Source organism: Lissotriton helveticus, chromosome 8, assembly GCF_964261635.1.
Source record: "Lissotriton helveticus chromosome 8, aLisHel1.1, whole genome shotgun sequence".
Lineage (NCBI taxonomy): Eukaryota > Metazoa > Chordata > Amphibia > Caudata > Salamandridae > Lissotriton > Lissotriton helveticus.
The window spans coordinates 854636935-854709023 of record NC_136069.1 but is presented as its reverse complement, the minus strand read 5'-3'; positions in this window follow the sequence as shown (position 1 = coordinate 854709023).

Genomic DNA, 72089 nt, shown 5'->3' with positions numbered 1-72089 from the left:
GTCAGTCCATTGCGGTCAGAGCTGCAAGGGCTTGGAACGCCCTCCCCCTCCATGTTAAGATCGCTCCTACCATCGTATCTTTTAAGAAAGCACTAAAAACCCACTTGTTTAACATCACTATGTAATCTACCATTCTCTTAACATCTCGCTGTATTCTTCCATTTTTCTGTACGTTCATCTTCCCTGTGAATCGCTCCCACCTTCCCGCGCCAGGATACTATTTTAGTAATAGAACGCGCTACAAAAGTCTTTATATCATATCATATCATGTTATCAAGAACGGTGATAACATTATCGCCGCTTTAGCGGCAGGAAACTTGTTGTTTTTACAGACGGAGAGCGCCATCGGAGGCATCTGTACGACCGGGGGCGTCTCGGGACAGTGGCCGTTGCGAGGCAACTCCGTTGTTTAGAGGGAGAGCCCGGTGGGGGTACCGCGACCAGCGCGCGTTCAGGGAGCGGCTGGGAAACGGGTCTGTGCAGCTACCGGCGCTTTAAACGCGCAGTGTATTTGGCTCGAGCCGTACTAATTTAAAGGCAAGCTGGCCGGCGGGGCGCTCGTCGTATGTGCAGGGGGCGCATAGGCACAAGGCAGGAGCTAGTGCTGCGGTTCTGGGGGCATTTTGTAGCGGGTGCTGCGCACAGGGGGACCCACACATTTCTGCCAGTTTAGCTAGGGCTGAGGCGTCGAGCGTTTTGATTGCCAGGGCTGACCAAGGTTCAAGGGTGTGTTTGGTAAGCGGGGCAAGAAACAGGAACCACTGTGAAGGACATTTCGCGGGATTTGTCCTTTTCCTCATTGAACAGCTGCAGCTAGGGGTGCTCATTGGGACAGCTTTCGCAGGCGCAGCGCAGCGTAAAACGCAATTTGTCAATTTTTTCTCAGCAGCACCAGATATCATCGCGGAGTGGACAAGCACCCACCTGCGGGGAAGCAGTCGGTTGGCGAGCGTGGGAAACAGCGGAGGCGGCATTCGGCTAACCAGCAGATATCGCTTCTGGGAGCCATAGAGGGCTTGAGCGGGCGGCTCGCCTGAGCTTACTGGGTTAGCCAGTAAGTCTTGGCTCTGGTTGCGTGACTGCGCAGGTTGGTCGTTGTCGCTACAACAACTGGTGAGAGGGGACATTGTCTCCAGGTGGGGACCTGTCACGTGTTAGAGATTCTCCCGGGCGGTCATAAGTAGAAAGGGCGCCAGATTGCTATGGCCCCTAAGGCACGGAGACCCGAGAAACGTTCTCACACGGAGGTCATGCTGGAAGCATTGGTGCAGCAAGTACAGGCCATGGGTCAGACCCTCAATAGACTGCAGGACAAGGATGAAGGACCAGAAGCAGTAGTGGGGGGAAGGCCTAGACGGCCTATTGTGCCCCCAAGGAATTACTCCCCCCCTCCCCCGAAGCGGAATAAGACAAAACAAAGTGGGAAAAGGAGAGGAGAGGGCACAATTGATTTAGTGAATCCGGTGTCAGCCACAGAGCCCGAACCCCCCGTGGGTGGTGAGGGTACGGGGCAGCCAGTACAGTTGGTCACGCCAGGAGCTCAGAATACTCTAGAAGTACCTGTCCAGCCCGACATGACGGCCAGTTTAGCGGCAGTTCTGCCATGGCTTGATTCCATAGGCAACTGGTCACATGCCGCAGGGGCGTCAACTGGCGGGGGGGACGCGATGGAGCGGGCAAAAAAGTTGCTTGCGGAACTTGGAGTTACCAAAGCGAAAGAGGGGCCAGCATTACCGGCAGGGAGCCCACAACAGGTGCCTGCTGTCCCAATCCCTGAGTCGACCGCGGGGTCACAGGAACAGGTGTCAGGCACCAGTAGCAGCAGCCTGCCGGGAACAAGCAACGGCGGGAAGGAGGCGGAGCCAGCAAAGAAGGCTGATGTAGCAGCATCGGCAGGTACGAAGCATTTCACGCCTCTGGGTGTGGGGGAAATGCGTTCTGAGAGGGAGCGTTTGGGTCGGCATCTGTCCAAAGACATGAAAGAAAGGATTTGGAGGGGGGAATATGTGAATATGTTTTTCCTTTTAATTGATGAAGCGGAGAGGGAGGAGGCTAGAAAAAATAAAGAATGGACTCATCCTAGAGAATGGTCTACCATCTTACTAAAATACAGGGTGAAAGAGAATTTGGCAAACTGGATACAGGGTTTCTCCACTTACATGTCTGTAATGCTCGAACGCTTCCCAGAGGTGGGGTCAGAAATGGCAATCTACCAGAATAGGATCACCCTCGCTCACGCGGAAAAGGGTGGTGACGGATGGAAAGATTATGACAAGGCGTTTAGGCGGGCGAAGGCCGAGGGTTCCACCCTGAGGTGGGATCAGACCGATATGTTCCTACACCTAAAATACTTGGTGGTAATGTCGCAGGAGACCACACGGACCCCAGTCCCAGACGCGGGCCGTTTCCCTCCCTTTAGGACAAGCCCCGCTGGGAACGCGGGGGGTAGTGCAGTCAGATCAGGGGGCAATCGCAAGAGAGGGGTTTGCTTCGACTTTAACAAGCGTACCTGTTCCAGGGCTGCTGGCACTTGTAAATTCAGACACACCTGCGGATACTGTGGTAACACCTCCCACCCCGAGTCCAAGTGCAACAAAAAAGCTAGAGACAAAGGGGGCAAGAAGCAAGAATAATGATATCTTGTTAGGAAAGGCCAGATCTCCAGTGAACATTGGTGCTATGATACCTTGGTTGGAACAGTACTCTTGCACTGAATCAGCGAGGGTCATCAGGGAAGGTTTTGTCGAGGGTTTCAGGATTCCTGCGCAAGGCCACAGCGGAGTGACATACTGTAAGAACCAGGTGTCGGTACGATCCAACATGAGCATAGCAAGGGCAAACATTTGCAAGGAGTTGAACCTGGGGAGGGTGGCTGGACCATTTGAGGACTTCCCGATGGCGGATTTTGTGTGCTCACCCCTAGGGGTGGTACCGAAGAAAGCACCGGGCAAATTCAGATTAATCCACAACCTGTCCGCACCTAGGGGCAGCTCAGTGAATGATGCCATTGCGGATGCGCTATGTAGTGTCAAGTACACATCTTTTGATCAGGCGGTGGCCATGTTGAGAACATTAGGTCAGGGGGAACCTGTTAGCGAAATCCGACATTGAATCTGCTTTCCGCTTGCTTCCTGTTCACCCCGCTGATTGTCATCTTCTTGGATTTCAGTTTGAGGGAAAGTACTATGTGGACAAGTGCATGCCAATGGGATGCTAAGTCTCCTGCGCTTATTTTGAGAAATTCAGCTCCTTCTTAGAATGGTCATTCAGGGAAAAATCCGGACATCAGGGAGTCCTACATTACCTGGACGATTTTCTTTTTCTAGGGGCCCCAGGCTCGGGGGAATGCAGGGCAGCCTTGCAGCAATTTTGCGACCATATGCAGGAGTTCGGTGTGCCACTGGCACCCGATAAAACAGTGGGCCCAGCAACCAACATTGAATTCCTAGGGATTGAGTTAGATTCTGTCCAAGGGGTGTCCAGATTGCCACGTGACAAGGTTAGGGAGGTCGGGCGCACGTTGGAATACTGCGTTAGCAGAGAGAAGGTTACGCTACACCAGCTGCAGCAGGTGGTGGGCCAGCTAAATTTTGCATTGCGCATCATTTCTATAGCGCGTCCTTTCTCCCGCACTATTGGTCACGCCATGTCTGGCCTCAAGGAGAAGCACCACCACACCAGATTGACCAAAGAAGTCAGGCAGGACATGCAGATATGGAAGTCTTTTCTGCAGGATTTTAATGGCAAGGTGGTGTGGCCTAGCCCACCCGTGTCCTGCCCCGAACTAGGTTTAATGACCAACACAGCAGGCAGCGAGGGGTTTGGAGCAATTCTGGGGCACGTTTGGGTGGCAGAACGTTGGCCGGTATGGTGGAAGAGTTCAGGGCTCACCAGCAACATCACTTTTCTGGAGCTCTTCCCGATTCTGGTAGCTTTGGTTGTTTGGGCAGATGCATTGAGAAACCAGTCCGTCATATTTTGGTCTGACAACATGGGGGTGGTGAAATGCATAAACAATCAGTCGGCAAAATGTGGAATGTTGCTACGCCTGTTAAAAGAAATAGTGTTACAGTGCATGAGGTTGAATGTTCTTTTTCGAGCAAAGCATGTTCCAGGAGTGTTGAACCACGCCGCTGATGTGTTGTCTCGTTTTAAAATGCAGGAGTTCAGGACACACATCCCAGAGGCAGCGCTCCACCCGACACCTTTCCCAGCACGTTTATGGCAACTTGGTGCCCCAGAGTACCGCACCTCGTGGCTGCGGGCCTAGCGTCTAGAACAAGGAGTGCTTATGAAGGGGCGTTTGGTGAATTTTGTCTTTTCCTTTGGGACCAGTGGGGTGGCAGATGGCTAGAGCATGAGTCAGTAGTAGCTTACCTTGCGTTCTTGTGGGAACAGGGTCGCACAGTAGCAGCCGCAAGGAGACACATCGCAGCAATTTCTTATTTTGCGAAGTTACACGGGAAAGGCGATCCCACAAAACGCTTTGTGGTACAAGAGGTTTTGAAGGGGTGGCAGCGTTTGAGAAGGGTGGAACCCAATGTACGGAGGCCTGTTAGCCTAGAGACACTGGGCAAGTTGGTTGTGGCCTTACCACGGGTCTGTACCTCAGTCAGCGAGACCGTCCTGTTTCAAGCTGCATTTTGCTTAGCGTTTTATGGTGCTTTCAGGGTAGGGGAGCTGGTCGCGAGGAATAAGCAGGATAGGCAGGGAGGGATCCAAGCAGGGAACGTAAAAGTGGGCGAAGGCTCGGTGATGATTACCATTCCTCAATCTAAGACTGATCAGGAGGGTAAGGGGGAGTCCGTCGTCCTGAACAGGGCAGGGAATGGGGCATGCTGCCCGGTTGCCAGGTTAAAGGCTTTCATGGCTCAGAGGGCTCTGATACTAGGAGGTCCTCTGTTTATACAAGCCGATGGAACACCCCTCACAGTTTTTCAGTTTAGGAGGGTGATGATCAAGGCAATCAAGGAGGCTGGTTTGGATCCAGCCAATTTTGGGACCCACTCTTTTAGGATAAGCGCAGCCTCGGAAGCGGCGGCAAGAGGCCTAGGGCAGGAACGTGTTAAAAAGATTGGCAGGTGGTAGTCCAACTGCTATAAACGATATGTGCGGCTGCACTTACTGTAGTACTAATTTTGTTTCAACACGATTGCCCCTTACTTTATTCTTGTGACTCAAGAAGCAGATAGCCATACAGGGCCTGATACAATCACGGCTGGACTCCAACAAAGTCCTATATCTGGGTGCACCAGAGTACACCTTAAAGAGATTACAGCTGGTACAAAACTGTGCCGCGCGTACTCTGCTGCAGATTCCTCGTAGATTGTCAGTAAAGGCGGCTCTGACTAATCTTCACTGGCTCCCAGTGCGTAAGAGAGTAATTTTTAAAGCAATGTGTATTGCTCACCAGGCTTTCTGGGATTCGGGTCCCCTAATCACCCGTAATCTAGTAAGCCAGTATCACCCAGGTAGAAATCTGCGCTCTAGTCAGGCCTTCTTGGCAGCAGTCCCCAGAGTTAAAAGGACTACATCTGGCGGAAGGACGTTTGCCTTCAATGCCGCCAAGATCTGGAACTCCCTCCCGTCTCACTTGAGATCCAATCCTGATCTCGTTTCCTTCCGTAAACAGTTAAAAACACACCTATTCAATTCCGTTTAATTTAACTCAGTTTTTCCCTCCTTTTTCTGGTTCTTAACCTTTTCTGGTTCTTAACCTCTTTTACCCCTCACCTGGTTCCTTTTTTAGCGCTTGGACGCCTCAGGGCAGCAATCGCGCTGTTATAAATCCACTTTCATTCATTCATTCATTCAGGTTGGTCGTGGACAAGCTGTTCATTTGTATATTTGAAGGTATGCCGGTGTGGCAGTGCACTGACCTCCTTTTCTCTTTTCTATCTTACTTGCAGTTTCTTCATCCTGTGACTCAGGGAAGAAACATGCGTCGAATCAACAGGCGGCTGTTCGCAGCGAAACATTTCAAGAGGTGACGCAAGTTTACTCTTCGCACCAGAAGAACCAAGAAGTTTGGGTGGTAGGACACTCATATGTTCGCCGTTTGAATGCTTTCTTTACAGGAACCATCAAAGACAGGGTGACAAGTTTAGGGTCAAAAATGTTATTTTTCGGAAGGGGGGGATTGTGCGTGGGGCAATTCAGGGAGCTGGTGAACCACGCTTTATGCACAAGCTCGGGACCACCTGCAATCTGGATCCTGCACTTGGGGGATAATGATTTGGCGAAATTAGGTAGGAGGACCCTGACCGAAGAATTACTCAAAGAGGTAGGGTGGCTGGCGAAGCAGTGTCCACAGTCCATAATAGCATGGTCCCATATGATACCGAGGTTTCAGTGGAGGGGGGGCGAATCAGTCAGGGCGTTGAACCACGCGGTAAAGCTGCTCAACAACAAATTTGACAAATTGTTTAGGACCCCTAGGTTAAGGACGATAACACACAGGTACATCAGAGGAGAGAAGTTTTTCCTTCATTATGGGGTGCACCTTTCATATAAAGGTAATCATGCTTTTATGGATGATATCATAGCCTGGCTCAGGGATTTGAAACAGACCTTTTATAGGGCGGAAGGGGGGGCCAGATAGTCGGTCAACTATGCTGGCCTGTGGCGGTAAGGTCAACACTGGTAAGCATAGTCTGCGGTCTTAGCGGTCAGCACCATGTAACTCCGGGTGTAGTGACAGCCGGTAAGTAGGCTGTCGGGGTATGGGGGCTGGGGAGTCATCCTTCCCAGTTGGCCTGGGGCCACCCCTGTACGCGCGTGCGCAGCAGTCTGCGGCCCCCTGTCATGGAGATCAAGACCTGGGAGTAGGGTGGGCCCGGGGGAAAAAGATCCGTCCGATAAGCTGGACCCCCTGCGCAATCTTGCTCCAGGAGTAATAGTGGCAGTACCCTGGGACTAGAAGAGGGAGGGGCGAGAAGCCTGCCAGACGTTGACTTTGCCGTCAGGCTCAAAAGGGACATGCAGAAAGTCATATTGTGCATTGTTAGATTTACGGTAGGAGTGCCTTCTGTATTAGAATGTGTTAAGGTTAGTCCTCGCAACAACATGTATCTATCAATGTAAACTGTACTTTCTGGGTTTAAAAGTTTTCTGTAATTTGAAATGTTGAATATTGTTTGTGATAGTAATAAATATGGCCGGGGGGGTCACTCCCCCCTAATCCAAATATCTTACCCAAACATCCAGTCTGGTTGTCCAAGTCCCTGGGGCAGGGGGAAACCGGGATGGGAGGTTCTAGGCACCAGGGGGTGTTGAGCTGTTGAGGGGTCCTACGGAGTACCCGACCATATTGTCAGAGCCAGGAACCAGCCTGGGACAGGCCGCCATTATGGCGGTCTCCCTAGCCCCGAAAAACATAGGAGGGGAGGAAGGGGGGGACAGGTCACCAGTGACGCGCCCCCCCTTTTAGCGAGCGGCAGCCAATGGGCGCCGCCTTTTAGAGCAGTGAACCGGAAGCGCTTCAGCGCTTCCGGTTCAGAAACATTCTGGAAGTCTTGCCTGGGCGCGGTAACCCTTAAAAGGGGGAGCCCGCAGTTGAGGCAGCCTCTTGGTTCCGGCGGCCGCCTCCATATCGAACCCACACATGGGCCGGCTGGCCCCTACACCCGTCCCTTTTCATTTTTTATCCCACCCACCATCCCCTAAAGCAGAATTTTTTGGTTTTTTCCAGATATTGTATATTTGTGTTGTAAATTAAGTTACCATTTTCGTTTTCTACAGGGGTGTTTTAATGTTGATTTTGAGTGACATTTTCTTTTTCCACAGGTGTGATTCGATGTAAATAAAAGTGAACTGTATTTTGCATGTTTTTTCAATAGTGTCGTATTTAGGTGTCCTTTTGTCAGGCGGTAAGGTCAACACTGGTAAGCATAGTCTGCGGTCTTAGCAGTCAGCACCATGTAACTCCGGGGGTAGTGACAGCCGGTAAGTAGGCTATCGGAGTATGGGGGCCGGGGAGTCATCCTTCCCAGTTGGCCTGGGGCCACCCCTGTACCCGCATGCGCAGCAGTCTGCGGCCCCCTGTCATGGAGATCAAGACCTGGGCGTAGGGGGGGCCCGGGGGAAAAAGATCCGTCCGATAAGCTGGACCCCCTGCGCAATCTTGCTCCAGGAGTAATAGTGGCAGTACCCTGGGACTAGAAGAGGGAGGGGCGAGAAACCTGCCAGATGTTGACTTTGCCGTCAGGCTCAAAAGGGACACGCAGAAAGTCATATTGTGCATTGTTAGATTTACGGTAGGAGTGCCTTCTGTATTAGAATGTGTTAAGGTTAGTCCTCGCAACAACATGTATCTATCAATGTAAACTGTACTTTCGACGTTTAAAAGTTTTCTGTAATTTGAAATGTTGAATATTGTTTGTAATAGTAATAAATACGGCCAGGGGGGTCACTCCCCCCTAATCCAAATATCTTACCCAAACATCCAGTCTGGTTGTCCAAGTCCCTGGGGCAGGGGGGAGACCGGGACGGGAGCTACTAGGCACCAGGGGGTGTTGAGGGGTCCTAGGGAGTACCCGACCATATTGATATGAACTAGACGGACTTGGCAGTTATGCTGCAAGAACTTCATGTGGTTAATGGGGGACAATATGGGGTTCGGCGCTACCGGAGAGAGTATTTGGATGTGGTGTTGGTAGGTGATGACGATCCACAGTTCCATTACTAACTTAATGCTAAGCTGGCTGTTTATGGGGATGCCCCTCAGATCTGGGGCGGTCGTTTTCACTGCGTCTTGGCCCGTGAACTGGATCGCTCCAAGGGTCCCCCTCGGAGGTCCTCAGCTGCTGCCTGTGCTATATCTGCTTTGTCAGCAGCCACTGGCAGGGTGGATGTGTGGGGAGTCCTTTTCAGGAGGATAGAGATTATACTCGTTATTCTTCAAATCGATTATTGGCGTGCTTCATGCAGTTTATTGTCAAGCATGCACTGCTGTTAACAGCTCCCTTGCACATGCTCGGACCACTCCCCTGTGCACCTGGTCATGGACATTGAACAGTTGCACCCATATGCATTCTTATGGCATTTTCCTCCATATTCACTACTAGATGCAGTGTTTCGAGAAGAACTAGCGCAGTCAATCAATGAATTCTTTCGTACTAATTTCGGTAGAGTGGCTGAGATGGCTACAGTGTTGGAGAACTTTAAGGTATATATTCGTGGGTTTACAATTTCCAAACATGCGGGATTTTTCTGTGTTAACATTACTATAGTGTTGCCGAAGGCTGTGTTCAGAACTTTGCAATCATTAATGCTGCAGTTGGCATGTACCAGGAAACAGTTTTGCTTACAGTGGGCTACGCTCACTCTCCCTTGCTCGGCGGGCGACGTAAACGAGCCAGACTTTGAAGTGTATTACAGAGCAGTGCAGAATATGTTGCCACATTTTTCAATGCACAGCCCACTGGATTTGCCTCACTTGTATCGGGAGAGGGATGATGGGGCATCACCGATGACTGTTCCTTCTTATATCCTTGATAAATCGCAATGCTGTTTTAGTACCATTAATCCTGCAGTGGTATGAGATATTTACTGAGGAAATCAGCAGACATCCAGCGCGCTCCATTACTTTATTCACCACAGTTGCCCCTAGAGTGGGGCAGTTGGTTTGTATTGGGATGGTAGGAGACTGCATTGGGGGTACTACAGGCCCTTAATATATGCTGTTTGGGTGATTTATTTGCTAATAAAATTGCCCCGTGATTGGGACCAGATTAGATCGCAGTTTCCCTTTTTCAGGGCAAGGCACGTCTGGCTGGACCTGTTGGATGATGAGTCGACGGAGCTGCCTGAGCTGGCTTTGTAGTGTGTTTTATCTAGGTACCTGAATCAATATCCTATTCTTTGCCCTTGTCCGGTTATAAATCAATAATATCCCTGCAACGGCACAGAAACCTTTTTCATAATTCGGTCATAGCGCATGCTGTCACATTAAGCAAGCCTATTCCTCCAGCCCCCGAGAAAGCACACAGAGTTCTTAAACAAATCCAAGCCTCCAGCAACCTGGGAAATTCCCGCTGCTATTGTTTTGATTTCGTCCGAGAACTCCTGTAAAGCACTGTAAGAACGACCAGTCCTTAGTGACATCTTTATTGACGTCTTATGTCCATCCTTACGTCAAACCCGGCACCTTTCAGGTATAAATATACCAACGCTGCCTTAAGCAAACACACGGTGGTAATCCTGGAGCAGAGCAGCTACTACTTCCGAAGAGTCCAGCTGGTGCGAGAGCCCACAGACGCTGCCCCTCCCTTTTGACGCGCTGAGAAAGACGCTGTCTTTTCTCTTGCCGACAAATCCAGCCTCCGGCGTTTCCAGCCTACCCTTGCGGGTGACTGGGATACCGAGTCCTGAGAGAGAGATACCAGCCCTCCTGCCTTCTAATACCCAGGTACTGAACTGACTAAACCCTTACAGAGAATTCTTGAGTCAGATTCTTGGCAAACCAAACTTAACTTAAACTGCTACTTACTTACTCCCTCCCACGTATTAGGCTTAGGTCAGGTACACCAGGGTAGGCGTAGTTAGAAGCACCAGTTGAGTACGATTAGTCAATGTATATATGTATGTATCTATTTTATCCATTTTAAAGTATCATATGGCTAAGAAACCATATCAATGCTTTTACAGTATTATTTTATAATCCTGCTTTTACTGTATGCACTTTACTTAACTATAAGTATTGCAATTGTAGCAATTCATTTCTCTTGTATGAGGGAATAGACTGCTCAATAAATAACACCTTTCATTGAAAACGCCCGTCTCTCTTTTTCTCTGCAATCTGGTGAAACTAAGTACGCACTTATTGACTGAGTGAAATAGCTGTCTTTTGTTTTCACACGACTCTAGAGATATACTCTTATTCAGGGAGAGCAAAGTTGTCATGTTTTATGGTTGTCAGAAACTAAATCCCTTCTTGTCTATCCGGGAAGGTTAAACTTCTCCTCGCTTATTCAAGAAAGTTGCTAGTGAACTCTGAGCTAGCTGGCAAAAAACTTAAGTCTAATATAGTCAGTAAAGACCTAGATAACCTCAGTCCTACGTCTACACTACTGAATATATTATTCCAATGCGCAGAGCCTATTGGGACTATAGGAACTACACTACATGGCCCCCAACGTTTGGTAAGGCGATAAATCTAACGCAAGACGTTAGAGTAACTCAGTCGTGCTTTTTCACACAGACCCTTTCTCCCGTAAATACTCCAAAGACGTCTGGAGTGGGCAAAAGGTTAAAATCCGCCGGAACTTAGTAGAAAGAGATTTCTATGTATAGTTTTTGGTTTATTCAACGTTGAAGGATACAGTGTTCCAAAATATTGTGCACCTAATCTTTGTTTCCTTGAAAACTTGATCTGCAACAAAAATCTTCCTGTCAGTAAAATGTCAGACGTTGAAGGAGATAGGGAGACAGCTAGAATAGCAGCTGAACTCCTAGCGGAAGACACAAGTCTCCTACAGCAAGACCCGGATGCAATACTCATCCCGGTCAGCATAAGAAAAACTATAACTATTAAACTAATAGAGAATGGAATAACATCGAGAGGTGGTACAGTCATATTCGTAATTGAGGCACATGAATATCGGCAGACAGAGGTATTCTATTCATGGATAAACTTTCCAGCAGCAAACGCTGTCACACATGAGTTCCACTATTCCAAAGTAGAGGAACCTCCGGAAGAGTACACTCCTTTCGAGGAGGTGGAAATACCATTAAATTACCAAGAGCACCTGCTCTGGTTTAAAGGCGCCCTAAAACATAATAATCACATAACCAGCCTCAGTCCACTAGGTAGACCAGGAGCAACGTGGCCGGTTCTAGCCAGCTACACACCACATCCAGACATTGAAAAAATTTCAATACCAGAAATTTTGGTACAGTTAAAACAACTGATTAAAATACATAGACAATTAGTCCTATATGTAATGCGGACTTCAACAGTCCAACCAGCTATTAACATTCCACAGCTGACCCCTCATCAGGGGAACACAAACAAAATAACACCACAGAACATACAGTCATGTCTGGGCAAAGTACCCGCAAAACGGGAACAAATTCCATTCTGGTTAGCACAAAAAAACACTCAAATAGAGGCAGTATTTCCGGATACTAACCCTACTGAGAAACACAGAATTCTGACTATCTGTCTTCCAATGGGGATCGCACCACATGTGGAGGACTGTGACACTTGGGGCACAGTCTTTGCTTCCATTTACACAAAAACACATGGTGTTCCGTCCATGGCGGTAATACCAGATGTGCTAAGACAGATTCAAAACGAATACGGTCCAGAACCTGCTTTAACTCTGGGTATGAAATTACTGAAAGACTTCAAGGAGGTCTCAGCTTTATTATTATCTAACGTAAAGGGAGAAGCAGCATCTGTGGCGATCCGCCAGAAATTGAAAGAAACAGATATAGCAGAACAGCCATTTGAACTTGCCAGAATCATAGAAAAATCCTATGAAGAGCTAGGAAGAGATAGTTTGGGTGGGAAACCGGTAAAACCCCAACTAACTGAAAATCCTGAAAAGATATTTATTAAAAATAATCTAAATACTGCAAAAAAGAGCTGGGATGGAAATAAACAATCCACTCCCAAAGAAAAAAGATTCCAGTCCAGAGGAAAGTCTCCTCCGCGGAGAGAAAGATCTCCGGACCAAGGACACCAGTCTCCCCAGAGGGAGCCCTCTGAGAAAAGATACAACCTTAGAAATAGGGATAATTTGAAGAAACCTGATAGATATCAAGATATTGATACACGTCCCTCTCGATCTTTTCAGACTTCCTCGCAGAAATCGGAAAGAAGAGGATGGTCAGAACACAGGGAAGAGCACGTCAAGTCCAAAGACAAAGAACCACTGCGCCCTCGGCCTGGTCGCCCCCACGCTCCTCACCTCTCCTGCTGCCTCCTGAGCCTCCTGCTGCCTGTCTCCTCTGCCGCATAGCGCCGACGCCGATCCGCGCCCCAGCCGCCGCAGGGCCGCCTGCCCAGCCTGCCTGCTCCCGTTTTCCCGCCGCTGCCTGCCTGCGGCCCCGCCCCCACGCCTGCCGATTGGTCAGCAAGCTCCCGCCTCCCAGCGGACCCTCCCTCCCGGCTCCATCTTAAGGGGACCTAGCCTGACACTCGGGAGCGACCACTGCGCCCTCGGCCTGGTCGCCCCCACGCTCCTCACCTCTCCTGCTGCCTCCTGAGCCTCCTGCTGCCTGTCTCCTCTGCCGCATAGCGCCGACGCCGATCCGCGCCCCAGCCGCCGCAGGGCCGCCCGCCCAGCCTGCCTGCTCCCGCTTTCCCGCCGCTGCCTGCCTGCGGCCCCGCCCCCACGCCTGCCGATTGGTCAGCAAGCTCCCGCCTCCCAGCGGACCCTCCCTCCCGGCTCCCTTCTTATGACGCCCCCAGAGCGACCGCGCAGCGGACGCGCGCAGCGGGAGCACCGAATGAGCGCCGAAGGTGCGCCAAAGGTAAGCCCATCTGCGCCCGTCCGCGCCTGGTCCGCACCCAGTGCCAGGACCCCTGCCTCCCGCAGACACCAGCCCACCCGCCGGACCTAGGACGCCACTGAACTCAACGCACTCAACACCGGCCGATCGCCCGGATGCTACCGAGCCACTCCGAGACGAACCCACGGACCCTTCGACTACCACTCCTGCAAGTTCACCTGCATCCGGACCTGCAGCTCTCCAGCACTGACCAAGACCAAGACGAGCAACAGCAGCAGCCACCTGAAATGCTTCCTGCTCAACACCCGCTCCGTCCACAGACACGCCGTCGAGCTCTGGAACCTGCTCGACACAACTTCACCAGACGTCGCCTTCCTCACAGAAACATGGATGAACGCCTCTTCAGCGCCCGACATCGCCATCCCAGAGGGCTACAAGATCATCCGTAGGGACCGTATCAACCAGACCGGAGGAGGCATCGCCATCATCCACAAGAACACGATCCGCATCACGACCGACACCGACGACTCCCTCGCACCCGCCGAACACCTGCACTTCCAGGTCCACATCAACCCTAAGACCACCCTCAGAGGCACCCTCATCTACAGACCCCCGGGACCACGCACACAATTCAGCGAGGACATCGCCGACTTCGTCAGCCCTCACGCCCTCCTCTCCGCTGACTACATCCTCCTCGGGGACCTCAACTTCCACCTGGAGAACAACAACGACCGCAACACCGCCACCCTGCTGGACAACCTCGCTAACCTCGGACTCAAGCAACTGGTGACCACCCCCACCCACTACGCCGGACACACACTCGACCCCGTCTTCTCATCCAGCAAGGACATCACCTTCAGCCACGCCACCGGACTCCACTGGACAGACCACAGCTGCGTCCACTTCAGCTTCAAAAGGACCACGATCCACCACCACCAACAACAGGTCCCACGCAGAAGCTGGAACAAGATCACAGCCGACCAGCTCACGTCTTCCCTGAGCAAGAACCGACCGACCAGCGCAACGAACCCCAGCCAAGCGGCCACCAACCTCACCAAGTGGATCAGCGACTGCGCAGACGACCTCGCCCCCCTGAGGACCCCGCCCAGCAGACCCGGCAGCAAGAAAGCCCCATGGTTCACCGACGAACTCAAGAGCTCCAAGAAGAACTGCCGAGAGCTCGAGAGAACCTGGCGCAGAGACCCAACGCCGGACAACATGACTGCCCTCAAGCTCGCCACCCGAAAACACCACCAACTCATCCGTGCCACCAAGAAAACTGCCTTCAAGGAACGACTGGACTACAACGCACACAACAGCAAGGAACTCTTCAACATCGTCAAAGAGCTCTCCAACCCCAACGCCGGAAACAACGACATCACCCCTTCGCAAGACCTCTGCAACTCCCTCGCCACCTACTTCCACAACAAGATCGCGGACATACACAACAGCTTCAGCACTCAACCAACGCACGCCATGACCGAACCACCGCACCCCACCACCGCCCTTCGCGCCTGGACCCCGATCAGCACCGAAGACACCGTCCGCACGATGAACTCCATCCACTCCGGATCTCCGACCGACCCCTGCCCCCACCATATCTTCAACAAGGCCGACACTGTCATCGCACCCCACCTGCGGGACATCATCAACACCTCCTTCGACACCGCTACCTTCCCGGAGAGCTGGAAGCACGCCGAACTCAGCGCTCTTCTCAAGAAGCCATCAGCCGACCCCACCGACCTCAAAAACTACCGCCCCATCTCGCTGCTCCCGTTCCCTGCAAAAGTCATCGAGAAGACCGTCAACAAGCAGCTGGCCGCCTTCCTCGAGACGAACGGATCCCTCAACCTCTCGCAGTCTGGCTTCCGGGCCAACCACAGCACCGAGACCGCCCTGATCGCAGCCACCGATGACATCCGAGCACTGCTCGACAACGGAGAAACTGCAGCCCTCATCCTCCTAGACCTCTCCGCGGCCTTCGACACTGTCAGCAACGTCGGAATCCAGGAGAAGGCACTGGAGTGGATCACCTCCTTCCTCGCCGGAAGGACACAGAGAGTCCGCCTCCCACCGTTCAGATTTGAAGCCACCGAAGTCATCTGCGGTGTTCCCCAAGGCTCCTCGCTCAGCCCTACCCTCTTCAACATCTACATGAGCCCCCTCGCAGCCATCGCACGCCAGCACAACCTCAACATCATCTCCTACGCCGATGACACCCAGCTGATCCTCTCCCTCACCAATGACCCCGCCACCGCCAGAGCCAACCTTCACGAAGGGATGAAAGAGGTAGCCGAATGGATGAAGAACAGTCGCCTGAAACTGAACTCGGACAAGACGGAAGTCCTCATCCTGGGATCCTCACCCTCCGCCTGGGACGACTCCTGGTGGCCCCCCGCCCTGGGCAGCGCACCCAAACCAACAGACCACGCACGCAACCTGGGATTTATCCTGGACTCCTCCCTCTCCATGACCAGACAAGTCAATGCCGTCTCCTCGTCGTGCTTCAACACCCTGCGCATGCTACGTAACATCTTCCGGTGGATCCCCACCGAGACCAGGAAGACGGTCACCCAGGCCCTCGTCACCAGCCGCCTGGACTACGGCAACTCCCTCTACGCCGGAACCACCACCAAACTCCAGAAGAGACTCCAGCGGATCCAGAACGCCTCAGCATGACTCATCCTGGACATCCCCCGTTGCAGCCACATATCCGGACACCTGAGAGACCTGCACTGGCTCCCGGTCAACAAGAGAATCACCTTCCGTCTCCTCACCCACGCACACAAAGCCCTACACAACCAAGGCCCAGGTTACCTCAACAGTCGCCTCAACTTCTACGCTCCCAATCGCCTGCTCCGATCGACCGGCCACGCCCTCGCTGCCGTCCCCCGCATTCAAAGAGCCACCACAGGGGGACGGTCCTTCTCCTACCTCTCCGCCAAGACATGGAACTCCCTCCTGACCCACCTCCGCCTGACCCAGGACCACCTCGCCTTCAGGAAGCAACTCAAAACCTGGCTGTTCGAGCGGTAGCGGACCCCCCTCCCCCAGCGCCTTGAGACCCTCCGGGTGAGTAGTGCGCCATATAAATGCTTTGATTGATTGATTGATTGAGCCTGCTCATCAAAGTAAAAAACCACAATTTCCAAAAAAGAAGGTAGCCAGCATTAAAATAATCAAACATGCTGAGGATCCTGAGGACACAGCTGAAAAACGGAGAGTGGGCTCAGACAATGCTAGACAGCGCAGCAGAAGTGAGCATAGCTCGCAAGATCCTGATGAATCATCTGGAGACAGTGGACACGAATGAATACATTCAGGTGGAAACTGCAGACACCAGAGTTAGCAAACCTCATAAAATATACGAAATAACATTACGTATAGAGGGAGATAAGACGAGGAAAATAAGGGGTCTATTTTGGGATAACCTCTCCAAAGGCTATGACATCCTTTTAGCTGAGAAAGACTGGCCACCGGAGTTTGTCAGGGAGTGCCCTCATGGCAAAGAAATGATTATGCCTGCCTTCTCAAATCACATTCCAATTCATAAAAAATATACACTTGCAAGAAAGGGGGCAGTAGCCCAAGCTCCTGCATTATATAAAAACCATGTTGGATGGGATGAGGACTCTCCTCCTCACAAAATCCAGTTAAAAAATCAACCAACTGCACAGAGGCAGTACCCAATTAAGCAAGAAGCTAAAAAACAGGTCAGGGAGATCTTAGATCAACTTGAATACCAGGGGGTGATTGAAACATGCACCTCACAAATGAATAACCCTTTGTTTCCTGTCTCCAAGCCAGACGATTCATATCGTCTAGTTTTGGACTACAGACACCTTAACTCATGTTGCAAAACTTTTGCAGTACAAAACTCACATAGTGCAGCACTAATGAATAACATTGTGCGCAAAAAATACAAAACAACATTAGACATCTCTAATGGATTCTTTTGTCAAAACATTGCACCTGAAAGCAGGTATTTGACTGCGTTCTCAATAATGGGCTCGCAGAAAAAAAATTCTGTCGACTCCCACAGGGGTTCAAGAACAGCCCAGGATTATTCTCAGCAAGAGTAACAGAGTTACTACAAATGTATGATGATGAGGCATTATCTCATGTCGATGACATCTATCTAACAGATGACGACTTGGATACTCACTTGAAAAGAGTGAACACCATAATACTTGGGTTCGCAGCAGAGGGTTACAAATTCAACTTTAAAAAGTCACGAATTGCCCATCTAACTGTCCTGTTTTTAGGATATGAATTATCAAGTGAAGGCAAAAGCCTGGCAGACAATTTCTTAGAGAAATGTGCTGTAATCCAAGCACCAAGAACGCTGAAAAACTTACAATCAATTCTAGGTTTCCTGAATTTCGGAAGAACTTACATTCTAAATTATGCAGAGAGGGTAAAACCCCTCTATGAACTAATAAAACCAGATTTTAAAACAATCAATTGGACTCAAAAACACACAGAAATTTTGAGATCATTGCAAACAGACATGTTAGCTAAAACAAAATTGCAAACACGCGATAACACACGCAACCTTGTGATTCGAGTCATCCCAGGAAGATGCGGATTCACATACCTAACCTCGAATGAGGGAGAAACGGTAGCAATAGCATACAAATCACATTTGTACACAGAAGCTGAAAAAACATTCAGCATTAAGGAAAACATTGTTCATGCGGTTCAAACAGCTGTAGCAAAAGAAAGAGACCAAGCTGACGGCAGACGGATTACTGTCAGAACAGCAGAATCAGCCTTTGAGGCATTAACAAGCCCATGTAATTTACCTACTGTGGCATTAAATCCAAAATGGATACAATGGGAAAATTCTCTTGCTACAGACAAAGTGAAATACTATTTTGACCCGGAAATGAAAAAATTCAAAAATCTAGAATATGAAAGAGAATATCCTCTGCCAATCGACATTCGGCCAATACAACAGTACGCCTGTGTAATATACACAGACGGACATGCACAACCCTCGGTTTGGGGAAAACAAGCCTATAACGCCACATGCGAGATTGTTAAATACGTATGGCGCGGAGGTAAATTGAGACCTCTGGTACAAAATCACACTCTGTAGAAAATAATTCAGATAAGCAAACTGAAATAATAGCGTTAAAAATGGCGCTAGATAATGCGGATCGTGAATTCCCGACACTAATAGTGTGCGAATCGTATTACTGCGTCAAATCATACAATAACGACTTGCAGAACTGGGTTCAAAATGGTTACAAAGATGACACAGGTACCACAATAAAGCAAAAATCGCTTTGGGAACAAGTAGTTCTTTTACAGAAAGAACTACCAAAGACTCACTTGATACATTTATTGAGTCATGAACGTGATGGCGTTCATGTTCCAGGGAATTCATTGGCTGAGACAGCCACAGCGAAAGCAAGTAAGCCGGCTTCCGTAGCTACAAAAAAGCGTTCAGGAAAATACGTAGACGGGGAAACAACGCTGGCGATAAAAACGTCATCAAAAGGCGACTGTTCAGCGCTACCTGTCAACTATCCACTCAATTATACATACGTAATCGATGCAAACTCCGTTCCATTTGCTCAAATCCCTGGAGTGGGGGATAGAGTGATTCCAAACAGGAATAGAAGAGGCTTCTTAATACAAGAAGCACATATGGGGTTAGGTTTAAGGCATCAGATGATCAAAGAATCTCTGACAGAATTAAAATCAGAATACTGGTGGCCGGCAATGAGCGTGGATAATCACAAATTTGCAAAAAATTGTGAAAACTGCAACAGAGATCGCAGTGGCGAACCGGCCCAAGTAGTGCCAGAACACATAATAGAAAGCATAAAGCGATCTATTCGCATGATTAAACAGGAAACATGCGTCCCAATGTATATTATTTAAGACTAGCTTCACTTAAAATGTAGACCCCAGCTCTCGGCTGACGTCTGAACTGTTATAACAAGATTTGCGAGTCTATAACGGCATATACGCAATTGGCATGCTACATTCTGACCAGGGTCCTGCTTTTAGCTCTCGAGCTTATGGGGAGGCCATGACCAGCATGGGCATTGCATTGCGGGAATCTTATCACTTCCTTCCTGAGGGAAATGGGATGGTGGAAAGAAAAAACCGAGACATAAAGCAATCTATAACGGAAAAGGTATTAGGTTCGGGTGCTGGGTGGGTTAAACATTTAATAAGTGTCCAACGTAGTCTTAATAATCTGCCAAGAAATTCTCTAAAAGGTTTCAGTCCGTACAAACTATTGTTTGGGACTAGAATGCATATCCAGGACCTCGATAGTCAAACTTCAGTGGTAGAAAGAAAATGCTTTGATATCAAAGATCGTTTGGCTATTTTACAGGACTTAAATGAAACAAGAAAAGACCTGAGCAACATAAAGTTGAAACAACAGCCAACAGCCACTGAAGAGAAACCACCTGTCCCAGGAAGGCCTGTTTGGATTCCAAAGATTGAGGATCTGGTCAGAGAGAAAATCGCGGTGAAGAAGGAATTTGGGCCTTCTTACAGAAAAGCAGTACCTGTCTTAGCTGTCAACGGAACAAGATCAGTTGTACTACCGCCCCTTGCTGGTAAAAAGGAGAACCGAGTTTTATCCATCGACCTGGTTAAACCACAATCATGTGGCCAATAATAAGTAGTAGGCCAAGTGGACTCCCAAGAAGTAGCAGAACACCAAAGTTTGCTACAAATCAAGAGGTTCAAACTGAGAGACTAATCACATTTTATAAACCTACAGTGAATCAACAAGGACTATGCAACAAAGCCATGGAACTTATGCCTCTTGAAACCCAAATTACAACAATTCGTCAAGAAACACCTGTCTACAACGATGTAGCCACAGACTATACTGATAAAACAAGGAAAAATACAGAAGCAATTCCAATAATTGACAGAACTGCGTCAGGCTACTTCATCAACTTCGATGACTTTTCTGAGGATCCGAGCGAACCTGAGGAACAGCCAACATCAACAAAAACTTTTAAAGACAAGGCTAAAAAACTCTTTCATCAACTAAAGGAGACCTATCTGATTTCCCCATGGATTGAATTTTGGGTAGTGTTAGGTGTACTTTTCCTCCTGCTTTGGCTCATCATGGTACTATGCTTGGGACACTTCATTGAGGGAAAATACGTTACAATGGACACAGCAAGCCAGAACATCAACCTGGTCCTAAAGCCACACAAGTCTTCACACATCGAGAAAAGAGAACTTTCTTCAGTGAACTTCACAGCCAATCCATTGACCGGTGGGGTAGCATGGGACAAAACAGATTACGATATATATGGCCCGGTCGAACTCTTGAAGTATCCTCATCAATTTAAGGTTTCATTAAGTGACTTTGTAAAACCGAGCACATTCTCTGATGATTGGGACTTCGAAAGTATTAATGATATGATGTCAGACTTAGTTATGTCAGCAAAATTTACAGAACATGATTATTTACAAGGTTCATCAAAAATATGATCAGATGTACTGCTACAACCACTATGGTAACCATTATTTGCATAAATCTGCTCAACCTAGAAATGTTTTAAATTATAATCAATGGGAACATTGTGCAACTCCACCAAAAGGTAGTTCAAAAAAATTCTATGAGAAATTTCCATACTTCTCAGGGTTTAACACAAGTGAAGCAGAAACATTTTATTTCAAATTGTTAAATAAGACAGGAATGAAAACCATGCTAACAAATACAAAATTATTCTATTCAGAATCGTTTTATGAAAAAATGAATACATTTGGTTTTGATTTTTGGAAAGATAACATTGAAACGAAAACAATCTGGGGTACTAAAGACTGGCAAGTCCAAGGTATAGAATCGGTATTCAGAGCCTGCATGATCCCAGAACAAATTATATTTTTGAATGACACAATTCAACAAACGACCTGTCTTGGCCTAGCCAAAATTAAAGACTTAAACAAACCGTCTATTCCAAAGCCATCACCTGATAGTAATAGCACTACAGATGTTGAGATATACGTAGCCCATATTTTTAACCAAAACAGAACACATCCTGATTGGAAGAAATGGTTGATCTGGCCCACAGACACAAATAACTGTCAAGATAGATTCCTGAACAAAATACAGGGGTTCAAATTGACCAGGCCAGACCCTAGATACTCCCAGCGACAACATCCAGGGATTGTAACAACATACAGTGTGGGTAAACTATGCCTCGAATGGCTACATACATCCACACTGGCAGAAATTAAGCAACACTTAACTTTACTTAAAGAAGGTGCTGACTTGCGTGATTTCATTATGGGACCACGCAAACAGCGTCAAAAACGTTTCATAGCGGCCTCTATATATGCAGCTTATAACGAAGCTTGGAAAGTAACTCAAATTAAAACAGCTGAGACAATACGGGAAATTGACCGTATTAATTTGGAAAAATCACTTTCTGTTGTGGACAATGGGTTAATGACTCAGTCTTCCAGAATATATTCACTGGACAGTATTGTATCATCTGCAATCGATATAATAGAACAGGACATGCTAATGTTACAACATGGTCAGTCCCAATTGCGTTCTATTGTACAGCTTGGCTGGACGTTACAAAATCTGCGTTCAGGCTACGTGCCTTGGCGTTTAATCAACACAACGTCACTATTCTCTATCTTTAACCTTACTGATATACAAATCAGCTTGGCACAAAAGGGAGCCGAATATACAATTCTGAGCATTGAAAAACTTGAGAGATTACCATTGACAATGTCAGAACGACCTGTCATTGAATGGATAATACACGGGATAATAACTATTCCGATAACAACTTTCCAATTTCGATCCTGCCAACAGTATATACAGGCAGGCCAGTATGAAAGGTTGGGTAAAGGATACATCAAGTCATCATGGAAATTACCTTACACTCACACATGTTATAGTGAAAAAGGACAGAATGTATTTCTTAGTGGTGATAATTGTGAAAAATCACTAAGTGGTATACTTCTGTGTCAGGGCATAAATTTGCATGGGGCCTGTGAGGGAACTTCAAATAACCTTTCATGTCACCAGCTTGGCACACCTGCAACTCGAATAGAGACATTCTTTAGACGGCTTTCTAACGGGAGCTACATTCTAATAGTGGACCACAGATGTTGTGGCCTGGTGCTAGGAAAAGCTTATCTCGTGAGCGTAACGTCCAGGGTCACTTGCTGTGAGCAAGTATTGTATCCCAATGACACTCCAGACAGGGAGGGAAAAATTTGGCCCAGTCTGAAAATCTCTTCTATTCGAATTGATGCTTTAAGCAGAATTAAGTCTGTTCTTCTACAGACGCCAGTGCACTTGACGTCATCAAAAGAAACGTATGATCTCCAAGTTGCAAGGACAACGGCAGAGATTCATAACCTTTTATCAACAAATTGCCCCCTACACTTCGCAGAAATGCTAAATGAAATCTTAAACATTTCTGATACGAATGGTATCGCGAGTGTATTTAAGACAATTTTTTCGGGACTGTTGACACCTTTCAAAGCAGTCGTGGGCATTTTTCCTAATTTTGTCTATTCACTCTTTGGCGGCCTTCCACTCCTGTTGGGACTCGTAGCAGGCATTTTATTTTTGACTCTCCTGCTTCGTTATGGCAAGCCATGTCACAGACAAAACTCCAGCAACAATGGAAGAAACGATCCAAGCTATACGCTATCGGGACCGCATAACTAAAGTCCTTGGATTAGCCCGGCTAAGAGATCTGAATATGACCTGGTTTCTTTCATTCAGACCCATCTGGCAAAACTGTATCTTACCTGTGTTAAGATGTATGCTGTGCGGAGAAGAATGCGTGTTAGACGTCTGTCTTACACTACAATCAGAAGTACCATTGGATACAGATACTTTGCTGAACCCAGTAAAGGCTCATGCATCGTGTTGTCCCCAGCGGTTACCCATCCTGATGACGGCATTCGTTGAGACTTCACCACTGCGATTGAAGGGTAGTGAAGTGCAAGATGAGAGCAGCATCAACCAGGTACGACCCTCTGTGAGCACTGCTGATCCTGTCATCGATGATAGCAATCATGCTCACGATTGCACAGTTGCGGCATTTTCCAACTTGGTCGAACTTTCACCTGAAGCGGTAAACTGCTTTTTTGAAAGTCTGTCTGAAATGATGTTCTCGCCCGAACAGAAAGAACAAACTTTTAAGCAAACGAGCACTCAGCGTTCCCTGAACTCTGAATTTGGCCTTCAGCTTTGAAAAACAAAAGCTTCTGAAAATATTTGGAACTGTTTTGACTTCTTCCCTTGAAAACGAAACTATTTTTCCCCGATTCCAAAATGTTTACTTTTTTTTGGCACTCATCATCTGCTTAACCCCTTTAGAGCTTGTAAATAAACCTCCCCAGTGCTGCGCTGTCCATTGGAACTAGTGCTGAATGGACGTCCAACGGTCGTGCGCAGCACTGGGGAGGTAGTGGCCGTGACGACCGTTGGCCGACGGCAGCAATTAAGGGGTTAAAGTAGAACTTTTCTTAGAGAACAGAGCTTCTATTTTTAGGAACTCTAGAGACAATATATTACCTCAGCCTCTAGCATATTTACAAAAAACTGTATATATATGTGATGGAATGGTCTCGCACTTTTCTTTTCTGTATAAAGAGCCATTTCATGTGTAATTTTCGTAAATCATTCATGCTGCGATATATGTGCATCTTTTTCGAATGATTACACTGCTTGAAAGCATACAGTACCTATACTCATTTTCGTGTATTTCGCATACGCCATTTCAGATGCAGAATAATGTATTTTGGGGTGGATCGGTATACACATGCACCGTTAGATATGTTTACTATTGCTTTGTTTAGTACTTGTGGACATGAATTCGTGGAGGGGGTGTAGTGTATTTTATCTAGGTACCTGAATCAATATCCTATTCTTTGCCCTTGTCCGGTTATAAATCGATAATATCCCTGCAACGGCACAGAAACCTTTTTCATAATTCGGTCATAGCGCATGCTATCACATTAAGCAAGCCTATTCCTCCAGCCCCCTAGAAAGCACACCGAGTTCTTAAACAAATCCAAGCCTCCAGCAACCTGGGAAATCCCCGCTGCTATTGTTTTGATTTCGTCCGAGAACTCCTGTAAAGCACTGTAAGAACGACCAGTCCTTAGTGACATCTTTATTGACGTCTTATGTCCATCCTTACGTCAAACCCGGCACCTTTCAGGTATAAATATACCAACGCTGCCTTAAGCAAACACACGGTGGTAATCCTGGAACAGAGCAGCTACTACTTCCGAAGAGCCCAGCTGATGCGAGAGCCCATGGACGCTGCCCCTCCCTTTTGACGCGCTGAGAAAGACGCTGTCTTTTCTCTTGCCGAGAAATCCAGCCTCCGGCGTTTCCAGCCTACCCTTGCGGGTGACTGGGATACCGAGTCCTGAGAGAGAGATACCAGCCCTCCTGCCTTCTACTACCCAAGTACTGAACTGACTAAACCCTTACAGAGAATTCTTGAGTCAGATTCTTGGCAAACCAAACTTAACTTAAACTGCTACTTACTTACTCCCTCCCACGTATTAGGCTTAGGTCAGGTACACCGGGGTAGGCATTGTTAGAAGCACCAGTTGAGTACGATTAATCAATGTATATATGTATGTATCTATTTTATCCATTTTAAAGTATCATATGGCTAAGAAACCATATCAATGCTTTTACAGTATTATTTTATAATCCTGCTTTTACTGTATGCACTTTACTTAACTATAAGTATTGCAATTGTAGCAATTCATTTCTCTTGTATGAGGAAAGAGACTGCTAAATAAATAACACCTTTTATTGAAAACGCCCATCTCTCTTTTTCTCTGCAATCTGGTGAAACTAAGTACGCACTTATTGACTGAGTGAAATAGCTGTCTTTTGTTTTCACACGACTCTAGAGATATACTCTTATTCAGGGAGAGCAAAGTTGTCATGTTTTATGGTTGTCAGGAGCTAAATCCCTTCTTGTCTATCCAGGGAGGTTAAACTCCTCCTCGCTTATTCGAGAAAGTTTCTAGTGAACTCTGAGCTAGCTGGCAAAAAACTTAAGTCTAATATAGTCAGTAAAGACCTAGATAACCTCAGTCCTACGTCTACACTACTGAATATATTATTCCAATGCGCAGAGCCTATTGGGACTATAGGAACTACACTACAGCACCTCTTACTTTTTTGATATACTCGCAATCTCCAAGTCAGGCAATTTCAATTTAGTATGCCTACAAACAGGAGCGCAGACACCCTACCGCATCTAAAGCTTTTCAGTGATGGAGAAATGACTTAGACATAGAAATTACTGAAAAGCAATGGACTTACTTCTGCTCTGTGAGTCATGCTGTATCTCTAAATGGGCGTCACAGCCTGGTACATTTCAATTATATTATTGGTGTGTATTATACACCAGTCCGACTCTTCAAATACGGGCTGAGAACTGACTCGAGGTGCATGTAATCTGGAGTGGAGAATGCTGGGTTTGTGCCCCTGGCATAGAATTGCCCTGGTGTGCACAGCTTTTGGCTTGCAGTGTTTGACACTTCAAGTGAAATTGTGGGTGTTACACTGGTTGGTGTGCCATTACTGGCCTTGTTGGGGTATGATAGTGATATCCGGAAGCCCTTTTGGCGACTAGCAGCACTGAGACTCCTTCTAACTAGAAGAAGGATTGCAATGCAATGGATGAAAGGTCCCCTACCAACTATCCTAGAATGGCAAACAGATATGATATATTACAATGCACAATCAGATACTTATTATGCACTGATGCCTGCTTGTAGTCGCTCGAGAAGTATATGGCGACCATATGAAGTGTGTTGTAGGGGGGAGGAGTTGGCCTAACGGCTAGGGTGGTCGACCTCGATCTTGGGAACTGGTTTCTAGTCTCGGCAATGACGCTGAACATCCTGTGACTCTGGGCACATCACTTAATCCCCCCGTGCCTAACAAAAACAAGAAAATGAATGTGTCCTCATGTACTGCAACTGGTGCTTTGTGAAGCGCTCTGATACCCAATTCGGGTCAAGTTTGCACTATATAAAACACTGTAATAAAACTAAAAAAAAATGAATGCGGCTGCTGAAGGAGATGAGACTCCAGATGATGCACCATAAAGTTCTGGCTGGTTTGAGGGACCTTAGGCACTGACAGTGAATACTAGTTTTTCATATTGGACCATTGTCACATTTGCATAAGATAAGGGGGCTGTGCGCGGACTCCTTGAACATTGCGTTTGTAGTACCACTGTTTGCAGACGATGTTTCGGGTCAAGAAGCTATTTGTACCGTGATGTTTATCTGATCACTCCTTCTCTGCCTTTTAGTATTTACTCTACAAGTATTTACCTGATAACTTACCGTATGCTGTCGCTATAAAAGGACTGTGTAATTACTCTCTACTATGACTGTGCCTTCAAAGCTGCTGCATTGTTTATTGATCTGCAAAATGAAGCTAAAGTTTCATTAGAAATTCATAACGCTGGTTCTACTCATTGAATGTTTGTCATTTTGGTCTTGTTTTTTCATTAAATTAAGATCTATTTTACTAACTGGGTGTGGTAACTATTTGGATGGTGTTTTCACTATTTTACTTTTTGAAGAGTTGCACAAATACTCTACACATTGCCTCCTAAGTTAAGTTTGACTGCTCTGTGCCAAGCTACCAGAGGCTAGCACAGGTTGATTTAGGGTGTGTATCTGATTTATCCTGACTATTATTTCTGTTCCTGCTTCGACAGGGTACATACCTCTGCCAAACAGAGACCGATTTCTGACAGTTAGCAATTTGCAATCTTATCCAGAAACAAGAGACGAGGCACAGGGCCATTACAGAGAAATTACATCTGACAATACTAACTCTCAAAAGCCCATATTGAAGATTTTGGCGCATTTGCGGACTGACTAAGGAAGCTAGAGACTAGAACCACAGGGATTGAGGATTTTGACTTTGGGTGAGCACACACTGTGTGATGATGTAATAAGGAAGAAGATCAAAAAGTTAATAAGTGATAACTTCAGTTGGGGAACAGATAGAGAAATGCTTCCTCAACTTAAATGAATTGTAATTTGAAATCATTCTAAATGGTAAAACCAGATTATAAATTACTATACTAAAATGTCACTTTTATAGAGCTGCCATTTTTCTACCTAAATTAAATGTACCTGTATGCCATTGTCCAGGGTCACATAGCTGTGAATGGCTCTCCTGTTGTGCTTTGTGTATTCTTTCAAGACATGGGGACAAAAGAAATTTGGGTGCGGGCAGGCTCTTCCTTTTATCAGCAGGATGCCCTAGAGGGTTGTACTAAGCCCTTCCTGAGCTTCAAAGGGTACCTTCAGGACATTCCTACCCTCTTCCAGACTTCTAAATGCTGCCTGACCTGCCACTGATAAAAGCAGCCCAAACCAACGCCTGCTTGCCTTTTGGTACATGAAACCACTAGGAGCGTAATCCAGAAACGGGGAAAAGTTAAACAAAGGAGGCATCTCCCACACACAGGGTGGCAACAGGGATAAAAGTGGCACCTTCATAACCTCTAAACAGAGCACTGTTGGATCTGTGGAAGATTCAGAAGAAGAAATGTTCTGCTGTCTGAAGAAGAAAGACTGGACCTGCTTGCCTTGAACCCCGTATCCACAAAAGTTACTCTAAGTGTTAATTAGCTGACCTCCTGTTTGAGCTGCAGGGACACACCAATCTTTCAGAGGCTGCCCTGCAACTCAATCAATCAATCAATCAATCATTTGTAAAGCGCACCACATACCCACGAGGGTCTCAAGGCACTGGGGGGGCCGCTTCTGATTGAAAAGCCAGGTTTTGAGTATCCTCATGAAGGTCAGCAGGTCTTGGGTCTGTCGTAGGCTCAGTGGGAGGGTGTTCCATGTCTTGGCGGCGAGGTGGGAGAAGGATCTCCCACCGGTGGTTGTTCGTCAGATGCGCGGGACGGTGGCGAGTGAGAGGTCGGCGGAACGTAACTGGCGGTTGGGGATGTAGAAGGAGAGCCGTTTGTTGAGGTAGGCTGGGCCAGTCTTGTGGAGTGCCTTGTGTGTGTGGGTGAGGTGCTTGAAGGATATCCTCTTGTTGACGGGGAGCCAGTGTAAGTGTCTCAGGTGGGGGTGATGTGGCGGTGGCATGGTACCTCGAGGATCAGTCGTGCTGAGGCGTTTTGGATGCGTTGTAGCCGTTTGATGAGCTTGGTCGGGGCTCCACGTAGAGGGCGTTTCCGTAGTCGAGTCTGCTGCTGACGAGGGCCTGAGTGACTGTCTTTCTTGTATCTGTTGGGATCCATCTGTAGATCTTGCTGAGCATGCGGAGGGTGTTGAAGCAGGAGGAGGAGACGGCGTTGACTTGCTTGGTCATTGAGAGCATTGAGTCGAGGATGATTCCCAGGTTGTGTGCATGGTCGGTGGGCGTCAGGGCTGCCCCCAGTGCCGTCGGCCACCAGGAGTCGTCTCAGGCTGAAGGGTTGGAGCCGAGGATGAGGACCTCCGTCTTGTCCGAGTTCAGCTTGAGACGGCTGGTCTTCATCCAATCGGCGACGGCCTTCATTCCTTCGTGGAGGTTGGCTTTGGCTGTGATGGGGTCCTTGGTGAGGGAGAGGATCAGCTGAGTGTCGTCGGTGTAGGAGTTTATGTTGAGGTGGTGCTGTCGGGCTACGTGTAAGAGCGGGCCATGTAAATGTTGACCAGCGTTGGGCTGAGGGAGGATCCCTGGAGTACGCAGCAGATGATCTCGGAGTCTTTGGAACGGAATGGGGGAGGCGGACGCTCTGGTTTCTGCCAGAGAGGAAGGAGATGGTCCAATCCAGAGCCTTGTCTCGGATCCCTACGGCTTGGGGGCGTGCGCATAGTGTGCGGTGGCAGACAGTGTCGAAGGCGGCAGAGAGGTCTAGGAGGATGAGTGCTGCTGTCTCGCCGTTGTCCAGCAGGGTCCTGATGTCGTCGGTGGCGGCGATGAGGGCAGTCTCTGTGCTGTGGTTGCTGCGGAACCCTGACTGGGAAGGGTCCAGCATTCTGTTTTCTTCGAGGTATCGGGTTAGCTGTCTATTGATGGTTTTCTCGATGACCTTGGCCGGGAAGAGAAGCAGAGAGATGGGCTGGAAGTTCTTGAGGTCCCTTGGGTCTGCCTTTGGTTTTTTGAGTAGGGCGTTCATCTCAGCGTGTTTTCAGATCTCTGGGAAGGTCGAGGTCTCGAGGGAGAGATTGATGACCTTGCGCAGGAGGGGTGCGATGGAGCTGCTTGCTCTGTTGAAGACATGGTGTGGGAATGGGTCCGACGGAGAGCCGGAGTGGATTGAGCGCATGGTCTTGATGGTGTCATTGATGCTCACACTGGCCCAGGCTAGCAGGGGGTCGTGGTCGATGGTGTACGGAGGGTCTGTTGTGTTGCTGTCTGTTGGGGCTGTCTGGGTGTTGAAGATGTTGTGGATGTCTGCTATCTTGCGGTGGAAGAAAGTGGCGAGGGAGTCGCACAGGGCTTGCGATGGCGGGATGGCGTTGGTGTTGGAGCTGGGGTTGGAGAGTTCAGCTGACCAGCACCAACTAGACCTACCTGGGCCTGACTCAGCCCTGCTGCTGGCCTCTGTTGGAGTGAGTCCTGGTCCAAAAGAGGTGACCTCTGGTGCTGGACCCTTAGCTGGCATTAGAGTGTACTCCTGGAGAAAAGTTGAAGAAACAGACATTCTTAGCTCCTTGCGCTAGTGAAATTACCTCTTTGTGCTGAGAAACAACTGCCCACAACAACTGCCAATGCAAAGGTCTAGCAAGACCTGCTCTTTGTCTCAAAAGTTAAAGCCTGTGTCTACTGCTAATTCAAAGCTCCAGAGATGACTGGCTCTTCCTGCCAAAACAGGGGCTGTCTGAGATGCCTGACCTGTCCCATGAACAAACAACTTCTCACTCACGGCGCCCACCAGCGCAAACAGCAGCTCCTCCTCCAGACTTGGAAGGCAATTCTTCAGCAGGATGAACCTGGTCACTGTATCTGACAAGCATTGTGGTCAGCCTGAACTTGCAACTTTCCCCCGATGCAGCGCGACCTGATAACCACAAGTGGCACTTTGTTCTCTTTTGCACTATGGTTGCCTAAGACTTTAAAAACTCATTTCTCCAGTTCTGCTGACTGGATTTTTGATGCATTGGTGTAATTTTATATATTAAAATGTAGTCTATTGTTCTACTACATTATTTTGGGATTTAACTTGTGTTTTGTTTACACTTTATTACTGTTTGAGTGCTGCATAATATTCTACACATTACCTCTCTGTTAAGCCGAACTGCTTTGTGCCAAGCTATCAGAGTTTTAAGCACCGCTTTATTTAGTGACTTTTGCGCATAACCCTGGCAAGGATTGTGTTTATTGCTTCAGTGGGGCTTCCACTCTTCTAAACTATTAACTCAGGGGCAGATTTACTAGGAAATGCCGCAGCACGGCAACGCAAGCCCTTTGGCAGTGCCACGCTGCAGCACTTCCAAAGCACAGGAATGCAACATATTTACAATAATATGTTGCATTCCTGTGCTCTCCAATGCACTGGTGCAGAAACAGCTGCCCTGCGCCAGCGCAGGCACCGTTGCACCATGGTGCAAGGATGCCTGCGTCAAGGGGATATTGTTTTTGTGCAGGAAGTAACACATCGAATAATGCTGGAACAGTATTTTAATGGTAAGCAAGTTCCTAAAAAGTATTTTTCTAAAGCCAGAATCAAGGGTATGTTTGTTCAACAGATTAGCCTGCATGAAGCTTGACTGATGGCCTGACATGAGAACAGACAGTGCAAGCTCAAGAAAGTTAATCTCTGAGCTTCATTCCTGAATTACTAGTGGACTGGGAGGCTTAGTACTAGCTCAGTGCCTCAGGAGGGTCAGTTTCATCAGGCTCTGTTCACTCACCTTTGCTGGTTGAATTCATTCATCAAATTATGGGAAGCGCACATCTGAAGAAAGAGTGACTTTTCCATTACACAAACTAGAAAGTTAGGAGGTACCCTCGTTTATTTTCTCACTGCAGCAGTAGTCTAAGACCTGACATGCACTGTGATTTGGGATGATGGGTTGAGTCAGAAACTGCTTCTGATTTTGTGCAATAAAAAAATATTTTTCTTTTAGAGAAGGTTGGCAGCCTGTTTTTTACACAATTGTTAGCTTTTTTTACAGCCGAAAAAGTGACTGATAACCTTTTTTCCCATGTCGGAAGACAAATCAATGCATGGTTTATTTCCGTGAGTGCAGTGTGTTCATGTTATCTTTTCACTGAGCCTCTAAGCACAAGCACATTAATGATTTTCTGCAAGTGTTAAGTCAGTGTGGCTTTCAGAGAATTTACTCCAACATTAAATTAGACGAATTAAATGCTTGATGTAAATGTAGCATCAATTGACGCAACACAATCCAAGGTAGTGAGTGGGTGCATTGCTGGTCGAGTGCATTCGTGAATGGGTATGTGGGTGGTTGTGTGCAGGTGGGTGAATTGGTGTATGAGAGGGGGTATGGGGGTGTGAGTGGGTGCTTGAGCCTGACCTTCTACGCGCCCACCCGCCAGCTACGGTCCACCAGCCTCGCCCTCGCAGCCGTACCACGCATCCGAAGAGCCACCGCCGGAGGAAGATCCTTCTCTTACCTGGCTGCCAAGACTTGGAACTCCCTCCCCATCCACCTTCGGCTGACCCAGGACCATCTCGCCTTCAGGAAACAACTCAAGACCTGACTGTTCGAGCAGTAGCATACCCCTCCCCCCAAGCGCCTTGAGACCCTCCCGGGTGAGTAGTGCGCTATACAAATGGCATGATTGATGGATTGATTGATTGAGTGGTTCTGTGGATGATGTCTTCACAATAAAAGGGCATCAAACTCCTCATGTCCGGCTCCTTCTTTTGGGCAACCAACGTTTTCTTCTATATATATATAAGGGCTTTAAATACCTATGCATTTTTGGCGCCAATTAGATTGAGAAAGCCTTCTGCGAAGGCGAAACGCGTCTCTCTGAGTTCGAGGTCGAGGGAGACCCATGCAATAAATAAGCCATATCCTGACAGCTTCGTGTGCGTGCCTTCTTCTTTAGGAGCAGGACTGGGTATTCATATATATATACATATATATATATATATATATATATATATATATATATATATATATATATATATATATATATATATATATATATATATATATATATATTACCTACTGGCGGTCGCCAGTAGGTAGTTATATTTAGGACCTACTTGCCATAGGAAATCCACAACATTCTATTTGGAATAACTTTGGCGCTGTTGGACAAATCTTCACGAATTTCTCCAAGAAAATGACCTGCTCTGCTCCTTCCCTGAAAGTTTGGGGGTGATTCATCAAGTGGGGGCCGAGATAAAAGGGGGGTCCAGAGGGACCTTTAGCCAGGGCTACAGCCCGAATGGCTAAACAGAATTACACCAAATTTGGCAGAGAGATAGAGTTTGGTTCGCAGATTGTGCATTTTGTTAAATCGTGTAAATCCGTTCAGTAGTTCCTGAGAAAATCAAAAGTAAAATCATAGTGATATCTAGAGACGAAGTTCTGCACGCGTACAGAAATCTGTACAATTATGAGCATGAGCTGCATGTTGATTGGATGTCAACTGTCTGTCAACACTCCAAACCAGGAAGTGTTGGCAGCCATCTTGTGCCTCGGTAGAACCGAGTCACAAGAAAACAGTAAAATGAAGTTGAAAAATAAGGAAAGGGGGCAGGGTAGAAACATCCTGACCCTCTAGGCCTGCTCGGGGGGCACATTTTTTTCCATAATGGGGGGCTTGTAAGGCCCTCCGAGCCCTGGGGAATGCCACCCCCTGGGGTTTTATTTTGAAGTATGCGGGGAGGCTCACGGCCCCCCCGTAGCCCCACGGACCGCCACCCCCTCGGGGATTTCCATTTTTTTTAAAGTATGTTTTTAGCCCCCCCCCCACACACACGCCCCGGGAACCGCCTCCTTTCTGGGGCAGTAATATTTAAAATAGGGGGGTCCGTGACGGCACTGACCCCCCAGCCCCAGGGACCACCACTTCCCGGGGCTTTTTAATGTTGGGAGGGGGTCGCGCGGCCTCCCTCGTGGAGTCCTTGATGGGCCTGGGAACCACCTCCTCCCAGGGCCAGCTCCTGCAGTGCAATTTATTTAAAAAAGGCCTAGGAGGGCCCCGTGACGCAGAAGGAAATATTACGATTAACCATATACGATCAAAAAGAATAGAGGCCTGGGAAGGCCACGTGAGGCAGCAATAAATATCAAAAGTCACAGGAGGATTAGGAGGGAGCAAATACAATGAATTACAAAGCATGTGGCGCACAACAATAAAGCAAAACAAAAGCTGGGAAGGCCACGTGACACAGTAAAAAAAAATACTATGATGCAGGTACAATTTACAGCAGAGGCTGATGTTGTGACGGCTTCTCCTACCTTTGCTTCTGTCGTCTCTTGTCTTGTCTTCAAAGGCCGGGGCTTTGGCTGGGCCTGGGGTAGGCTGGGTGCGGGCGCCGCCGCCACTGTGCCTATGGTGGCCTGACTGGGTGGCAGCAGCAGTGACACCTCGTGGAGTGTCACGAGTCCACCTCCGCTCGAGCAAACAGTTCGTAGTACAATCAACGACGACGAGAGTCTGTCTGTTACCGCAGCATAGGCAGGCAAAAGAGAGCGTGCTCACGTCAGTGCCCGCATTATATGGGAACCGCGGGGGCTGACCAACCCCAGCCCAGGGCCGTCATTGGTAGCGTTTTCGCACTCTACAAGAATGACGGCCCTGGGAGACCTCCCATTGGCTAATGTATTGGCTTCCAGACTTAGTAATAGCAAGAAAGCTAGGTGGTGACATCTGAGGAGTGTGGGCGGGCATGCACCGCGCATGTGCAAGTGTGAGTGTTTGCACCAACAGAGAGAGATGGGGGCGGGGTTATCATGTGCGCAGAGGCAGGCCCAGAATCGGATCTCCAATGAGTGACCACTTGTAACCATTCTCGTAGCGCGTCCTGTGCTCTGATTTGATACTGAGAGAGTGATCGCACCATACTTTGTACTGCTAATCATACTCAGCGCATACCCGCGCATACGCTACGAATACGCTTTGACGTCACGCGTCGCATCAAAGCTTCTGTGTGACGTCATGTACGGCGCCCCGTACGCGAAAGGCTCGAATGTTTTCAATTGTTTAAAAACAAATATTTATGTATTTAATGTACATACTAACAGAACACATTATCTAGGGTAATTATGAAAATAGTTTTTTTTAACTTTTAACAATCGTATATTACTTTTGAAAGCAATTACACAAATCACGGTGGAACGTCATGCGTACTCGCATCGTAAGAGCACCGTAAGCACACCGTAAGCATATGCAAAGCCATGTGACTTTAAAAGAAGAGATTTGATTGGTTCATAACACTTCCTATTCCAACTGTTGAAAGTTCCGTCCCATTTTAATGATTCTACTTTGACTTTCTGAGAAGAAGCATCTCTTCTGAGAATCCTGTCAAATAGAAGGAAGATCACCATAATAACAGCAATGGACTCATCTTCCAGCCATTCTTTGGAGGGAGATTTCATTCCTGAAGAACCTCCAAAGAAGAGGAAAGAAACTCTAATTTGGAAGTTTTTTACTTTTCCTGAAGGGAAAAAAAAGGTTAATGCTCCAAAAGTAACCTGTAAAATTTGCCAAACAACTCTTTCAAGGGGTGATCCATGTAATAAATACTCCTTTGGCACAGCAAATATGGTGAAACACGTGAAGAACTTGCACCCAAAGAACTTTGCTCGAGCTGAAAGACGGAGGTTGTACGAGAACCCATCTGCTGCTACACCAAGCACATCAACTGCTGCAGCATTTTCAGCAAGCAGTCCACACCCACATATTGATTCTTTGCATTTAATGCGATAAACTTTTGTGTTATGGGGAACAGTCTATAGACCTGATGAAACGCAGGATGCAGGATCCTTGCTGTCCTCGACATTCGTTTTTTTCATTCTTTTGTTTGGAATTTGTTGAGAAAACACAAAAAAAATACAAAACAAAAAAAAAAGAGTTCTTTTTAGAACTACCTTCACTGGTCAAAGAAATAACTATATTTCTATGTTAGTGTGTAAAAGTTTGTCAGAATGAATGTGTAGTTCATAACTGAATGAATGAATATATTACTAGTGTATGGAGAATGTGAAAGCGCAGAGCTATAAGGAAGTGCTACAGCATAAATCTATAAGGTGTTTACCTATAGTATACCTATAGTATACTGTAGTATGTGCGAAGCACTTGAATGTAACATATGTACATAAATATGTTAGAAGTCTATGCTTCAATTTGCGCTGCTGGTGAAACTGCCTGGGTGAATTTGTATGTGTTAGGGGCGGATTTACAATCCCCTTGTGCCTCTTTTACACAGCCGTTGCGTCACTATTGTGACACAGCGGTGGTGCAAAAGATGTGCATGGTGTGTGCTATTAACAATGTGACGCATCTGAAGGGTGCATTACATTATAAAGCCCTGCGCCAGAGAGGCTTTCCTGTGCAGAAGGGTGTGTAGCAACGCCTCCTAAAAGTGACTGAGGGAAATGTATAACATTTCATTCAGTCACTTTTGAGCTTATGCTGTGTCAAAACCTTGCACATGCTTGAATCAGGTGAAAGGATTGATACAGCTTTGTGAGCTTAGGGCCCCAAAATATTGCTGGAGTTGTGTTATACTTGCAACCGAAGTCAAGCAATAATTAATCCAAAAATGACTTTGCAATTTAGTTTTGTTCTTATTTTATAATAAGAATATGAAATATAATCTAAAACATTAAATACATATAAATATTTATATTAAAAATGAAAGAAATTAGTATAAAAAGAAAGACATAATAATTAATACATTTATAACTTATCATTTACAAAAACTTTGAAATTCACTAAAAAAACATAGGTTTCACAAACGTTTAGTTAGGAATTAGCATTTAAAAAACCTTGCAAATTCATTGAAAAAACCATAGGTTTCACACATGTTATAGTTAAGAATTAGCATTTAAAAAACCTTGCAAATTCATTGAAAAAAACCATAGGTTTCTCACACGTTATAGTTAGGAATTAGCATTTAAAAAACCATGCAATTGCATGCATTGGTGCTAGGCTTCCAGAAGGGTGCCAGAGCAGGTGAAAGTATAGTGATACACTGAATTGCCTTAAATAAGACACATTACTGCCCTTTCCATGGCACGTCATTAATGAGACCGTAATTTTGCAGTTGCAAAGCCTGGGATTTACAAAATAGTTTTCATTTGTAAATACAAATTTAGGGACGGAGGGCTGCTGTGCCTTACAGGCACCCATCTCTGTCTGCATTTGCAACTAACCTCAGGTGATCATACATTGCTAATGAATATGCACTTTAGGCAGGCCATTTTCATTCTGCAAAGGTTTGCGAACATAAAATTTGCCATCCCACCATTTAGTGCATAGGTTGCATCTCAAATTGAATTATCCTTTGCAATTGATCGGTGTGCAATCTGAACACCTTGGTATATGCATAACATAGTATACCTGACCCCTAAGTTTCATTGTGTAATAGTTTTGTGAAGAAAAAGTAGACTTTGCACATATTAATCTATGGCAACGCCAAATAAATGCTATGCACAAAGATCATACAGCAGTACTTTCCAATTACATAATAAAAAAAAATTAAGCACACCCTACATCTTCACACTCAACATAGACAACCACATGGCTAGAGCTCAGCAAGATTTTACTAATGCATTGAAGAAAGGAACGTTGAGCATTTGTATCTTGTAAGGATCAAACTAAAACACACATTTCAACATTTTTATGTATTTGCCAAAATTATCAGCACCCTTCAACTTCAGACTTTCAGAAAATGTTTTTCAGTAGGAGGGTGAGAATCCGGTGTTTTTACAGCCTTTCAATTGCATGGGTTAGGATTCATGCATATTTAGGTGATTATTTTACAATAAAAAATAAAGACTCTTAACGTAAGAGTTTACGCATTTATTTAAAAAAAATATATATAATAATTTTTATTGTAAATTGAACACACATTGTGGTTGCTAATACTACTTTCACTATAAAAAAGCAATCATTTTAAAATTGTAAATAATACATTTTGACAAATTATCATTGATATAAATGCAGGTATTTTAATACAAATGTCGGATTTCACTAATTGTGCATAGCTTAATTAATGATGCAGCAAGAAATGATGGATGGGGAGCTGAATGAATCAAACATTCATCCCCAGTCGAGAGATTTGTGTTAAATCTATTGTTGTTTTGCTCAATACGCCACCCCAGTTTGGACCCAGCCATATGCGACCCTGCTCCTCATGGGAACAGTCCAGCCTAAACTGACAAGCCGGGTCCTCCCTGGACCAGAAACAAGTATCCTGGGACCGGTTTCAGGGTAACATTCCTCATCAGCCAGGATAAATTGAATCCAGTGGTACAGCGAACAAGGGACCCATGCCTGGAAGTACCATTCCTACTCAGAACAAAAAAGCAAAAAGAACAGATGATGGACAGAATTCTGACCAATTGAAACATTCATCCACAGCCAACAGATATGGGTCTAATCCATTCTTTTTTTTGCCCACCACACCACCCCCGTTTGGACCATATGATATGCAAATCAGTCTGGACCCTGCTCCTCATGGGAACAGCCCAGCCCCAACTGCCAAACCAGGCCCTCCTGGACCGGAAACAAGCATCCAGGAACCAGTGTTTTGGTATCACCCCCTTATCAGGCAGGCTAGCTTGAATCCCGTGGCACAGTGAGAACAGGACCCACGTCTAGGCATACCCTTACATGTTTTACAAACGCAATTATGGCTTGCTCAGCACCACGTGGGAGAGGGAGAAGGACGAGGAAGCTGCAGGTAGGGTGGTAGGCCCCAACTGTACTGCGAGGGCAAAGTGAGGGAGACCTCGCCTCATTAGCCGCCGTCCTGATGAAGCGTTGTGGGCATTTTCAGTTTCTCCACATAGGTATGAGGCCCACGGGAGAGCCCAGGATATTTTTCGAATGGGGGAGGACAGGAAAGGGGCCTAGTAGAAAGTGGGAGGGCCCTGGAGTGAGGATCAACACTTGGGTCTCCTTAGAACCTACCAGCGGGCCACTAAATGCAGCCACAGTGGGCCAAGTTCATTAGTGGCTGTGGGAGAGGTAGCAGGAGGCGGGTGGGAGAAGAGTAGCTCTTCAGTGCCTGGTAGAAGGGTGGTATATGATGGCATTTGGCAGGAGGCAGCTGCAGGCTCCAGCCAAGAGAGCACTGTAAGGTACAGGGAATAATAATAATAATAATCCACATTTGTAAAGCGCACAATCACCCGTAAGGGTCTCTAGGCGCTGGGGGCCCTCGGGAAGATTAAGCAAGCTATTGCCCAGAGTCACATGGTGCTGAGCTAATCTGCCGCCGGTGCCGGGGATCGAACCATGGTCACCAGAAGCCGGAGTCAGACGCCCTAGCCGCGGCGCCACACCTCTTCCTCATGATATGCAAATCAGTCTGGACCCTGCTCCTGGGAAGGCCATGAATGTGGGAAAGGGAGGGGGCAGAATCAGGTCAATCAGGAAGGATGGAGGGGCTGGGGACAGGCCCAGAATATCTTTATGTAATAGTTTGAGAGAGACCCCTTAACACACCAGGGGATTAGAGTACTAACAAACAGTAAAAAAGGGGGAGATCCCTTGGTGGCATCACTCGAACCGATCGATTAATATACAGTTTACACCAATATTAGCCCATGTATTAGAAGTGATCACTAGCATGAGATAATACACAATCAGTAGATTCTATAGTTTTCTTTTTATTTTTTGGTTAAAAACAGTACCTAAATATTACAATTTCTAAAAACAGTACATTACAAATGCATTGAAAACATGTACATTAGCACCACATTTGTATCTATACTTCATTAAAACAACAATAAAAATTATACTAAAAATATTTCTAAACAATATGTAATCAAAAAGAGAGACAAACAACAGACAATCCTATTTGTCATATGTAAACGAATATCTTTAGACAAGAAGGATTGGCTGGAGAGAGCCCCCCCCAAGGTTTATGGTCATGATGGCCAATGGGATTTGCATGCAGGGATTCAGTGAGGGACCAAGGGATTGAGGGAGTGAAAGGGAGCCAGGAGGGGATTTGGGGCGTCAATGGCAGCACAAACAACATGGCCCAGCATCTGCATTGGTAGCAGCATTCTTGGAGTGGAGCGAGGAGGATGGACTGGAGGAGATGGAGGAGGAGGAGGCAGAGGACATTGAAGAGGCGGTAGCAGGCGGGGGAAGAAAGGCAAGGGGCTTGGGAGGGCACAAACCCCAGTGGATTTACTCACCCAGATGTAAAGGGGGAGTGGAAGCACACTCCCAGGAAGGTCAGTGCACAGGAGTATTAGAAATGGAGAGCAGAGGCAGTAGTGCTGGAGTGTGCAATGAGACGCATAGTAAGGTGGGCAGGCCAGAGGGGCTAGTGGGCCTTGCCACCAGACCTTTCCTTTTGTTACAGGTGGCAAGACATCAGTAAGCAGCAGACTCAGGAGAGTAGAGTGAGGCTCACCTACCCCAAGAGGAAGTGAAGGCATGACTCAGAATGGTCACCCAGAATGCGTCGTGGGACAGAGCATTGGCTGGCACAAGGAGGTCTGGTGAGAACTCGTCAGGGCCCATGGAAGAGCAGCACAGGCGAAAGGATACGCGGGTCATGACGGCATGCAACAACAGAGCAACTGGGAAGGCTCGTTACGCCCCCCAGTATAAGGTAGAATTGTACCCCAAAATAGGGGCGCAATGTACCCTATAAGATGATGGTTCCGCCAATCGCGGGGTGGGCGGTGACGCAGGATTTGGCAGATGATACAGAATTGGACTATGATGAAGATAGTCATGAGGAAGGCGAGGGTTTGGACAGTGATGTGCATGATGAGGTGGAGCAAAGGTGGTGGAAGCAAGGGGCAGGACAGGCCAGGGGGGTAAACGGTAAATAGTATCTGCCTAGTGTCTACCATGCCACTGACATGTCACCGGTGAGAGCCTCTGACAGCAAGCTCACAGACAGGCATCTTCCACTAGCAAGGCGGCAGGCTACAGAGTGGGCACCAACCTTAATGCCAGATAAGGGCACGAGGGTCATGGTGATGGCCTCTGTTATGGTATCAATTAGGGTGGATGCATGGCATGAGTGACATGAGGACAGTATGCAGATTTTGTAGGGATGGTATGTGAATGATACTGGTTTTGGTACGGTAGAGTGCAAGTTGGACACAAAAAGGACGGCATGGATGCAGGCAATGGGACTGACACGTAGGTAGGGACGTCCGTGGATGAACACCAGGATAAGAAGGGAAAGGGAACAGAAGTGATTGCTGGGGAGGAAATAGGCGGATAGAGACAAAAATGGAATGGTAAATGAAGCAGAAGGCAAAGAAAGCAATGAGCTGAAAATAAAGAGATTGCAATATATGTGGGTGATAAAACTGTTGGAGGCACATCTTATGGTGCCAACCGAAGAGAAAATATGGAAAGGGGAGTATATCAAAATGTTCAAGCTGTTACATAGAGAACTCAGGGCCAAAGAAGGGTTGAAAGAAGAGGAACATTACCTGTTTAAATGCCATCACGTACCCATGACCATGGAAAAATGGATGACAGCCTTTTTAATTAACTTCAGTGCATACTGTGAAAAATACTCTGAGTGGAGTGTGGCTCTTTTTAAATACATGGATGTGATATGTAAGGCACAGAGGAGGTGGGCGGTTGACCTCGAATCTGGGGAACAGGGTTTGAGTCCCGGCAATGACGCTGAACATCCTGTGATCCTGGAAAATTCATTTAATCTCCAAGTGCGTAACAAAAATTAATGCGTCCTCCTGTAATGCAACTGGTGCTATGTAAAGCGCTCTGATACCCTATTCTGGTCAAGTTCACGCTATATAAAACTCTGTAAAAAAATAATTTAAAAACAGATCACTATATCTCTGGGCCCAGTAAGCTGATGAATTTAGGGCACATATGGCCCTGAACCCCAAGGCAAAACGGGGGAGATAGATTTCAATTGACACATGATGGGTCCAGTAAAATTTGGGAAGACGATTTTTACAAGTGGTTTGCCCATCATTTATCGGCCCTCTCAGGGGCTCCCCACCTGAGGAGAAGTGGGATCAACAACTAAAAGACAGGGAGGAACACTGGGTGCATGCTGGGATTTTACTATGGCGCTGGGCATGAGAGAACATTGCAAGTTTCTGCTCTAGTCTTCCAAAGCACATGGAAGTAGACACTGGTTCACTGTTTCGGCACAGCAGGGAGCCAGCAGGGGGGTCCAACAAGGGGATACATTGGACAGTGGAGTCACGATTGAAGGGGCTCTGGCACATCACAACATGCAGCAGGAGCATACAGGGGATATAGAGGGGCAGAGGGACCTGGTGGGAAAATCTCATACGCTGGTTAAGCTAGACAGGTTGGAATTTTGGTTGCAATCTTTCATTAACAGAGAAGATGCAGCAGCGCTGAGGGATGGGTTTCAGTATGGGCTTTGACTGGGGTATGAAGGCTCGAGAGTCAGGCGATTGGTGGAAAATCTGAAATCGGTCTGGGAGCACCAACAAATGGTGCCCAACAAACTACAGAAAGAATTTCAAGAAGGTAGGATGGAGGGCCCATTTAATGACTATCCGCTGGCTAATCTCATTGTGTCCCCAATAGGGGTGGTACCTAAAAAATAGCAGGGTCAGTTTTGACTGATGCAACACTTGTCTTGGCCCGAAGGGTACCCAGTCAATAATTTCATAGCTGAGGACTTAGCCTTGTGTCATATTCTTCAGTGGGCGAGGCAATGTCACTGGGGAGATGGGCGGTGGTGGGAGATGGTGAAGAGGGTCATAAAGTCAGCCTTTCAGTTGTTGCCAGTGCTTCCAGAGGATTTTCAACTGGTGGGAATCCAGTTCGAAAAGTGGTGGTATAGGGAGGGACAAGGTCCTGGGATGTTCCATTTTGTGTGATCTGTTTGAGTGTTTTAGCTCCTTCTTGCAATGGCTGTTTACATATGTGGGCTGGACCTGAGGGAGTTATACTTTGCTTGGATGATTTCTTCTTTGTTGGCAACTCAGGGTCTATGGCTGCCAGCGGCTGCTGGTAAGTTTTCAGGAGCTCATGGAGGATATTGGGGTCCCTTTGGCTCCTTAAAAGACAGTAGCTTCACAAACGGTGCCATCCTTTTTGGGAATAGGTCTGGACGCTAGAAACATGGAAGCACATTTACCACCAGACAAAAAATTTAAAATGCTAGATGTGATGCTGAAGAAAGGCATGGTTAACGTCAGGATGTACAAGTGCAGTTAGTACATCTCAATTTCTCTTGTAGATTGCTGCAAGCAGCCAGGATCTTTTGTAGGTGACTGGGTCTGGCGCTGCCAAGTATGTCCCTTCCGCATCATCATGTGTGGCTGTCTGCCAGTGTGAGGGAGGACTTGCTTATGCAGTGCTTATTTTTGGACTCCTTCAACGGTATTCCGATGTGCATGTCACAAGACTTTAAGTGGGAGGTGCAGATCAATTCGGATGAGGCAGGAGTTGTGGGTTTTGGTGTTTACTGGCAGGGGTGCCAGTGTGCAAGGAATGACCTGAGCTGTGGAAGTGGGGGCAGCCATAGGATTGTCTACTGGAGTTTTTCCAGTTGGTCGTGATTGTTTCCCTGTGGGGGGATAAGCTGCGCCACAAAAAAGTATTGTTTCGGATTGACAACATGGCGGTGGTACACACAGTGAATAGATAGTTGGCCAGGAAGGAAAAGGTGTTGAAGTTACTACTGATTTATGTGCTGCAATTCTTGAGACACCATTTTTTGTTAATAGCAAAGCATGTGCCAGGGGTGGACAGTGACACTGAGAATGCTTTGTCTTGTTCACAATGGGAGGGATTATATGGGCTGGCCATGGAGTTGGACAGGGACAAGACACCTATACCAACGGACCTATGGAAAATTGGAGGCAGGGGCTGCTCCAGTCGGTAGTAGGATCACTGGCAAAATCCGCCCGAAAAGCGTATGCCCAAACCTGGCAGGATTACTTGGAGAATGGCAAGAGGAAGAGGCAGGAAGGGTGAGAGCAGATCGGAGATGGTGTTCAGTTTATATTGACAATGATAGAGAAAGGGCTTTCATGAGTCAGGATTGCAGGAAAGTTGGCAGGCGTTGCATTTATGGGAAAGCTAATCTAGGGTTATTCTTTGTCAGCAGCTGAAGTGGGAAAGAGGATGCTAGAAGGTTGGTCTAGAGAGCAGGGCTGTGCAAAGCCCAAACATAAGCCATTGAGTTGGTGGAGGCAACATTGTTCACTACCTTGATGACACGGATGTTTTTTGGTGTCTTTCGGTTGGTAAAGTTGTTAGGAGGAAGGTGTAGGCAAGGACTGCTATTGAATGAAGTAGTGATTCAAGAAGTTGGGGTGGGGATTCAACTGTCCACCCAGGCTTCTTGCAGTGGTGTTTAAAGATGGACCAGTGATTGAGGGGGAAGACAGTGGTGCTGAATCCTTACCTGATAACAAAAATGTGTCCCATCAACTTGGGTGAGAGATTGCGAGTGTGCAGCACATCACCAGAAAGGGAAGTGTTCAGGCACCAGCATGGGAAGTGTGAGCACTTTCCAACTGCTGATGGTACAGAGGAAAGCACTGTCTTGAATGGGCATGCATGCTAAGGAATATGGTACTCATTAATTCAGTATCGGGGTGGCCACAGAAGCATTCAGGAGGGGGTGGTCTCAGGAACAGATCATGCAGTTGGGAAGGTGGTCTTCAGATCGCTTTAGGTGATATGTTAGATTGGATGGGGGATTGTTTGACATCGATCTACTGCCTTTTTCCCGTTACTGCTGTTATGTCTTTTCAGGTTCAGTTCTGGGCCCTGAGGCTACTGGCATGTCGGTATGGATCATGGGGCACTCGTTTATGAAGTGAGCCGATCCTGATGTTTTATTGTTACACCTAGGAGGCAATAACTTGGTGCTCGAGAAGGGATTAGAGCTTCTGTGAGAAATAAAGAAAGATAAGAGAGAGATCAAGGCACAGTGATCAGGGTGCTTCGTAGCATGAAAGGAATTTATACCTAGGAGGATCTGGAGGGATTCTAATAAGTCAGCCACCATTTATAAGGCCAGAAGGAAGATACATTGGGAAATTAGAGGATTCTGAAGAAAGGAAGGTTTTGGGCGTATTTTTGGAGTGATGGAGTTTACCTTTCACGCTATGTGATGGGGATGTATTTGTTGGAGGTAAAGGACTTTTTGTATCAGACCTTGAGAGTACAGCAATGAGCGTCAGGGACAGGAGGGTCAGAAAAAGTCAGTTTTAGTGCCCTTTTTCTGAGTGGCGGTTGACCGAGACGTTTGCAGGGGGTTAACTAATGTCCTTGATGTTGCCATCAGTGAACAAGGCTAGAAGGGAGGATGTGTACATAGTTATCACAAAAACGAGGCAGGAAGGTAAAGGTTACATTATAGGAAGTTAAGTTTATCAAACATTAATAGATCCACTGACAAGCGGTAGGAGAAGTTAAAAAGGTCACGAGGGCAGTATGTTATGAATTAAAGACGTGCTAGTTTTCGCTATGTTGGGGTTTGGGGACATTTAGGGGTGGGGGTAGGAGATTAAATGATGAGCTTTTGTATAGTGAGGTTTTAGTTTTGTAAGGTGGAATGCCCAGGAATCTTTAGTGTTTCGCACCTTTTTCAATATTAATGGCCTTTTTTACACTTACACAATGAACAGTGGTCTGTGCTGCCCCTCTCTTGCCCAATGCTTAATGCTGCACTCAACCAGCTTTTCTCGAACGAATGTGGCTGATAACATAATGAACACATACTTCCTACTAATCATAGCACTGAACAATTTTTGCAATCCTTTGTCTGATGCAGAGCTGCTGAATGAATTTGAAATCTAGGGCTCAATGAGCAACAGAGTTTATGCAAAAACTTAGGGGCAGATTTATGAGGCCCTTGCGCCACGTTTACGCCGCTGTGGCGTCACGCAAGGCGGCGTAAACGTGGCGCATCCCTACGAACGATTTACAATGTGACGCATCTAGGCAGATGCGTCACGTTGTAAAGCCCTGCGCCGCTTGTGGGCGTTCAGGCGCAGGGTGGGCGTTCCGGGGCAGGTGCGCCTCGCAAAAGTGGCTGAGTGAAATCTATAAGATTTCACTCAGTCACTTTCAGGCCAATGCTGCGTCAAAAGCCTGTGCCTGCTTGAAGCAGGCGCAGGTCTTGACGCAGCATTGTTAAGATGGGGCACCCCCGAGCCTTGCTGGAGCTGCGTCGCGCTTGCGACGCAACTCCAGCAATGCGCCTCCTTAACGGCACAGATGCGTCACGCATCTGTGCCGTTTTTGCCCCATGGTGCGCCGCATTGTAAATGCGGCGCACCATGGGTGGCGGAGCTGTGGCGCACTGTGGCGCACATTAACTGGCGCATCCCTGGGGATGCGCCAGTTAACATAAATCTGCCCCTTAGAGTGAATGCAGTATCAACAGATCACCAGAGACATGAATTACCTGAATCCTAGCATGCGGTGGAAAAATGTTTCAATTAAGCAAACAGTGGGAATCAATACATATATGAAAATAAAAATACATGGGGATAATGAGTTGTGCATTGACTGCTGAGGATTACAATACCCTTTTGGAAAGTTATTCTACTTCTGCGAACCTACAAAGATTGTGAGCATGCAATAGTGACAAGCAGCGAGGGAGAATTATTGTGAGGGTAATTTCTGAACGAGCAATAAAAAAGTAGCTTCTTTTGGGACCAATTTTGGAATAGTGTTCTGGGTTCTCCGCAGGTCTGGATTCTGATCATTTTTTTCATGGATAGAATCTCCATCACAAATCATACCGCTTATATGCCTCCAAGGAGTACCTCATCTTAGACTCAATCACTTTACTTAATGACCCCATAGTCCCCACAAATTGCAGCTGAAGAGAGTGGTATCATTAACATCCCAAAGACTTGCAAAAGATTTAGGTCTGCATAAATAGACTTGACTAATTCCTTCAATGCTAACCGTAAGAGGCCAAAGGATAACAAGCTCAATCCTTTCGAATAGCAGGAGAGCTTCGGCATCAATAGCATACTATTGGGAAAGAGAACTTTAAAGTCCTCCAAGGTCCTCATCTTCATCACAATTTCAGAGTATCAAAGAGAAAAGTAAGACCATTAAAATAATGTATACCAGCAATGAAAATAGATTATAAAGGCTAGATAGAATATATTTCTTCAAGACTACAAGAAGTTGTATATCACATGTCATAGCTACATTATGCCAAAAAATGTCTTGGAAATAGTCTTTGGAGGTCTAACTTCCACAAAGACTGAAGGGCCGGTAGACAAAGATACATTTTGTTATAAGCATACGTTTAGGACAGACTATACCTTTGTTATGCCTGCCAGGAATCCCCAAAGGAATTTATGTCAGGCAGAAGGCCAGGAGTTTGGAGATAGGTGCACCAAAAAATCCCACTGAATGAACAGCATCACAGTATTTCCAGGGCATTAATAGCCTTTAAACCTGGAAACCTCTCAAAACAACTGGGATTGTTTGAATATACTTTAAATTGTGTTTTCCTAATTATGTGAGATTTTGGCTAAGTTATGCAAAATTATACATAGTTACACAACATGCAGAACTGTCATTTGCATTTTCTGTTAAAATAGTCCAAAGAAAGCACTACAAACAACACCCACTCATAATCTGTTGTTTGCTTTTGCTTTACACATTTGCGCAAATATTTTACTGTGAATGTCACATTTTTGGTAAATTGGTTATTCCACCTATGCAGAGATCTCTGTAATGGAGAGCTCGGTGGTACCAGAATCCTGATTGAAAAATCCAAATGCCACCAGGAACACTGGCCCTGGTGCCTGGTGTAGGTTTCCATGTGGATTCCTGTGATTTTTCTGGGGGTGGGCCAAACTAGTGGAGTTTCACTCCACAGAATTCAGCAGTTACCTAAAAACTCTGTGAGATTCCGTGAAGTTCCATGAGCGGTGGATTTTATACGTCGCAGTGCAGGGGCTGATTTTTAGAACCAGAAGGCGCTGCTTTTTTTCTACCACGCAAGTAGATTTTCTACTCAAGTGGCAGCTTTCTAAAAATGAGTTGCAGCTTTCTTAAAGCAAGCACAATTTTCTTGCTTGTGCCACAAACTTAACGTTGGTGACCCGCTTGTGAAACATCTCTGCCACATGGCATTTTGTGGAGTTTTTCTAAAACTCTGCACTCCAAGCGGAGCTAGCAAAACTCTGTAAACTATGCCAGAGGAGTGGAGTTTACTGCCCACCCCTTGATTTATTTTTTTATGCAATTCCAGAAAGTAGTAAATTAACATTCGGATGCTGATGTTAATCTACGATGGTGGATACAGTACTTTCTTTGCAAATCAACCCAAGCAAGATGAAATATTTGTGTGTCTACCTCAAATCGTTTTTACCAGAAATATTGTATCTTGACCCTTATGTTACTTTCAGTGTTCAACCGTGCCTATCTATTAGAAATGTTCGTAAAACCAACCCAGAAATGTTGCTATGAACAATATATAGTGCACATAAGATGCAGCATAGAGAGAAAATAAATTGAATGAAATACACATCAGCTCTTTTTCTCTCAGGATCTCAGAAGATATTGTTGCACCAAAGAGCTGCATGACTGAACCACTAACACGGCACCATTTATCCAAGCCAGGTGACAGATTATCCACAAGTTAGAACAAAATGCTTCAATGTGCTCAAGTAACTAGTAGGGTCCCTCTCAAATGAGGACATGGATGACATGGACAGCATCCTGGTGGGTGAGAAGTCTCTCCAGCCATCCACATCCACTCCTTTCTATGTGAGATGGTGCCATAATCAGATCATCATTAAATACACAAGTGTAGTAGCGTAAATCTCATTTGAACACCTCTGTTCTATACGTATTTTAGGAACAAGAACACCATAGAAGGATAAACCCTCACGCACCTAATGCATCATTCTTTATCATAGGGCCCTATATCTAGCAATAGTAGACATACTGAAGCAAGCTGTGATGGGACCTATTTGAATGCGTGTTGCGGGGATGGTGTGTGTATGAGGAAACCTTAAAGGCATTAACATGGTATGAGGGTACGTGAATTATTAGAGGGAGGCATTATTAATGTCTCCCTGTCCAGAAGGATAAAGCCTGGCAGGTCTTTATATCAAACCGTGTCTGTCATATTTGTTGACATGTTTCGGTGCCTCATATCAGCATAGTGCTTTCATCCGAACTGATTCATAACACTGAAAAAGGATACGTTAAGCCAGATCTCCAGTGGCTTGGAACAACCACTTTGTTCTACACAGTTTAAGTCAGACAGACAAAGGTAACCAGAGGTCTCTAGCTGGTGCATGTGGGATGACGCAGTGGTAAACGCTGGAGCTGTTGGCTCTTGCTGTCGAGCTAAACATAATGGGACTATCACTCACTGCCTCTTTACCCTTATTGTTTCCCATCTTTCTAGAAAATACATAAAATAGATCATCAAAAAGTAGTTTTAAAATCTTGAGATTACTAGAATAAATTAATGACTAGACAAGCGATCAATTTAAAGTTTAGGGATGGGCGGTAAACGCTGCTCCTTCAGCGGAGTTCACCGAGTTGTTACCACTCCACGCTCTGCTTGGAGTGCAGATTTTGGCAAAAACTCTGCCAGCCACTGGTGGAGGTGAGTTATTGGTGCAGGCCACTCAGCCCCTATTTAAACCCCATCTCCCTCTCGCAAGGCTGCCTTCCTGCTGCTGTTATGAGCTCCTTCGTCCTTGTTTGTGAGAGAGCGCAAATTTGAATAAAAAGTATGTATAGGGCATATTTACAAGCACATTGAATAACGTAGGAACGAAATGTATATCTTAATGTGAAGTGACACTTATAGCATATAGATAACCAATATAATCTGAAGCAATATAGAAAATGTAACTGTATTCACTTTAGAATATGTGTTAGATTTAGAAGGCCCGTATACGTAGTGGGCTGATGTAGAAATGTGTAGAAATGTTTACGAAATGTAGAACGTGCAAAGTAGAATTCATGTACGTGTGAATCTTTAAATGGAGAAGCAGCGATAAATGAAACGTAAGGAAATGTGTAGAACATATATAACACGAGATAGCGAATGAGAATATAAAGTTATACTCTACGTAGTTATATTCTATGTAAATTGTATTCGAGTATAATCAAGACTTTTGCTAAAAATGAAATATAAATGTGTGTTAAAGGTTGTATTGTGCAGAAGACTTTTTGTAGGAATGTTAGAAAGGTTTAGGTCATTTGTGTTTCTAACCAGACTGACCAAGGGTTAGCAGGAGCACAGTCCGATGTATATAATTTAGCGGACTTACAGGAGTTGTAAATAGCTTGATGTGGACATGAGAGCCAAGAAGTCTAGCACTTGTTAGATTTAAGGTGACAACGCTGGACAAGGTTTATGACCTGAACGTGATGAGAAGCGTTAAGAATTCGAAACTTGTTTTGAGAAGTCCATTCACAGGACCTAGAAAGGTCAACATCACAGTCGTAGTTTAAAGTTCTGTTGACGATGTTGACTTGTGCTCTGAAATGTCAATTGTAAATTTGAATGAAGTCACCAATAAGAAGATGAAGATGACATCTAAAGGAGAAAGGTCAGCTTAACGGACGACGAAAGAGATGAAGCAATGGACAAAGCTAGAAGCTGACATCATCGGGAAAAGTCCGTGGTGGGCGTCAAGGGGCGTTCTACCCACACTGTGATTGTGTATATTAGGGACAGCACCCCGGGGAGGAGAGCAGAATCATTAGAGAGAATAGAACCATTAGCGATGAGCAATTGGGAGATTAGGAACAGCGAGACGAATTGCTCAGAGCAAGGGCGAGGGTAGATGCATTGAGCAGATGCGCTGAGATATCAGAGAGCAAGGGAGCAGTAGGCCGAGGACCCTTAGAGAGATCGAATGGGTAGGCAGATAGGGTACTGCTTCTGAAACTTAAGGATTCCTTTAGAGGCTAAGAGAGTTTGAACTTCTTTGGGAGTCAAACTGCTGGCACCTTTTTAGGGAAGAAACTTGCGAAGTAGGGTTGTCACATAGCATAGAATAGGGATAGATTAATTTGATGATTTCTTTATCTTATTACAGATGACGCGGAAGAAACCACTTCACACCGAAGCTTAAGTGGCTGATATTGTAACCGATTTGTATTTTGTATATTTGGAGATTTTATCTTGAGTGGATTGTATCGCATTCAAATTAATTCTATATAAAACCTTTAAACTCTATCAGTTGTAAGTGGTTCTTCAGAGTGGCGTCAGTTAATGGGGTATATCTAACAAATGCGAGGGTGGTCCTTTCCTCAATGACAGATACGAGCGGTCCAAACAGATGAATGGGATTCTTTATTAAATTTATCACAATCATAAGTTGATATCGAAATCTCATTCCCCGCAGTTGGTAGCAGAGTAATGATGGTTATCTTCTTGAGGAAGACGACCTAGGCCAGGTTAGTTTACCCCAAGGTCCCTAGTCATCGTCGACCAGAAGAAGAATTGCAGCCGAAGACGGTGTTGATGGTGCGTCGAGAGAAAAGCAACAGAATCAGTCAAGAGTGAGTATAAGGGTCATGCGTTGTAAGATTGCGGTGTTTAACGTTGTTCCTGTGTTGTAATGTCAAGCGGAGTTGAATGCTTGTAGTGTGATTGGGGGAAGGTTGTGAGCGCGCGCAACCGGATGAAATCTTATGTCCAGAGGACTTAAGTGGTTCGGGTGTATCGAACACCCAGAGTAATTTGTCTACCATTGAAAGGGGGTCATGAGGTACCATTGATTTCCCGACAGACCGATGATAGGGGGAGCGTACGAGTGAGCAAATGAGTAGCGGACGCTGGTCGTACGTTTACTGTGTGTAAGTAACCTATCAGTGGAGGCAAGTGTCCGACCGTAAAAAGAAAGACGCTGTGCCAGTTGGGGTAGCAATTACAGTTAGACTGTGGCCGTACAGTCAGAGAGAGAAGTGATCGCTTGGACGGAAGTAGTCATTTTTCAAGGTATGAATGAAAACGCATGTGACATCGTGAACGAGTTGAGAAACGAGGGAAGCTGCTGAAGAGACAAGTGACGTCAGCGTAGAGCCGTGCTGAGGTTGGTCAATTAGCATAAGAACTGTGCTGAGATAGGCTGATTAGCGAGAGTCATACAGGGATTGGTGGTTGTTAGCAAGACGCAAATAAGTAAGAAATATCGTACGTGATCAAAATGAAGTGTTTTAAGGGTTTAGGAAAAATCTTTAAAAGAAAAAGGAAAAATTTATGTGTCGGAGAAGAAGCTCCACCAGAAGGCACACCAGCATATCATATGGCAGTAAATGTAGGCTTACACTCGATATTATGGATTTCCGAGTGGCACAGGATAACTGAAGGGCAAAAAGAACTGGCGTTTCCAAGATTTGGAACGTTTAAATTAGAAGTGTTGAACCAATTGAAGGCAACGATGCTTTCAATGAGACCTTTACCGAGGCCAACACAATTTGAAGCTCTTGATGTGTGGTTTAGAACAGCACACGAAAGGGGCGTAAAGAGGCGACAAGAAAGAGTGAGAAGATCGGTAAAAGCAGTACAGGATGCTAAATGGGACGATGAAGCAAAGAAATGGAGGGTGCAGAAGATAGAAGCAGAGAAACTGTACCCGATGTTGGATGTTACGGGTGAACGGAAACCTATAGAACAGGAAGATGAGGAAAGCGAGTTGGAGGAGGATCTGATAGAGAGGCTATTGATAGACAGACCACCTCCATATAGCGGGGAACTTGCGAGCCCCATATTACCGCAAACGGACGGAGCTAGGTGGGGGGAGTATAAGTCGATCCCGGTAACAGAATGGGACGTTAATAGGACTGAGGAAATACCCCAAACTAGTTCTGAACAGAGAGTAGTGGGAAGATTTGTGGTCCAGAAGGTGCCGGAGACGCAATGCGCTAGGACATATCAAATGCCGGATGCTTTGCAAGTCCCGGTCACCATAGGCCCTATTGTGTCTATCTACAACCCGGAAGGGGTCCAGCAGGAGGAACAGGCACGATGGGACAATGAAAGAACAAAAGGGGAGAATAGGAAGGCCACAATGAATCCCCACAGACAAATACGAGCACCAATAAGTCGGAGTACCCCATTAGATTCCGCAATAGGTCCCAGGGTAGAACAGGGAGGTCGAAGAGGACCAATGGATTTGAGGGGTCCTAAACCGAAAACCCATAAGGAATTAAGGGAATACCTGAGAGAATGGGACGCTGCCGGAGAGGCTCGGAATAAAAGTTTAGAAACGGGATCCGAGTGGAGAGAGCAGGGGAGCAGGATTCTCTCTCATTGTGGAGCGGGCGAAAGCAGCCCCGAGTGGGAGAGAGGAAGCCAAGAGAGCAGAAGAGATATTTATCCTACCGATAACAGCGATAGGCTAACGGGCGAAGACAGAAGTGCAGGGTATAGCGAAGTGCCTCACGTCACCTTCAGTGAAGGGGAACGTAGGACACAGGAGTACCAGAATACCTTTAGGTGCACACATCATGCCCCAGGTGAGAATGTAAGACATTGGAGTCACGGGAACATGGAGAGTCGCGAAGCGCCTCGACATGCATCCGGTGATAGTGGACGGAGTCAGGAGAACATAGGAGGTTGCGAAACGTCTCGCCATCCATCCGGTGATCGCGAAAGAGATCACGGGAACATGGAGGGTCGTGACGGAACATATCGGCTATTAAGCGACACCAGACAACAAGCAAGTTATAATGGGCTAGAACCGAACGGTGGATCCTATCCCACATCTGGAGAAACCGAGCCGAAAAGTCGGAACATAGGGTTGGGGGACGGAGCATTATTCCACCATACCCCACGCGAAGATGGAAAGGCTTGGGATCTAGAGGGGTGGGAACGAAGAGAAGAAAGGAAGATCCCTCATAACTCACCTGTGCTCAGGCGTAGGGCGCATAGTGGAGGTGAGAGGGACATGAGAGAAGAACATAGAACTGAGATGCTAAAAGCGGAAATAAAAGCAAAACGGCTTGACGTGATGAGTTTGAAGACAGATCTGGATGAATTGATTGATGGTACAGTTTCATTAGAGAGATTAGCTTCGTATACACCAGATGAGATACTGTTTATATCCAAAGATATTACTCGGAGAGCGAGGTCAGCTCATGAGAACTTATCTAATTTAGCAAATAGGTACATGGTAGACCTGTCACGAACTAAAGCTTTACAGAGTAACCATAGGCTAACTTGCACGGATCAGGACTTGGATGACCGTAGAACGATCGCGCTGAAGGTACACATAAGGGAATTGATCGTAAGTATAAGAATATGGAGAGAACTAGATAGATGGGAGGAAAGATGGTCCAGAAAGGGCTCCGTTAGACGGAGTGTGCTTGAGAAGTCCCAGGACGCAGACTTGATGCGAATGGAAGCCTTCCCTTTGCGAGAAATCGCGAATGGAAGCTACGTTCATGTGCCCTGGAGTAGGGGGGATTTGGCGGCATTTACCAATTCTTTCCCAAAGCTTAGAGATAATCCCGTCGAGTGGTACAAGCAGGTAGAGAGATTCGTGAAGATCTCGAAGGTACTGTGGATTGATTTGAACACACTGTTCGATATCGTAGTACCCGGAGATTTGTGGACGGCGTGCAAGCTCAGTGTTGGATGGCCTACTTGCGAGCCCCCGAGAGATACCCGGACGAATGGTCCATCAGGCAGAGTCATGGAAAATTACGAGAGAGTAATAACATGGCTAAAAGAGAAAGTGCCGGTGCAAGACATAGACTGGGTAAAGATAGATCGAACTACTCAGGAGCCGAAAGAGACAGTTCATGAGTTCTATGAGAGATTACTGAAAGCATTCAAGCAGTACAGCGGGTTAGATGTGATGGATCCCAAGGACATAGGACAGTTTGTTTCGAAGTTTGTCCTCGGATTAAGACCAGAAATATGTCTAATGATCCAGCAGCATCTGATCTGTTGGCAGAATAAGCCTTTGGATGAAATTCTGAGGTATGCAAGGTACTGTAGTGACGAGATAGACTCTAAGGCAAAGAAGCTTAAAGAAAAGTTAATGCTAGTGCAAATGCAAGCTGCTGGAAAGGATAAACCGTGGCAGCAGGGAACAGGAACGCAGGCAAAGAAACAGAATAATCAAAGCAGAGATGAGGGAGAAAGACCGAGACCGAGAGTGGACATCGCGACACTGAAAAAGACGACGAGATGCCATCAGTGTAACGAGGTGGGACACTGGCGACGCGAGTGTCCTTACAATGTTGAGTCAGGGGATCTTGAACAGGAGGAGGAAGAGGTTCAGAATAACGTGGTTAAGGGAGCCACAGTCCCGAAGGGCAAGTTTGTCAAAGGAGGGACTCAGACTCCTCGAGCCCCGTTTCCTCAACCACCTCGCATCTCAAACGGAGGGAAAACCTACAGACAGATGCCATTGTTTGTAGGAGGAGAGGAATGCTACTACGTTGATCCTCTTACAGGGCAGCGGGCGAATAGGGAGGAAGATTGTACGCTAGGAGCCGCTTTGGAAGTAGATCAGAGAGGACCATACGTAGAGGCTGAAATAGCGGGATGTCCTACAACCTTCTTGGTAGATACGGGAGCCACTCGATCCACATTAAGATCTGCGGTGGTCCCAGGTCTGCCAATATCAGGAGAAACAATTCAGGTGGTAGGAGTCGCGAATAAAAGGATGACAAATCCCTTGACCGAACCAGTGTCAGTAAGGATAGGGAATTACAGTGACGAACATCAGTTTGTAATTTGCGATTCTAGTCCTGTGTGCTTATTAGGGAGAGATTTGCTGTGCAAGCTGAATTGCACGATACATTGCACACCTGAAGGAGTAGAAGTGCAGACCAAGGATGAGGATGCTGATTTTAAAGTAGTAAACTCAAAAGAGTGTGTGGAATTATATCCTACCTTAACAGTGGAGGAACTTCCGCAGGACTTGAGGGAGAGAGTTTCAGCTGAGGTATGGGATTTTACTGGGGAAGAAATAGGACTGATTAAAGGAGTGGAACCGGTAAAAATCTTGGTAAGACCCCATGCTGAGTATCCAAGAACGCCACAGTATAAGCTAACGCCAGAGACAATTGCAGGGATCAAGCCTGTGATCGAATCCATGATTAAGCAGGGAATTCTGAAGGAGATCGTGGGAAGTCCATGTAACTCCCCGATCATGGGTTTGCAGAAGCCTAGTGGAAAATACAGAATAGTGCAGGATCTTCGAAAGATTAATAACATTGTTGTCTCATGTTGTCCAGTGGTACCGAATCCATCAGTGATATTATTTCAGATACCATTCCAAGCTGAATGGTTTACCGTGATAGATTTGTGTCAGGCTTTCTTTTCGATACCGTTAGATGAGGAGAGCCAGTATCTTTTCGCTTTCAAGCTGGAAGATCGAGTCTTAACATGGTGTCGTATCCCTCAGGGGTATACAGAGAGCCCATCGATCTTTAACCAGTTATTGAAACGAAATCTTGAGAGTCTGGTACTGCCCAAGAATCCAGTTCTGGTCCAGTACATAGACGACCTCCTAGTTGCGTCAGAAACTGAGGAAACTTGCAGAGAAGACACCATCACCTTGTTAAATCACTTGGCCGAGAATGGACACAAGGTGTCTCCAAGTAAATTGCAATATTGTAAGACTGAGGTGCAATACTTAGGCCACAGGATTGAAAAGGGAAAGCGGAAGGTGTCTCCAGACAGAATAGAGGCGATTATGAAAATGAACGCGCCTACGACACAAAGAGAAGTCAGGATGTTTCTAGGCATGGTCGGTTATTGTCGACAGTGGATAGCAAACTTTTCACTGAAGGCTAAACCGTTATTGCAACTGACGCACAAAGGAGTAAGTGATCCGGTACCATGGGACAAAAATTGTTTGATGGCGTTTTTACAGCTGAGGGAGGACTTATGTCGTGCCCCGGCTTTAGGAATGCCAGATTACACTAAACCTTTTTTGCTTTACTGCTGCGAGAGAGAGGGATGCGCGTTAGCGGTATTAGCACAGGTCCACGGAGATGCGCGCAGGCCAGTGGCGTACTTTTCGGCTACATTAGATCCAGTAGCCGCAGCGTTGCCCGGATGTCTCAAATCCGTAGCTGCAACGGGTGTCAGCATTGAACGATCTGAAAGCGTAGTTATGGGTCACCAGTTAGAAGTATATGTACCACATTCTGTAGAATTGTTAATGACCAGGACTAAGACTCAGCATCTGACGAATAGCAGGCTTACACGCTACGAGCAGGTTATATTGGCCGCCGAGAATGTAACCCTAAAGAGATGCTCTGTCTTGAATCCTGCAACCTTGATGCCACTTCCGAATGAAGTGGACGATGAAATTTGTACAGAGCATGACTGCCTCGATGTGACTGAGCTATGTACTAAACCGAGACCTGATATCGTAGATGAGCCATTGACAGACCCAGATGAAATTCTCTTCGTCGATGGTTCATGTGTAAGAAACGATGTCGGTCAGCTGAGAGCCGCTTATGCAGTATGCACGATTACCAGAGTTATAGAAGCCGCTTGCCTGGAAGGAGTACACTCCGCACAGGTAGCTGAAATTGTGGCTTTGACTCGTGCTTGCCTAGCAGGCGACAGACTTCGAGTCACTATATACACCGATAGCCAATATGGTTTCGGCGTAGTTCATGATTACGGGCAGTTATGGTCTCAAAGAGGTTATATGACCTCCTCGGGTTCTCCCATTAGGAATGGAGAATTCGTGAAACTACTGTTAGAGGCTTTGCAAAAACCTATGGCCATAGCAGTGGTCAAATGTGTAGCGCATACAAAAAATGTGGATTTTGTATCACTAGGAAACAAATACGCAGATGAAGTAGCGCGTTATTGCGCAGAACAGGGATATTCTCACACTGATGCAAAAGTGGGGGGAATCCAGGAAAGAACTGAATTGACCATGTTGTTAGACACTGTAGATACATGGGATGAATTGAGAGTTGTACAGGAAAATGCACCTATTGATGAGAAAAAGAGCTGGGAAACAGCAGGGTGTGAAAAAAGTGAGATGAATTTCTGGGTTTCTGCCGACGGAAGAGCAGTATTACCAAATGAGCTTGTTAGTCCAATGGCAAGGAAATTGCATGGATCAGCACATATAGGGAGAGATGCTATGGTGAGAGTATTCAGACAAACGTGGTTCAATCCTAAGTTTAGAGTAGCGGCAGAAGCAGTGTGTCAGCGATGTATGATCTGTCAGCAACTAAATGTGGGAAAGAGAACACCAGTTACCTTGAGTCACATAGGAAGGTCTGGGGGGCCTTTCAATAGGATGCAGATTGACTTCATAGAAATGCCTCCATGCAACAGACTCAGATACGTGTTAGTGATCGTCTGCATATTTTCTAGATGGGTTGAGGCTTACCCTACACGTAGGTGCGATACACTTACAGTGGCAAAATTGTTACTTAGAGAGTTAATACCGAGGTTTGGGGTGCCATCCTCTTTGGAATCGGACAGAGGAACTCATTTCAATAGTGAAGTGGTGAAGATGCTGTGTTTGGCTTTAAATATCGATCAAAAGTTACACTGCAGCTATCGACCAGAAGCTTCAGGGATCGTAGAGCAAATTAACAGTACTATCAAGTCCAGACTGGCTAAAGTTTGTTCATCGACATCCCTGAGTTGGCCTGACGCACTTCCAGCAGTTCTTATGAGCATACGTAGCACACCTGATAGAAGAACAGGCCTCTCTCCACATGAAGTGCTAATGGGGAGAGCTATGAGATTGCCATCGGTTCCGACTGCAGCGCTAGTGAATATCACAGACGATTTGATCTTGGACTACTGTAAGGGACTATCTGATGCCGTAAATTCTGTGTCCCTCCAGGTCCAGGCTGCAGAGGTTCCATCAGTACAAGATTTGTGCCACGACCTGAGTCCAGGAGACTGGGTCCTGGTGAAGAAGCATGTCAGGAAGAATTGCTTAGACGTGCGTTGGAGAGGACCATTTCAAGTCATACTTGTCACGAATACCGCAGTGAAGTGTGGAGGTCTGCCAAACTGGATACATGCCTCACACACCCGAAGAGTGCCAACACCTCTAGAAGATATAGCTCCTCTCTCGGATGAGTATCCGGCGGGAAGCAGAGAAGCCATAGAGGGGGAAAGCCAAGCTGTGGAGGTGATCGAAGAAGCTGGAACTGTGTTGGAACAGGACGACGAAGGTCAGGACACTAGTGGGACCGAAGTCGCCTCAGGAGAAGAAAGTAATTGGGAGTCCGACACAGATATCGAGCAAACGGAGAGTGACCAAGAGACGGATCCTGGAACAAGGAGCGGAAAGACGGAAAGTGACGAAGCCAGTTGGCCAGAGAGAAGAAAAGGGCCAAGTTCGGAAAGGGAAAAGAAAAGAACTCTTGTCCCGATCGCTGAAGAATCGGATCAGGAGGAAGAGACGACAGATTCAGGAACTGAGAGTCCACGAAGATCGAGAAGGGTACGTGTGCCCTGCAGAAGGTACGCCACCCCAGAGTGGACTTATCTAGCAGATGTATTGGGGACAGAAATCTGGGAGAGTGAAGAGCGTGAAAGTAATCGATCTCGATCCATTTGTGGCAGTGGAGATATGGATGTTGGCGCCTGGACTCGAGACTGAGGGGTTACTGACTTTCACACTTCCCATACCCCCATGTCTGAGTAAAATCCAAGATTTAGTGCTAAAAAGATTACAATTCCCAACAGTTGGTCAGCAAATGTCAGAGGAAGAAGAAAAAGTTATTCGCTTTGAACTATTAATAATTGTTGTGAAAGCTGCTGGACCGAAAATAATTGTTGATGCTTAAGGACTTTTGTACGATTGTTATAAAGAAGAAGATAACCTAGCACCGAGTGGAAAGAAGAATAAAATTAGGGATTACATTTAGAGGACGGAGAAGGGCTAGGGTTGTCTGCTGCAAAGAAGAGAAAAGATATTGTGGTGAAAAAGATACCTGTTGATAAAAAGTACTTTAAAAACTGTGAAAGCAAACAAGCAACCAAAGACTGGAAAAGAGAATTTTCGCTAGAGAACGAGGTACGCTGTTTGATGACATGGAGAACGGCAACCCAAACAGAAAGGCTAGATGTATAGTAGGTACACTTATAGCAATAGTGATATTCCTCATAATCATAGTAGTAACGATATCTTACATGACAGGACATGAAAATGATAAAAGAATAGCGAATGTAAAAGTTGTAACGACCTTGAAACCTGCTCTTGTGGGAAGGAAGGAGGAGAGCACTGTTACGCATGAAAAGGCGTTACTTGCAGAGGAAGCTCGTGAATTACACATAGACGAGTCACAAGGAAACTTTAGGTCAAATGCATATGCCAAATTATTGTATGAATATATCAATGCCATGGAGGCCAAAGATTGCTACGTTTGTATGCAATTGCCGGTTTCTGTAGACGAAGGCATTAGATATCACCATCTCCCATTGACTTATGGGATAACATGTAGTTTACTGCTCAGTATATTTTATGGTAGAGAAGGGTTTGAGTACTACTTTTCAAATTATGATTCGGTACTGCCTGAAGTTCCGAATTATAAGCAGATGAACAAGTGGGACTACTACAAAAAGGAGGATAGACTAGCTAAATTCTTTCTTCCTTGGGACACATTAGATACATCATATGCGCGTAGAAATAATCTGACTTGCAAAGTAACAGAGGTAGAGAAAAGGTTTATAGCACAAGTAGATGATCGATGCAGACGGCAGAAAATTCTGAAAATGTCAGGACAATGGAAAACAGATTGGACCGAAGAAGAGAAGCTACATAAAAAGAAAGGTAGTAATGGTCCAATAGCGTTGGATAGAACGCAAAAGGGAAAGTTATGTTTAGCTCGAAGCAAAACGTATTATGAGAGTGAATTTGTAGGTGAAGTTAATTGCGAGCACTCTTTTAAATTAGAGTACTACACGAAAGATTTTATGAAAGGAATGCAAGCTATTCCGAATGTGTATTTTGTATGTGGGAGAAATGCCTATGTAAAACTACCTGACAATTGGTACGGTTCGTGTTACTTGGCAATTGTCTTCCCCAAAATATATCATGCAAAGGATTTAGCAATCATAGAAGGAAAGACTTCGAGGAAAATGAAAAGGGAAGTAGGAGATGCAGAAGTAGTAGGAGATGTATTTGGAGCAATGTTTCCATTGTTAGGTTTGGTTCTTAACGACGTCAAAATTAGAAGGTTAGCAACAGTTGTGGATAGGTTGTCGGCCAGTACTGCAAAATCATTGATGTTAGTAGAAGGGGAGATGCAGTCGATTAGAGCAATGGTTTTACAGAACAGGCTTGCTTTAGATGTGATATTAGCAAAAGAAGGCGGAGTTTGTAAAGTTTTGAAAGTTCAGGAATGTTGTACTTATATTCCTGATAATTCAAAACCACTTGAGAAAGTCATACAGAACATTACACAGATACATCAAGAAATTGAAGATTTATCAAAAGTAAATGTTTGGGAAAAAGTAGGAAATGGAGTGGGAAAGGTTGGAAGTTGGTTTGCTAATCTAGGCAAAGGTATAGTTTGGTATATTTTGAAGCCTGTATTAATAATATTAATTTGCATAATTACATTATTGGGATTAATAAAATTGTATAAATGGTACAGGTCGAACCAGTTACAAAGATCGATGAGAGACCAAGAAAGGAGACTAGCTGCTTTACAAGATCAACAGTACAAAAGCTTAAGAGCTCTCGAAACGATGAAAAGAGGGAATACCGTAACTAGTTCTGTTTAGAGATATTATTCAAATTGCTTTTAGTGATGACTCCTAAAAGTCATCAAAGGGGGGACTGAGAGAGCGCAAATTTGAATAAAAAGTATGTATAGGGCATATTTACAAGCACATTGAATAACGTAGGAACGAAATGTATATCTTAATGTGAAGTGACACTTATAGCATATAGATAACCAATATAATCTGAAGCAATATAGAAAATGTAACTGTATTCACTTTAGAATATGTGTTAGATTTAGAAGGCCCGTATACGTAGTGGGCTGATGTAGAAATGTGTAGAAATGTTTACGAAATGTAGAACGTGCAAAGTAGAATTCATGTACGTGTGAATCTTTAAATGGAGAAGCAGCGATAAATGAAACGTAAGGAAATGTGTAGAACATATATAACACGAGATAGCGAATGAGAATATAAAGTTATACTCTACGTAGTTATATTCTATGTAAATTGTATTCGAGTATAATCAAGACTTTTGCTAAAAATGAAATATAAATGTGTGTTAAAGGTTGTATTGTGCAGAAGACTTTTTGTAGGAATGTTAGAAAGGTTTAGGTCATTTGTGTTTCTAACCAGACTGACCAAGGGTTAGCAGGAGCACAGTCCGATGTATATAATTTAGCGGACTTACAGGAGTTGTAAATAGCTTGATGTGGACATGAGAGCCAAGAAGTCTAGCACTTGTTAGATTTAAGGTGACAACGCTGGACAAGGTTTATGACCTGAACGTGATGAGAAGCGTTAAGAATTCGAAACTTGTTTTGAGAAGTCCATTCACAGGACCTAGAAAGGTCAACATCACAGTCGTAGTTTAAAGTTCTGTTGACGATGTTGACTTGTGCTCTGAAATGTCAATTGTAAATTTGAATGAAGTCACCAATAAGAAGATGAAGATGACATCTAAAGGAGAAAGGTCAGCTTAACGGACGACGAAAGAGATGAAGCAATGGACAAAGCTAGAAGCTGACATCATCGGGAAAAGTCCGTGGTGGGCGTCAAGGGGCGTTCTACCCACACTGTGATTGTGTATATTAGGGACAGCACCCCGGGGAGGAGAGCAGAATCATTAGAGAGAATAGAACCATTAGCGATGAGCAATTGGGAGATTAGGAACAGCGAGACGAATTGCTCAGAGCAAGGGCGAGGGTAGATGCATTGAGCAGATGCGCTGAGATATCAGAGAGCAAGGGAGCAGTAGGCCGAGGACCCTTAGAGAGATCGAATGGGTAGGCAGATAGGGTACTGCTTCTGAAACTTAAGGATTCCTTTAGAGGCTAAGAGAGTTTGAACTTCTTTGGGAGTCAAACTGCTGGCACCTTTTTAGGGAAGAAACTTGCGAAGTAGGGTTGTCACATAGCATAGAATAGGGATAGATTAATTTGATGATTTCTTTATCTTATTACAGATGACGCGGAAGAAACCACTTCACACCGAAGCTTAAGTGGCTGATATTGTAACCGATTTGTATTTTGTATATTTGGAGATTTTATCTTGAGTGGATTGTATCGCATTCAAATTAATTCTATATAAAACCTTTAAACTCTATCAGTTGTAAGTGGTTCTTCAGAGTGGCGTCAGTTAATGGGGTATATCTAACAAATGCGAGGGTGGTCCTTTCCTCAATGACAGATACGAGCGGTCCAAACAGATGAATGGGATTCTTTATTAAATTTATCACAATCATAAGTTGATATCGAAATCTCATTCCCCGCATTTGCTACCTGTCCACATTGCACATTATGCCCAGCGGTGCTCACCCCGACCTGCACAGTAGCCTTGGATACCCTGGATACATCGCTTGTTGCTGACTCTGGGGAGGGGTTTGGCCTCCAGCCCTGGTTTGAGCGAATAGGACAGGCACCAATTTCCATGATTCGGAGTGTGGCTAGACCCCGGAGCAACGCACATGGGCCGCCTCCTCCAGCATCTGCATGCAGAACAGTTAAAGGAGCACTAAACCACGGCTTTTATGCCACTAGAATTTGATTAAACCCCGAACTTTTAGTAAAAACAATTACAGCTTTGCTTGCTTTGTAGGCTAAAAGCTTCAAGTTTGGAACATTTCTACCTCCCTACCCAATGTATTTGTTTTTTTTTAAGTAATGTGTGAACCTGTCCAATTCCCAAAGGCTTTACATGATGTGAATCTGATAGCTCTCATGGTCAGCATACGTAGCCAAAGAAAGAGTGCCTTGAGAAGGAGGTGGCACCAATGACCTGAGTTACAGATGAAAAAATATCCAACTGAAACAGAGGGAATGTTCTGGAATCATCAGATGGTCGTCCAATAGCAGCCCGAGAAGAGCCGAGCTGGCAGTTGGAATTTCACTGTGTGAACACTCGAGAAGTCTAGACTGATTATTTATCTGCCGAAGATGAGAGAAATCATCCACCTGCCGGCTGGCCTGTGCAGCAACCAGATTCGGGTCCAGGTGAGGTCTAAAAGTGTGGTACCCGTGGGCTGGCTGTGATGGACGTGTGGGCTCCTATTTTGTCATGTTACTGGTGTTGGTGGTGTTGCATATTTCAGGAGTGTACTCGAGGAGTAGGTTAATTGGAGACTGGGAAGAACGCTTCTTTAATAGTATACTGTTTTACCTGAGAAAATGGTGCGTAAACATGGTATCCTGGCCATTAGAGTTATCTTGCGAGGGTTAAACAATGTAGGGGTGGCCGAGCAATACTCTGCCTGCTCGCTTAACTTCGTGGAATTTGGCAGTGTTTTTCAGTAACCCTGCGGAATTCCATGGAGTGCATCTCTGAGAGCTCTTTCAAGCCCTAGTAAAGACTTCTTTGTGATTAGTGTCCGTTCCAAAGATTCACTGGGAGTAATCCGCTTAGTGCCAAGCACATTATCATAATGACTGCTGATTGAGCTGTGTAGTAGACTGTATAAAACTTAAAGAAATTATATTGATATGAAAAATTGGGTTGTTGGTTGACAGGTGTGAGCCCTGGTCAAGCAGCAACCACATTCCTTGACAGGTTGAGGCACAACCCAACCCTAAAAAAAAACCTGTGCTCAAACCTCTGGCAGTCAAGCTTAACTTAGAGGCAATGTGTAAAGAATTTGTGCAGCACTTCAAACAGTAATAACGTACAGACACCAGACATAAATGATCCCACACCAAGTTGGATAAATAGATTTTCCTTTGCTTTAATAAATAAAAGAAGACCAAAGGGACAAAAATCCAATCACTAGAACTGGAGATGCGCAATTCTAAAGTTTTTTTTAAAAATAGCACCAAAAATAACAAGGCGCCAACTGTGAATATTTGTTTGTGCTGGACCAGGACATAGTCACAAGTTCAGGCTCACCATGATGGAGCTCGGGTAGGCTGCAGGGACCCAGCTAGGTCCACTGAATAGAATACCTTAAATCCTGGTTTGCGCAGCGTTGCAACGATCTGCGTTGAAGATGTCTCATACAGCCCAATTGATGCATCTGTTCTGAAGCGCTCTGAGGCTGGGATGTGAGTCCCTGGATGGTCATCGAGGATTCTGTCGACAGGGCTTGTGATACGAAGTACGGCATTGAGGATACGGCTTGGAGTCAGGACAATGGCTTAGTTCAGAGAAGCCGCTGTTGTCATTGAAGCTCCAGATGATGAGGGATGCAAGGGCCTGTGCTGAGGTTGCATCGCAATGGAAGTTCCGAAGTGCTGCAATTTGATGCATGTCTTTGTGACAGGTCCAATCCATGCAGCACCCACAATGCATCAATTCTGCTTAGGTTTATGCCGCAAAGCAAAAAGGGTACGTTGGAAAGGGTACGTAGGCTTAAGATGCTCTGCCAGAGCCTGGCAGAGGATCTTAAGCCTACTTCCAAGGATCCAGGGCGAAGGTAGAAGCACTTGGCAGGGTAGATTCACAGATGCAAGTCTAGATGCAAGTTTGTGTAAGCCTGTTTTGTCTTTGAGGCTTCAGATCAGGAGGCCAGTGAACTAGCACTTGGAGCCACTCTGGGTGAAGAGATTCAGGCCCACTTCTAACCCAGACAAGAGTGACCAGGCAGCAGATCAGCACAGCAGACCAGCAAAGTGGCAGTCCTTTTAGCAGCACAACAGTCCGTCTTCTTGGCAGAGTATCCACAGGTCCTGAGTTGTATTGGAGGGGATGGTGGCTGAGGTCCAGTATGTATAACCGGTAGTGCCTTTGAAGTGGGAAGAAGCTTCTGGAGGCAGACCTTTGAAGTACACAGATTCCCTGCCTTCTCTACTCTCGCTCCAGACTAACTATAGGGAGTATGCAGCCCTGTGTGTGGAGTGAAAACCCAGCATATTCACTTGTAGGTGGGGATGGGTACACCTCATTCCTGCCAATGATTGCCCATCCAGGCACACCCAAAATCTCCTGTGTGTGTGGCTCCTCTAGGAGCAATACAAAAAGTTTAGCTGTCACCAAAATCTAGTCATGTTATGGAATCCATTTGTGTTTATCCCTCTTAAGTGTCGCATGACTGCTTTTACATGTGCAGCAAATGCATAACATTATGTGAAATAATGTACTCTGCTTAAATAAATATCTGGCAACGCAACGCAACGCACCAACACTATCTGTCACTTGCATTATTTTGCTAGCCTAGCAACAGATACCGTTAGCATTCATACTACGATGAAACAAAGTGTCAACCTCTAATTAGAAATTACTCACTGTGCCAGTCACTGGGCACCTGAAGATGACTTGTACAGTCACACTGAAACAAGCAGGTAGCACACACTATTAGCTTCTTTTCATTGGTTCTGTATCGAAATATTGTGCAACCTGCACTGTAAGATGATGAACGTGTGATGTAATGGTCAATAGTTATGAAGGAATTCTCTTGCACTGATGATTTTATTGGACATGTACCAAAACGCCTTTTGTGGTTTACATAAATAAAAGGCTGTGCTGAACTTTTGAAAATTGGACACTAGGGGCCAGATGTAGGAGCCATTTACCGACTGGTAACGGACGATTTCGGCCATTACCGACCGGTAAATGGGTTTTCGGTATGTAGGGGCACATTTTTACAGAATCGGTAAATTTACCGATTCGGTAAATCTCAGATGTAGGTGGGACTCTTCAGAGTCCCAAAGGCCCTACAAATTCGGTATTTTACCACCCAATCCAATTGGGTGTTAAAATACTGAATTCAGGTGTGCATGCACATGTGTGCATTCACACCTATGCCATGTGACAGACAGACATGCCCTTAGGGCATGTCTGTGTGCCACATGGCACACATGTCAATTTTTGGGGTGCCAGAGGGTGTCAAAGTGACACACCCTGCACCCTTGCTAAAATCGGTATTTACCGATTCTGTAATTACAGAATCGGTATTTCCCATTGATTCCTATGGGCTTCACAGCCCATAAGAATCAATAGGAAATACCGATTCGGTATTTACCGAATCGGTAAATACCGAATATTACCGATTCGGTAATTCCACATCTGGAATTACCTACATCTCCCCCCCTCTATTTTACCTCTTCTTAAATACCTAATCAGTAAAATTCGGTATTTGAGAAGTGGTAAAATAGATTTACCTACATCTAGCCCCTATCAAACCTGCTGTCCCCGTGTACACGTAAATTCTCTTTACATGTGAGCTCTGAAGGAGTATGGGTCTTATTTTATGTAGGTTTCTACAGTTGGTGGAGAATGGTTAGGCTCCTGGAGTGCTGAATACTGCTTGCGGCATGCTGCCTTCACCCTTGTACGGCGGACTGACCCCTCATCTGCTGCCCTTGGCCTGGTTGCCTCCAGTCATCCATGCTTATCCCCATTCAAGGGCTGAATGCTGCGGGCCACGAGTAACAGTCCTCTCCATGGTCAGTTCTTTCCACTGCTCTTTCCTGGACTCTTCTGAGTTTTCATGTTGACAGAGTTGTTTAATTATTTCTTTTGGGCATAGACGGATTAGTTAGCATGCTCAATATTCTTTCTGGTGTGCCTCACATATGTTTTAAGGTCATTTACTTGGTTATGTGTCAGATGCGGGGCAGGTGTTGGCCTGTCTAGCCAGCGCAAGGCAAGTGCTGCTACGCTGGGACTCCTGATAGAGGAGCTGGGCAGATGGTACCCCATCTTGGAGAGGTGCTGGGCAGGTGGTGCCCCATGTAGGCAGGCGCTGGGCCAGAGGTGCCCCGCTGCCCACTTCCCATCCCAGGCACAGAGCGAGTGGTGCTCCACCTCAGCATAGATGCAAATGGTGCCACGATCCGTATCCTCCATCTGGAAGACAGGTGGGCCTCCATGTGTGGTACACCTAGTTGTAAAAGAAAAGGGGTTTTAGAGATCAACTTGGTGAGGTCATAAGGTTTTGATATTTTTTATAGCAATAATGTGTTGTTAGTGTATAAATGCTCGATTTGCTGATGTTTGTGGTGTGCTCCACGCTATCCCTAAGTTGTGTTGCATTTCTATTAAGGGCAGGAAAAGTCCACTTCAGTCTTAATTTTGCTATCCCTCCTTTCTGGGTATAGAGTTCTGGGTTGATGGTGTAAGGACAGGATACACCTAAGTGTCTAAGGGCAAGCATCCCTTTGTGCGAATACCTGAAGGGTTACATCCCTTACACTATACCTATGCATGACAAATCAACAGTAGAATCCACTGATTTGCATTGGTATTTAGCCACACTAGTTCCCCTAGGGAGCAGAACTCAAGGACATCTCAACTCTGTCCTTTTTCCAACTCTCTGTCTTCTCCTCTTTAGGTGAAAGGACACCAGTCACCTAGTGACTCCACATCTATTAGCCTCTTTTCTACCCACTAAGTAGGTGCTTCTATGGTGAACTAGGAGCAGATGATTTGCCCTTTGAATGCTAGACTGTTTGCAAACATACTCTGCTTCTATTAATAACATGCCGCTGGCTGACTGAATTCAGAAAAGGTGCTCCTGAATGTGCGGTTTCCCTCAACCATGTTACCTGGGGTACTAGCGTTCAAGCTTGTTTCACCAACACCCTTTTGTTCTCTGTTGTGCTCAGTATAAGTGAACTGTTTGCAATGCAATATGGCAAGCTGCTATCACATCCATACAATGAGTAACCCAATTAGCACAGACGATTTACATAGCAGTAAGATTGCCCTGCCGAAAGGCTCCACCGCCTATCCAGTGGCCATATGCCATGGCCTCAGCGCATGCATTTTCTCAGATAATGGCACACACTGACAGCAAAATGAAAGAATTTGCAGTTCCAATTGCATGGTACCTACAACATGGCTAGGTTGTCTTATTTAAGGAAGATGTTGATATTGAAAGGGAAGAAAATAAGACCATGTGAAAGAGAAGGTGCATAAGGAGTTGTTGGCATTGAAGGAAGGATTGTGGAAACAGATAGTAGATCAGAAGGTTATGGACAACTAGAGACAAACAGTTGGATGTCATTGGGGTCTTCTCCTGTGTGCCTGTGAGAAGTGCCCGAGGATGAAGGGGAAGAAGCAGACCCAGTGCTAGAGGACATAATACCTGGGTGGATGAGGAACCCCCCTGGCTACTACTCCTGACAAAAAACATGGGCAGTAGCAGCCCTCCTAAGGCGCTGAAACTACACGGTTAACTGCAGCAGAAGAGGCCGAAGGACTCGTAAATGAGCAACTAACAAAAATAGATCACAAAAATGTTTCAAACTTCCCTTTCCTTGCAGTCATCAGGGAGAAAGCAACATACACAGTCAGCAAATTCAGCAAAGACCGAGACCGCCTAATGAAAGCATGCAAAGAGAAAAATGTGGCACTGCCAAAATTAACTCAGTGTGGTGACACGCATTTGACAATGGACCTTCAGAACATACACTGGGCTTGGAGGGCTGCCACGCTGATCTGGGAAATTTGCATATACACAAAACATATAGCACACAACATGTCAGCGCTAGCAAACACATATACAAGGCCAGCAAAAACCACCGGAGGCCCGGTGGGATAGTTTGAAAAAGGCCCACACACCTGCCAACTACCCTAAACAATCCCAAGCGACTCAGAGAAAGATGTTTTAAAGAGTGACAGACTGAAATGTATGGCGCTACTAATGACCTAGCAGAAGGCAGGCTGCAAGTAAGCCAACTAGCGGCAACATCAGGAAACAGTGCTGGGATTGTCATGAGTTAGTCTAATTAACACAAGCCCCTGGGTATGCTGCTCTTATAAGTAGCATGTCAAAACCGGGACAGAACACCCCCCCGCCCATCCTTGCTCGAGGTGTACATAGGGATTTAAATGTAGCTTCCAGGATTCAGACTTACAGTCTTGGGCGGATTCTATAATAGTAGACACATTACAGTACGCCATAGAAAAGTTGTGCCTGTGGAAAGAACAATGGGATTCACTGACAATTATAGGGGTAACACAAGAAGTAGTAGCTCAATACCGAGAGATAACTAAACCTGTCTTTATTATGCCCAACGAGATGTACCTCCAGCACGGGCTCAGCCAAGAGAAAAGCCAAATGCCCCAACTTACATACATGTCCCATGGTCTAGGGTGGATCTAAAGTCATTCACAAAATATTTCTTCAAATTGCGGGAGGAACCACATAAACGGTACGCACATTTAAACATGATGGTGGCAATGGGAGGATTACTTTTGAAAGACCTGGATATTTTCTTCAGCATTATTGTACCAAAAGAGCAATTGATGGCCAGTGGTGGAACCAAAAAAAAAGAAGGTGGGAGAGCCAGGGGCTGAAGTAGAAGAAAGAATGAAGAAGGCACTTGAAAGAGAAGGTGCCTGAGGACAAGGTGGACTGATAGAAAATAGTACTCACCACACTGGAAAAGGATGAGAGTGTAAACACATATTTTGACCACCTCTTGCAGATATACCAACAGGATAACGGTATGTGGATCTCATTGGTGGGGGGGGTCTACTGGATTATGTTACAAAGTTTGTCAACAGCCTGCAACTATCAAGGTGCATTTACAGACCTCTTTTGTTTGTTGGCAACATGAGCCGATAGTAAAGGTGCTAGAAGTTAACTACTGCATATATGACCAGGTGCACTTGCAGGCTATGGAAATAGAGAAAGTGAAGAAAGAAAAAGTACAAAAGTACTTCTGATGTTGGAACAGGAGCAGTTTTACAATGGGCAGTGGACCAGGGATGCAGGAGGGGAAGGGGATGAGGACAGATGGGGGAACAATAAGTCAGCTTTCCAGCCCCCACCAGGAACAACGTGTTCCCACTGTAATGACCCAGGACTTTAGAAGGTTAATTGCTTTTGTTGTAATGAAAATGTTTTCGCTATCTTTGTTTGTGCATTATTCTATGTAAGTTAGTATTCGCAGCACCATTTTATGTTTGGCCACCAATTTTGAACCATGATCGAAACTAATGTCTCTCTCTCTGAAAAACGTTTTCTTGTGAGTTTCATTTCTTCAAGGCCTTGCTTTGCTAATGAATACACTGTTCTTATTAGGGCATACCTTTCTCACCAGATAGAGGCCTAGTGGCGGGCACGGACAGAGTGACCTTGGGTAGGAGATAGTGGATGCCGGCCTCAAAGTCGGAACCTATCCTACTGTACTTCTTTGTTTAGCTGTATCTGCTTGGAAACTTCCATTATGGGTGTGCTTTCATTAATTCTGAATTGTACATAAGGTATCTCCATGTTTGCTGATGTCAGTCCCTCTGCAGCACTCCTAAGAGACAAGGCAGACTGGGCTCCGCTCCAGTCTATCTGAATAAATGTATTGGTTTGTACTCTCTATTGTCTGACTGACTCTTCATTTGGTATGGAAGGTTGAGAGGTGGTCGTGGCTGACTCGGGTGACCCTAGGCAGGCCACTTCCTTCACTCTCTACTGAACAACAGGCCACAAACCCAAAGGACCATAAAGCAAAAGCCCCAAGGGCAACCTGTGTACCAAAAGAATACTCGCCCTATACACTGACAACACATTTAATGCTGACATTAATAGTCAGCAAAAACATACAACAGCCCAACCACAGTATGGCCCAGCACATGCCCCTTCAACCCCTCCAGTCCCAGAGATGAATATTGAACAATGGATTCCAAAGTAAGAAATGGCCAATTCAATTGTTATCCGCCATGCCCCCTCCACCACCAGAAATGTTTCAGGGATACTTGAGTTTGGAGGACTGCCATATAGCACCAACAATAATAGTGGACCAGGCTAGTCCGTTTGTTGAATGGACAATATTGGAAAATACTATTCCCTTCTTAGTTGTCACCGGGGCTACAAGATCAATTCTGAAGGCATCAGAGATGTCGAATATACCTCTTTCGGGAACACAAATAATGGCAGTCGGTGTGACAGGACAGTTGGTAGATGAGTCAATAAATCAATCAATTGGGGATTTTTATACCGCAGCTACTCACCCGTGGGTGTCTCAAAGCACTGAGGTGGAGGGGATGCTGATTTATTTGGAGGCAAGGGTTCAGTCGAAGAGCCAGGTCCTGAGATCCTTCCTGAATTGCGTCAGCAACGGTGATTGCCTGAGGTGGAGAAGCAGGGTGTTCCAGGTCTTGGCAGTGAGGTAGGAGAAGGATATTTCTCCGGTTCCGGTCTTGCGGATCCGTGGGAAGGTGACCAGGGCCAGTTGGATGGAGCAGAGGTGTTTGGTGAGTACCTGGAATGAGAAGCAGTGGTTCAGATATGACGCTCCTGCATCATTGAGGGCTTTGTAGGTGTGTGTGAGGTGATTGAAAGTGATTATTTTGTTGACTGGGAGCCAGTGGAGTTTTTGCAGGTGTTTGAAGATGTGGTTGCAGCAGGAGGACCAGTTTGCCTGTGGTATTTTGAACATTCTGTAGTTTCCTGAGGAGCTTCTGGGTGATGCCGCCGTAGCGTGCGTTGCT